A 58919-nucleotide genomic window follows, 5' to 3' on the forward strand; every position below is an offset into this window, starting at 1 on the left:
GCTATAGGTTACTAGTAAGTTCAGCATTGTCTATTGATTCTCGATTTATTTTTAATCTGTTTTGTGAAGCTGCCTATGTCTTACTATAAATATTCATATGTGCCAATCCTTTCCCCTTATGAATTTAAACCCTAGTATTTAAAATTAGCTCATCAGCCGATGTAAGTAGTTATAAAAGTAACTTTAATGTGTAATACATTAACATTGAACAAAATCCGATTTATATTTTAAAAGCACTCTTTCTTTTTCATTCCTTACTTGTTTGGCCTGGAAAACAAAGAAAGTGGTGGGAGTCTCACATTTGGTCACAGGGGAAAAAATCACACTGTACAGTTATGTTGTATTTCTTTATTCTGATAAATAGAGAAAAAACTTGTAAACTATACAGCATATGAAATAATGTACTGTAAATAACAACTGGCAACAGTTAAAAGATATTTAATATTTGAAAAAACTATGTACATATTAAGTCTCCATCAAGGAAAGGTCAAAATACATCCACTTAAAGTTATTAATGAAATATTTTGGTTGCCCCCCCCCATCCCAAAACCATATTTTTTCACTTTTAGATTAGACACTGATTTCACATCCAATGTGTTAAAGTCAACTCTAATGTCTTCTTAGGTCAGCAAGGGAAAGTTACCCCTCACACTTATTCCTAGCAGCAGGGCTTACTTCCTAGATCATTTACAATAAAACTAGAAGATCTGTGATACCTATAGAGTTTCAACAAAGATGCCTAGGGCTGCTCCTATATTACCATTACCTGTGGAGCACTCCACAATTCCCAGACGCCATGCCCAGATCTGCGTGCACGCTGCTATGGGAGAGACTGGTGGAAATGAGTGTGGATAGAAAGACAATGAAATTAGACATGGGTGAGACAGATGGTGATAAAAATGCTAAGAGCAAGATCAGGATAATCAACCAGATGTCTGAGAAGGTTCAAGTCACCAAAATCACCTGCTGGCCAATGGTAGAAGGAAGTAAAATAACAAAACACCACGTGCTTCCAACTAAACTATATTCACTTGTAGTGATTCCTTGTGGTTGCTGGGACTATCATAGTAGAAACCAATTGGATTTTCAAGGGCAAGAGACTTTGCCAGTAAACAAGATGATGTCATTCTTCTTGATGACAAATAGGAATGGGTGATCAGCTCTGAATAACGTCGACTCAGGGAGTAGCTTTTCGACCATGTTGCTTTCTGAGACAGCGGCTGCCTCTGTGCTGTCCTCGGTGACCTCTATGTAGGATTTGTGCATCAGTTTTGACAGGTATAGACGACCTCCTGAAGCTATGCCAGAGAGATCAGCCTTGGATTCATCGAAGAGATTGCTCAGCCCGAGGGCTTTTAAATGGCCTTTGAGTTCATAATTCTTCTCTATCTTGAACCGAGGAAGAAACACTTTGACATACTGGGAGCTCATTTGTCTTGGATTGGTCCATTTCATTAGGTTCCGAAAGGTCAGTTTTTTTTCAATCTGTAAGCATATTTAAAAGGCAATTTACAGTGATAGGGTTAAGAAACAGATGACCCCACAAGTACAAAGATATATGGTTTTCTATAATCACCCTCTCCTGGATACTGTATGTATGTATGTATAAGTATGTGAATGGGTGCTGGACAGCTTGGAAATGGAAAATGATTAAAACAAATAGTTCAAGTACTCTTTAATAAATCACATGTTTAATTCATTCTGCTATGACAAGGTGTGACTTAATTGTGGCCCAGGGCATTTCCGTTCTCTGCCCACATGTGAACATATATAGTCAAAGTGAGACAATGGACAGGCCAAGGAATTAGGAAATCAGAGCCATCACAGGGAGAAAGGAACTCAGTAGTCATTTAAATCAGTGTTTCCTGACCATTTCTTCATCATGAAAGACGTAGAAAATGTTCATGTTTGCATAGCTTGCAGAAGTAAGTCCATGGAACCCCAGGTGACCTGAGGCAAGGAACCCAGAGCTCTAGCCACAAGGACTTGGGTGATAAACATCTCCCAGCACAGTCACCCACACTGTCAAGGAGGCTCGGACCTAAGTTGACTCCCCTACTCAACACACGGGACAGCTAAAACTCAGGAGAATGTCAGGAGATGCGCCTGAGCCCATGTCTCTCTCTCCAATACCCTCACTGACCCCAAATGATTCACATAGTAAATTCACCAACTCCTGAGAACTGGCCATAGATTAGTCCAGACTTATAATGGGAAGATTTTTCATGCACACTCTTTACAAATCTTACACATGGGCACTTGTTATCAAATGCAGGCTCCCTGGAATCCCAAACTGATTCACACAGCTATTCAGCCTTATCTGTATTCTTACCAAGAATCTAAATGTATGTAATCAAACTTATTCTAATTTAAATTTTCTGTGTGTAAGTTATCAAGTTTGAGGTTAACCTGTAAGAACTTTTCATTCTGAGTTAGAATTGTTTTCTCCTTTAGCCTACTGCAAAGCCGACTTCCTTATCATTATTTAGTTACATAGGGTTACGTAGATATGCAGACTTACACTAGTCTGATCCACACATTAGGGCAATCTACTGATGAAGATGAAACTCAGACAATAAGTGCAGAACAAATCTACCCTTTGAGTTACCTACTACTTGTTTTATCTACTTTTTTTTTATCATTGCAGATTATGTGAAGTTAAAATAATTGATGTGTGCTAAAATCTCATTGTTATAAAGATTACCAAGCGAATTATTTGAGTACCAATATGTTATATTGTCTCACTTTAGATTTAAAAATGCCAACTTTATGACATTTCACTTGCTATTCATGTAAATGAGATACTATAAATGAAGCACACAGCACACGGCCTGGTACATCGTCGGTGCTCAATAAATATTCCTTTGGTTGGAAAAATAGAGAAGCGAGATGTGATCTAGGCTTCTTAGATTGCAGGCTGCGGACTCAGGTGGCCAGATTCACAGGGACGCTAGGCAGACGAAGGGCTGAAAGAATACTGGGATCTGAGCTATAGTGATGACGTCTGCGCATGGCCACCACCATCTGTCCCTTGCACTGTGCTGGTCTGTTGTTTTTGCTACATCTGTCACAAGGCAGTCTCTTTTCCTAGAGACACAGCCGTGCAGAGTGAGACCAGACATTTTCATTCTTAAAGAGCTAGGACTTCAAAATTCCATCATATCATTCCTACCTGAAGGTACTTAGTCTATCAAAATTTCAATAACGCATGAAAGACCGTTTTCATGGCCAAGGGCAAGGAAGACCTAAACTAATGCCCTTTTCCCTCCACAACTGAAATTTGAGAGGGCTCCCATTTCACAGCTGTTTAACTAAAATTATGCTAAACTGAGGTAAGGCAATCTCAACATCTATAACAATGGCTGGCACATAGTAGGCACTCCTTAAATGTTTGTCAAATAAATGAACAAGTGGCTAAGTTTCTAATATTCCAACAATCCAGAATCTTAAAGTTGATGGATGAACACACAGCTAACAATATCCTAAAAGTCTTCCCCAATAGTCATAGTGTTGGTGGTAACTTACTTGGGAGAGGTCACTCTTAGGCAGCATTACGTACATGTTTATGCCACCGTGATATCGGAGTTCAAGAACCTGCATATATGGGTCCTGAATGACAGCTATATTGAACGTCCGTTCTTGATGCATCATGGTGACTGCTTTCCCAGGACACTGAAAGTCAAGTCACAAAAAAAATTTTAATAAGCCCACTTTATTTCACTTATTGACCAAGCACAACAAGAATAATCTTGCAGTTGATCTTGTAGGTTTTTCCTGATATGTTACCAATAGTGGTTGCATTGGTTCACATCTTCGACTTTACCTATCTGAGTTTAAACTTCCCAGCTGTGTGACCTTGGGCAAGTTACTTCACCTCTCTGTGCCTCCATTTCCTCATCTACATAATGGGATAACAATAGTCTCTACTGCATAGGATTATTGTAAGGATTGTGGGAGCAAATATATCTAGCACTTGTAACAGTGCCTTGCACTTAATGTTTTATCTGAAAATGTCTATATAATAAGTAATTGATAATTATTAAGTAGCATTTCAATTAAAAATGAACGCTATAGTTTTTTTTTTCTCTCATCAGAAGTAAAATACAGATTAATACGATCAAAATTACAGAATTCAAGAATGAGGTCTTGTAAAAAAATTGTTTAATTCCTGCAAAATATTTGACGATATACCTCAAATTAACACAGTAGCTCTAACCTTGAGAATACCATTTGTGTATTCAGAAACACCATAGACGTGTAATAAACCATCTTTTTCCTAAAAGATACTGTGTTTCTGCAAACTTGTCATCTGCCCTGTCATATCTCCCTTTAGTACAGAAAGTTCTACATGGGGCGGATAGATAATTATTTGTGCTGGATCCAAAGGTCCTTGTCCCTCTGGAAAGGATACCCTTCTTGACTGAGAGTTCAAACCTCAGAAAGAATGTACCTTGAGCAGTGAAGGGGAAAAGGCATCTGCCTAGTGAAACAGATCAGCCAAATTGGGCCTGGTACAAATGGGGGTTGGCATGTCACAGCCACAATATCTCATTCCCATACTAGGGAAAGGGAAGAATCACACAGCTGAGTTATGCTACAGAAAGACTGAAAGGAGACTTCTTAGCAAAGATGTCATTCCACCAATTTTTAAAGTGATGAAACCCAAACTGACATCAGCGATATAGATTCTTTAGCCCTATTGGAAGTTCTATGTATGATAGCTATATTGTAAGGGGCATGATAGAGGCGGGAAGATTATTTTAAACAATTACTACATATGAATATTTATTTAAGTAAAAACTTCTTTAGGAGCATAAATAGAAACCCACAAACAGTGCAGTAACTAGGCGTGGTGTATCTTCATGGAAGGGAATGAATTAACCATTGCAATCTGCTGGGGAGACGTTGAAGGAAAGAATGAGAAACAAAACCTCACACGCTTTGTTAACAATACCTGCCCCATCACTAAAAATCTAGCACTGCCTAATATCCATCCTACTACAAGTATACAGATAATGTCACTAAAGACAGAGCTGCATTTTCATGAGAACTTATTATATTATTATCTTCTCATATACAAATTTCAAAATATTTCTGAGACATTTGCATTATAAACTTGCTCTGCAAGGCTCTAAGGCTCTCCTGCAGTCACGCACCCAGTGCAGGACTGGCTACACTCCATGCAGTTTTCAGGGGACTGTCCCTGCAGCGAGCTGAAGGGTCATCCTACTTCCTGCTCTACTCTGTACTCAACGTCGTCCCAAATACCTTCCTCCTGCCATACCTGTGGATGCAGCTTGTCTAGGCGGCTTTTTATTCCCCCTCCCCTCACTCATCCAGTGATCTGTGATTTCTATCGGCATTCTGCACTCCTGTGTCTTAAACTTCTGAGGTGGGAAAGTGCAGAAAGAACATTTCAGTAGCGTTTTCCGCTTGAAAAATAAAACTAAGTTTAAAAGTTAAATCCGAATTTCTCTACGTATCTCAACATAAAAGATGGACTGAGTGAAAGGAATACTAGAGGTGGGTTCATGGAATCACTCTTCATTTCACTGGTGAGGTCTACAGTGCTTAACTTGCCGGAAACAAGGCAGCTTCCATGAGGAAAGGCAAGGACCCAACGTGGTATTTCTGGCTCCAGGGCCTTTGATACTCTTACTATACTAAGACTGTTGAGTACAAATTGGTATAAAAAAAAAAAAAACATGTTTTATGAAGTTTGGTTAGGATGTTTTAGATCAAAAAGCAATAAATGAAGAAACACGTATAACCGATACTTAGAAATGCATGCCTTTATTAAACATAACTTTTCTTTGTAAAAGGAAACACATTTTTGCTTTCACTCAGGAAAAATCATTGCTATGAAATGACTCTGTGCACCTCACAGTTAGAATCATGAAAAAAACTTACACTTCTGTCATATGTTCTTCTTATATGCCCCCTACTAGAATATTTTAAAACAAATTCATATTTTATTACTTTAATCAATTTCAAATAGATTTTTAAGAACTATCCATTTACAGAACACCTCCAGTTGGGTTCCCTCACCTGAATTAGCAGGAAAGTAGAAAGTTTATTTTATTAGCATTTGAACCATACAGTGTTATTAATGAGGTAGAAGAAATGAGTAAAGAAATGGTAAACTTAGGGGCCAGCCCGGTGGCTCAGGCAGTTAGAGCTCTATGTTCCTAACTCCGAAGGCTGCCAGTTCGATCCCCACATGGGCCAGTGGGCTCTCAACCACAAGGTTGCCAGTTCAATTCCTCGAGTCCTGCAAGGGATGGTGGGCTCCGCCCTCTGCAACCAGCAACGGCAACTGGACCTGGAGCTGAGCTACACCCTCCACAACTAAGACTGAAAGGACAACTTGACTTGGAAAAAAGGCCTGGAAGTACACACTGTTCCCCAATAAAGTCCTGTTCCCCTTCCCCAATAAAATCTTTAAAAATAAAAAAAAGAAATGGTGAACTCAGCATTTGTCTATGTAAATACCACCATTTCTGTAACAAAATACTATTGGCAAAAAAATTTTCCTAAATTAAATGGATTTCCATACCTTGGAAGATTTGAACCGGGAACTGAAGGTTTCATTCTTGGCGAAGGCCCACTCCCAATTGCCTTTGAAGTAGATGGCATTCACCAACACCATCACCGCGGACGAGCTTATGCTTCCTTCACCGATGACATTCCTGATTTTGCCTTTTGAGAAATAAATTGAAGGAAAAAAATGTTACTTTTTTAATGTAAATATTTTAAAACTTTAAAGACAAGAGAAGCATATTTTTCTTATCACGTGACTATAATAATAATGATATCAGTAGTAATCTATGCTCAATGACTCTGTCCAATACTTTCTACACGCTTTATGTGCAATGTTTGGTTTAACCCTCACAAAAGCCCTGGGAGGTAGACACTGTGATTGCTTCCGGTTCCTGTTAAAGAAACTGGAACGAGGAGAGGTTCAGCAAGTTGTATAAAGTTGTACAATTCTGGCAAGAGGATTTCAACCCAGGCAGACAATGCCCAAATCCCCTCCCTGCTCACAGGCTCCAAACTGCGTTTATTTCATTCCCAAGGCCACAGCAGTGCAAGGATAATTTAACACATTCTCTTGAAAGAGCTAATTCATTCCTTCATTCCACGTTAATGAGACTTTTGCCAAATGCTTTGCACTCTTCTGAGTACTTGAATCACAGCTATGAAAGACACAGTCCATGCCACCACAGGGCTTAGACTCCAGGACAGGGGGCAGCCACCAAACGCAGCTGTAGCTACCTGGCTCAGTGTGCTGTGGAATCACAGATTAGGGGCACGCATCTCTGGCTGGGCCACCAGCTCAGGCTCAGGGCCAGGTAAGGGGGCAGGGAGAACATCCCTAAAGCTGGGGCAGTTTGCTCAAAGACATGGAGCCTAGAAGAACAAAGTGCATTTAGGGAAAACCTAACTCATTTCAATGCTTTAGGAAGAGTCAAGCTGAAGAGGTTGGAGGCAGGGGCCAGATAAGGAAGAACCTTGAATGTGTGGTAAGAAGTTTGGATTATCCTGAAGGCAATGGAAAATTATTGTTCAGGATTCATTGGAAGACAAGAAAGGGCACAGTGATGATGGGTCCGATTTGCCTTTTAAAGGATGGTTCTGGTACAGTGTGGAGGCTCAGGGGTGGGCGATAAGACCTCAGAAAGCTTGTTGGAATAATGGCAGCAGTTGAAGTGTTCTCCCAAATGAGTCTGAGTACATATGCTTATCAAAATGAGAATTATACATAGATTTGCACGAAAAAGAAAGGAACAGAAATAATTGCTCAAAATGGAAAAAGGTATTAGTAACCTGATACTTTCAAAAATACTAAACACTAAATAGAATCCCACTCAATTATTACAAAAGTAATTGCATAGTTTCTCTTGGTTTATGACTAGTATATTTGAAACATGTAATGCCTAATGGTCAAAGTAACCCCTCCGGGTGTAATGATGAATTAATGAACAGAAAGAAAATTGAGCCACTGTATTCTTATTCCCAGGACTAACTGTATGCTGTTGAATGTTTACATGTAAGAGTACAAATCACAGGTCTCATAATTCTAAGACAGAGCCAGACAGCAAATACATGTATATTGTTCCAAGTATAAATCAAGGCCAAGCCTTAGGTAAAGAAATGGCTGGCTTCGGAATCAGTTGATTAACAAAATGACAATGAACAGAGTTCCTCATTTGTTTTGTACTAAACCAGAACATTAGCTGTAATTCAGTGTTAAGTTGTGATGGAGACTTACCAGTAAAGATGTACTTTTTCTGGAAGGTGCTATCTGAGCCACATATATTATTTTGATAAATGAAAATAACTTTTAAATTAAAGATAAACTGTTCATCCTTTAGAAAAAGCAATGATATGAAAATATATATTTTTAGGCAGTAGGATGTCATCATTGACTTCCTTCTTCAGTCCAAGAAGGAAGATGCTAGACTGATCATTAGAATGAAATATGCCATGGTCATTGAAAATAATGTCCTATAAACTACTCTTAGTCTTGTTCGCTAACCAGGTATAAGATATTGAGGAAAACTGAGTAAATTACTTTTGCTTGTCACTGATTCATGAAATGGCCATAATAAAATCTATTTGTCTCACAAGATTATTTCCCAATCAAATAAGATTATAAAAAGACTTTTGTAAAGCATAAAACACTCAAATTATTAAGATTGTTCAAAACCACATTGCACACAAATATTATACTAAGCAATTTTAAATAACAACAATCATTACTTTGGATTAAGAGGAGTCTTATATGCACAAGAGGATCCTAACTTCAAGTGGACAGTTCTCAGTATTCACATAAAACTGATAAATCTTGGAGAAAAACCCGGTATTGCACTCACCACGTGTCTCCTTTGCAATCCATTTATTAATATTATATGCAGTGTATTCTACATCATTTGTAAAGTCAACTGGTTCCACTTTGGCTTGGTACAATTTCTCAGCACACTCAATAAAGTTCTGCAAATATAAATAATATACAGTTCTATAAATAATGTGCAGTTCTCGTGTTTACAAATCACCACCAACTTAAGCAGATAAGAAATACAGTCTTGAGGGGAGGGGGATGGGAGATGAGGGCAAGTGGGATCAAATATATGGTGATGGAAGGAGAACTGACTCTGGGTGGTGAACACACAATGGGATTTATAGATGATGTAATACAGAATTGTACACCTGAAGTCTATGTAATTTTACTAACAATTGTCATCCCAATCAATTTAAAAGAAAGAAAGGAAGGAAGGAAGGAAGGAAGGAAGGAAGGAAGGAAGGAAGGAAGGAAGGAAGGAAGGAAGGAAGGAAGGAAGGAAGGAAGGAAGGAAGAAAGAAAGAAAGAAAGAAAGAAAGAAAGAAAGAAAGAAAGAAAGAAAGAAAGAAAGAAAGAAAGAAAGAAAGAAAAAGTCTTGAATTTGTCTCTCATTTTCACTCTCTTAGTCAGACTCCCTCCTGCCTCAAAGATGAGAAAATATGCCTAGAAATATGGAAACGTGGCTGGAAGGCAAGCTGGAGAACTTGAGATTGGATGTGCAGAGCAAGCATACTGTATAACTTAAGTTGTTCTGAAATGGATTGCAGGAACTAATAGAGATGACGGCTAACGCCCAGCTCCTTGGCGTTACCATAAGTACTGCTTCCTTACCATAAGTACTGCTTCCTTACCATAAGTATTTCAGTAGCCTCCTAATTCATTTCCCTTGCTTATGTCACCTCCTTCCTACTAAAAATCCTTCAAGCTACTTCCTGCACTTAAGACAAAGTCCAAATCCCTGGACCTGGCCTATAAGGCTCTGCTCATCAGCACCCCACTTCCCGCATTTCAAGCCACTTTTTCCTTCATATTCTGCTCTCTAGTCATACCCAACTACTTGAAGCTCCTCAGAAGTGCCATGTGTCCCCTCTCTCTGGAGGTCTGTTAACAGCATTCCTTCTGCCTGGAATGTCCCATAGTTCTTACGTCATTTTCTAGTTCCAAGCATAGATGCCTCCTCTCTAGGTCAGAGAGTCTTGTCTATGTCCCTTATGACCTCTAATAGTCCCTTCTCCTACATTCTCTGACCAGCTGATACCCTCTTGCATCTTATTTACATTTGGGATTTCCTGAGCCCTCACAAGAGAGTAAATTCTGTGAAGTCAGGACCACATATGCCTTACTTATTACTGTATTCCCAGCACCTGGCCTTGCACAAAATTGCCTTGCACAAAATAGGTGCTCAAGAAATATTTATTTTTAATAAAAAGAATTCATAGCAATTGAATTTATCAACACATCAACAATACAACAAATACACACATATACATTTTGAGGGAAAGATTTTTATAATTGGAGAAAATAAGATTCATCACAAATCATATGTATTGTCAGAAGGTATCCTGATAAATTTTATAGGGGTTTTCAACCCTAATAATGAGGATGGGTTAGCTGTCCACTATCTGCCTGCAGGATGAGATTACCTCTATCAAGAAGACTTTGGGTGTAATTTCCATGAATAAGACTCTTTTCATCTCCTGATTAACCCATCCATCCATCCACTCTGACACTAGTTTCAAAGAACAGTTTTAAGAACCAGTCCCTAGCCAGAGAAGCTGAGGAGTACAGGGTGTCAGCACTTCCAGAAAATCAGAGAAGAGCTTTGGGCCACCAAGAATGTGTGTGTGTGTGTGTGTGTGTGTGTTATTTATGTAATTTTTGTTTAGTCCAGCTATATGTTTTTTGGCCATTTAAATATGTTCTTTTGTAAAATGCCAGTTCATTTTCTGCTGGGCTCTTTGTGTTTTTCTTACTATTTTGTAGGAGTTTTTTTGTTTAGGATACCAGTGTTTTAGTGCTTATATGTATTGCAAATATGTCCTGCCATTGTGGTTTGCCTTTTTACTCTCTTTATGATGCCCTTTGATGAAAATAAATTCTTCATTCTGATACCATCTATCCTGTCTGCTTTATCCTATATGATTAGTGTTTTATGTACCCTAAAACAAAGATTAAAAAATCTTTGCCTATCTAAGGTCATAATTTATATTTATTTTCTAAACATGTTATTATATCACCATTCACATTTATGTCCAGTTTCCACCTGGAATTGATTATTTTTATATAGATAGGTGTCAAAATACATTTTTCTGTATAGATAGCCAGTTGAACCAACGCCATTTATAACAAACATCATTCTTTCTTATTGCTCTGCAGAGTCACATTTACCATAAATTAAGTATCTCTATGTATGAGTCTGTCTCAGGATTTTCTACCCTGTTCCACTGGTCTATGGTCTGTCTTTGCAAAAATGCCAGCAAATCCAAATAATTGTAACTTGTAAGCCTTAATTTCTAATAATGTAAGTCCTCTGGTTTTTGTTTTTCCTTTTCTTCAAAATCGTCTTGAATTTTCTTAATTCTTTGTCCTTCCAAGTAATTTTTAAAGTCAGCTTGTCAATCTCTCCAAAAACAATTTCTTTGAATCTATAAATAAATACATAACCTTTATAATACTGAGAGTGCTATCCGTAAGCAAGATGTATCTTTTGTTTTAAATTCTTCTTTAATTTCTCTTAGCAACTCATTTTGTTTTGTGAACATTTTTCATTAGATTTATTCCTAAGTATTTGATGTTTTAGAATGCCACTTTAGATGTTTTTATTTTAATTTTATTTCTAATTATGAATAATGCATAGAAATATGAATGAATTTATGTTAACCTTGCTAAACTCACTATTAAATCTAATAACTGATTTATAAAATCTTTCAGATTTTCTACGTACATGATTGTTATCTGTGAGCAGTAATGGTTTTATTTCCTCCTTCCCAATCCAAATACACGTCACATATTTTTCTTCCTGTCTGTGACCTCCAGTTCTATTGGTTATGTCTCCAGTAAAATGTGTATAGAAATGTTACAGAAAAAAAAAATGTTACAGAAAACATCCTCATCTTGTTCCTACTGTTAGGGCAAAAATATTTGGTATTTTACTGAGACTATTTTCTATAAAAAATTCCCTTTCTGGTTTCTGAGAATTTTATTTTCTGCATTGATTGAATCAATATTAAGTTCTTTCTCCTTTAACCTCTCAATGTAGTGAATTACATTTATTGGTTTTTAAATGTTAAGCCAACATTGAATTCCTTAGTCATCTCTGCATCCCCATGATACTTTGTATGGCTCTTGCACTTGGTCAGTGCTCATGAAATTGTTGCTGACTGTTAAATGAAGATGGTCCGCTAGCGGCACTTTAGTTTTAGCTGCCACAACAATACTATGCATAATTTCCATTCTCAATGCACATTGCAGATTCAAAATTACAAATTAAACCATAAAATTTTAGAGCCACAGATAATATTTGGTACAATTCTCTCATTTTATCAACAAGGAAACTGAGGTCTAGACATATCAACTGATTGTTGAAGGACACAGATCAATAAAGTGACAGACTTAGGACTCAGGCAAACCTGGCTCAGCCTGCCACTCTTTTCATTGTACCTGAAGGCCTTTGAAAAATGTATGTGTGATGCAGTCATTTGGGAGGCCCTTGATTACATGTAGTACTGCAGGGTTTTAGGTGGGGAAAGAGTACTCCTCTGATAGTTCTTGTGTCCTTAGTAGCTGTGGTTCTCTCTTCCCATCAGAAGTCTGGGACCATCTTCTACCTTTAGTGACCTGGGTGGTACTCTTTTTCTCTGTGGTCTGCATGGATGCAGTCACCTGGCTGAGTTGTTGAATTAAAGATTTTTGATTGTGTAGTGTTACTGCAGGGAGAGGGAGCTAAATGAGATTTTCCTATCTGGTGATCGAGAAAAAAGTTTTGTGGTTTTTTTTTTAGTTTATTGGGGTGACAATTGTTAGTAAATTTACATAGATTTCAGGTGTACAATTCTGTATTACATCATCCATAAATCCCATTGTGTGTTCACCACCCAGAGTCAGTTCTCCTTCCATCACCATATATTTGATCCCTCTTACTCTCATCTACAACTCCCGCCCCCCTTACCCTCTGGTAACCACTAAATTATTGTCTGTGTCTGTGAGTTTTTGTTTCTCATTTGTTTGTCTTGTTCTTTTGTTGTTTTTGGTTTATATACCACATATCAGTGAAATCATATGGTTCTCTGCTTTTTCTGTGTGACTTATTTTGCTTAGAATTATACTCTCAAGATCCATCCATGTTGTCACAAATGTTTCTATATCATCTTTTCTTACTGCCGAATAGTATTCCATTGTTTATATATACCACAACTTCTTTATTTATTCATCTATCGAAGGACATTTTGGTTGTTTCCATGTCTTGGCCACCGTAAACAAAGCTGCAATGAACATTGGAGCACACGTGTCTTTATGGATAAATGTTTTCAGATTTTTTGGGTAGATACCTAGGAGTGGGATTGCTGGGTCATACAGTAATTCTATTTTTAATTTTTTGAGGAACCTCCACACTGCCTTCCATAGCGGCTGCACCAGTCTGCATTCCTACCAACAGGGTATAAGGGTTCCTTTTTATCCACAGCCTTCCAACACTTGTTACTATTTGTCTTGTTGATGATAGCCATTGTAACTGGAGTGAGGTGATATCTCATTGTAGTTTTCATTTGCATTTCTCTGATGATTAGTGATGTCAGGCATTTTTTCATATGTCTATTTGCCATTTGTATGTCCTCTTTAGAGAAATGTCTCTTCAGATCCTCTGCCCATTTTTCAATTGGGTTGTTTCCTTTTTTGTTGTTGAGCTTCATGAGTTCCTTGTATACTTTGAATATTAGCCCCTTGTCGGAGGCGCTGTTTGCAAAAATCTTCTCCCATTCAGTTGGTTGCCTCTGTATTTTGTCGATGGTTTCTTTTGCTGTGAAGAAACTTTTAAGTTTCATATAGTCCCATTCATTTATTTTAGCTTTTACTTGCATTGCCTTTGGAGTCAAATTCATAAAATGCTCTTTGAACCCAAGGTCCATAAGTTTAGTACCTATGTTTTCTTCTATGCAGTTTATTGTTTCAGGTTTTATGCTTAAGTCTTTGATCCGTTTTGAATTAATTTTGGTTCATGGTGACAGATAGCAGTCCAGTTTCATTCTTTTGCATGTGGCTATCCAATTCTGCCAGCACCATCTATTGAAGAAGCTGTCTTTTCTCCATTGTATGATTTTTTGCTTCTTTGTCAAAAATTATCTGTCCATATTCATGTGGTTTTATTAATGGGTTCTCAATTCTATTCCATTGGTCTATGTGTCTGTTTTTCTGCCAATACCATGCTGTTTTGATTATTGTAGCCCTGTAGTACAAGCTAAAGTCAGGAAGTGTGATACCTCCAGTGTTGTTCTTTTTTTTTTAAGATTGCTTTGGCTATTCGGGGTCTTTTGTGGTTCCAAACAAATCTAATGATTTTTTGTTCTATTTCTTTAAAAAATGCTATTGGGATTTTGATGGGGATTGCATTAAATCTGTATATTGCTTTGGGTAATATGGCCATTTTAACTACGTTGATTCTTCCAATCCATGAACACGGAATGTCTTTCTATTTCTTTGTGTCTTCTTCAATTTCTTTTAAAAATATCATAGTTTTCAGCATAAAGATCTTTCACATCCTTGGTTAAGTTTATTCCTAGGTATTTTGTTCTTTTTGCTGCAATTGCAAAAGGAATTTTATTTTTGTATTTCTTTTTCTGAGATTTCATTGTTAGTATATAGGAATGCAATGGACTTTTGTACGTTGATTTTGTAGCCGGCAACTTTACTGTATTCGTTGATTGTTTCTAACAGCTTTTTGGTGGAGTCTTTAGGGTTCTCTATATATAGCATCATGTCATCTGCAAAGAGTTACAACTTAACGTCTTCATTCCCGATTTGGATGCCTTTTATTTCTTTCTCTTGCCTGATTGCTCTGGCAAGGACTTCCAACACTATGTTGAAAAGTATAGGTGACAGGGGACAAACCTGTCGTGTTCCTGAACATAGAGCAAAGAGCTTCAGTTTTTCACCATTAATTATGAGATTAGCCAAGGGTTTGTCATATATGGCCTCTATTAGGTTAAGACATTTTCCTTCTATACCTATTTTATTAAGTATTTGAATCATAAATGGATGTTGTATCTTGTCAAATATTTTTTCTGCATCAATTGATATAATCATATGATTTTTGTCCTTTATTTTGTTTATGTGATGTATCACATTGATGGATTTGCAGATGTTGAACCATCCTAGTGCCCTGCGGGTGGACCCCACTTGGTCGTGATTAACAATCTTTTTAATGCATTGTTGTATTTCATTTGCTAGAATTTTGTTTAGGATTTTTGCATCTGTATTCGTCAGAGATATTGGTCTGTAGTTTTCTTTTTCTGTGTTGTCCCTACCAGGTTTTGGTATCAGGGTAATGTTGGCCTTATAAAATGAGTTGGGGAGTCCTGTCTCTTCTTCAATTTTTTGGAAGAGTTTGAGCAGGATTGGTATTAGATCCTCTTTGAAGGTTTGGTAGAATTCACTAGTGAAGCTATCTGGTCCCGGACTTTTGCTCTTGGGAAGGTTTTGGATGACTGATTCAATTTCCTTATTGGTGATCGGTCTGTTTAGATTTTCAAGTTCTTCATGGTTCAGCCTTGGAAGGCTATATGTTTCTAAGAACTTGTCCATTTCTTCTAGGTTATTGAATTTGGTGGCATATAGTCCTTCATAGTATTCTTGGATGATCCTTTGTATTTCTGTGGTGTCTGTGATAACTTCCCCTTTTTCATTTCTGGTTTTGTTAATTAGTGTCTTCTTTCTTTTTATCTTAGTGAGTCTAGCCAAAGGTTTGTCAATTTTGTTAATCTTTTAAAAAAAACAGCTCTTTGTCACATTAATTTTTTCCATTGTCTTTTTGTTCTCTATTTCATTTAGATCTGCTCTGATTTTTATTATTTCCTTTCTTCTGCTGACCTTGGGTTTCATTTGTTCTTCTTTTTCTAGTTCTTTAAGGTGTAACATGACGTTATTTATTTGGGATTTTTCCTGTTTCTTGAGATAGGATTGTAAGGATATAAATTTCCCTCTCAAAACTGCTTTTGCTGCATCCCAAAAATTTTGGTAGGATGTATTTTCATTTTCATTTGTTTCTATGTATCTTTTGAGCTCTCCTCTAATTTCTTCTTTGACCTGGTCATTCTACAAAAGTATGTTGTTTAATCTCCATGTATTTGTGTTTTTTCCTGATTTCTTTTCGCAGTTGATATCCAATTTCAAAGCCTTGTGATCAGAGAATATGCTTGGTATGATTTCAATCTTTAAATTTACTGAGGCTGATTTTATGTCCCAATGTATGGTCTATCCTTGAGAATGTTCCATGTACACTACAAAAAAAATGTATACTCTGATGTTTTAGGATGAAGTGCTCTATATATGTCAATTATGTCCATTTCATCTAATGTGTCATTTAGGGCTGTTATTTCGTTATTTATTTTCTGTTTGGATGATCTATCCATAGCTGTCAATGATGTATTTAAGTCCCCTAGTATAATTGTGTTTTGGTCAATTTCTTCCTTTAGTTCTGTTAGTAGTTGCTTGGCATATTTCGGTGCTCCCTGATTGGGGGCATAAATATTGATGACTATTATATCTTCTTGTTGTATAGTCCCTTTTACCATTATGAAATGTCCATCTTTGTCTCTTGTTACTTTTTTCACCCTGAAGTCTGTTTCATCTGATATCATTATGGCTACACCTGATTTTCTCTGGTACCATTTGCTTGGAGTGTCAATTTCCACCCTTTCACTTTGAGTCTATGTTTGTCCTTGTAGCTGAGATGTGTCTCTTGGAGACAGCATAAAGTTGGGTTTAGTTTTTTTGATCCAATCTGCTACTCTGTGCCTTTTTATTGATGAGTTCAGTCCATTTACATTTAGGGTGATTATTGATATGTGAGGATTTCCTGTGATTCTATCTTTAGTTTTCTGGTAAGGCTGTGTTTCCATTGTTTCTTTGCCTTTTTATTGTTGTCTATTATTTCTGTGTGGTGGTATTCTATTATGTTTCCCTCTGTTTCTTTTTTTAATTACAGTATATATTTCAGTTCTTGATTTTTTTTTTTTGAGTGGTTACCCTTAAGTTTATGTAAAAGAAAGTTTGATATTTAGAGTATTCCATTTTCTTCAGCACGCTTACTTTCTCCATTCCCATATTCCAGTTCAGGCCTTTACTCTCCCCCTTTTTATGTTTTGGTTGCCACAAATTGTCCCTGTTGATGGTGGTCGAATAGCCTCCTTTAGTATTTCTTGTAGTGCAGGTCGTGTATTAGAAAATTCCCTCAGCTTCTGTGTGTCTGGAAAGGTCTTTATTCCTCCTTCATATCTAAAGGATATCTTTGCTGGATATATTATTCTTGGCTCATAATTTCTCTCTTTCAATAGTTTGAATATTTGGTTATTTTCCCTCTCCTTTCAGTAGAGTTTCTGCTGAAAAATCTGATGATAATTTAATGGGCTTTCCTTTGTAAGTTACTGTCTTTTTTTCCTGGTTACCTTGAGGATTCTTTCTTTGTCGTTGATTTTAGTCAGCTTCAATACAATGTGCCTTGGAGAACGCCTGTTGGGATTGAGGTAAGTAGGTGTTCTATTTGCTTCTTGGATTCAAAGATCCAATTCTTTCCACAAGTTTGGGTAGTTCTCATCGACGATTTGTTTGAATATATTCTCTGTTCCCTTGTCTCTTTCTTCGCCTTCTGGTATGCCCATTATTCTTATATTGCTCTTTCTGATGGAGTCAGAAAGTTCTTGTAGAGTTCTTTCATTTCTTTTAAGTCTCTCTTCTTCCATCCGTGTCATTTCCAGCTTTCTATCTTGGATGTCACTGATTCTTTCCTCCGTCTGGTCAACTTTACTACCTAAGCTCGCTATTTCATTCTTAATTTCTTCTATTGAGTTCTTAATCTCCAGAAATTCTATTTGGTTCTTTTTCAAAATTTCAATCTCTTTCGTAAAATGTTCATGTTGTTCTTTGATTGTGTTTCTGCATTCATTAAACTGCCTTTCTGTGTTTTCTTGTATCTTATTGAGTTTTTTAAGAACTGCAATCTTGAATTCTCTGTCATTTAAGTCACATATTTCCATATCTTTAAGTTCCTTTTCTGGAGACTCTTCACTTTCTTTCTGAGCTACCTTGTTGTCTTGGTTATTCATGGCAATTACTGACTTATTATTTCTCTTTCTAGACATCTACAGGAGTGGCTTCTGCAACCGTTTGACAAAAAGAGGTCTTTCTTTTGTTTTCCAGTACTTGTTGGTAGAATGTTTTATTTTCTCTTCGACTACAGCCTTTTTTTCTCTCTCACACTGTAGTGCTATGTTTTCTCTGCACTATTTCTGCTTCTCACACAATGGGGGGATTCCCTGGGAGACGGGCTTCTCCTCTGTTAATAGTTCGCCTGGGTCACAGGGCGCAGTGTCCGTGTGGGTATGCAGAGAGCTTTTGAAGTTCCAAAGCTCTTCCTGCACCAGATTCAGAGCCCGTGTGTTTTAGCAGTTCTGTTTACTCCTGCAGGGATCTGCCCAGATAGGTGGAGACAGGGGCCGGGTGAGTTGTCAGAGGTGGCCCAGAGCAATAGTGGTGACCACCACCACAGCCAGTCCTACTTCCACAACTCCCTCCCCTTTGCCATAACTAGTTGTGCTGCAAATCTGTGTCTGTGGACCACAGTTCTCAGAACAACAAATATTCTGTTCTTTTGATCTGACACGCTACTAGTTCTGCTTCTAGCACCGGGCAGCTGGGGGCAGGGTGGGCTCTGGGAGGGTAGGGAGCGGGCAGCTAGTCTCAGTGCCTAAGGCTTCTGTTCTTTGTGGCAGTGAGGGCTTAAACCACCATTTTCAGCCTTCTTCCCTCAGTCTTGCTCGGAGGTCTCTGCTGTGAGCATTGGGTTCAGCCATGTTACATGCTGGCCCCTCAGCCCTGTGGGCCATAAACGGAGCCCTAGCATTCGGAGTTTTTCCCTCTCCCACAGCTGCGGTAGTTCTGGGATGCAGCGACCTTGGAGCACTGAGCTAAGTCTTCGTCCTGCGCCCAAGCGGCTCCGTATCCGCCCTTCTCCCTTCCCTCTCCCCGGCTCGTGCGATTTGCCCACCTTTAGGTGAATTCAGTAGTGGGCAAATTTGTCTTGCCTGTCTGCTGTGCAGGAAGTCCTTTGTGGAGTTATAGTTGTTTGATTTGTTGTAAATTCCAGGGAAGATTTCCAGAGGCTCTCCTCATGCCGCCATTTTGATAAGGTCTCCTCTCTTTTTTTTTTTTCTTTTTAATTAAAGAACAAATGACTTTCAATGATGAAATCGCCATTATGGTATCATGGTGCTTAGACTATGTTATTCATCTCTCACTTTTGCAAATATCTGATGGTGATCAAGTTATAGTAGAAAGAGTACTAGTTACATTAAAAATGTTGGTAAAGTCCCACTCTTGTGTTCCACATGTTAACCTTCAGTTTCGTATATAATTAATGAAGATCAAGTAGATAGCTTTGGTAAGAACCAAGTGCTTTACAAACTTCATGTGTCATCATCTTCATGTTGCTAAAAGATGAGCAAACTTTCAATGTCTCCATTTCCATGTTCTTGATCCGATCTCACCTCTACTGTGCTTCCAGGTTCATTGTTCTGTACACACAGAGTACCAGGAAGGGGAACATGGAAGTCTGCCATAAGCAGTAGCATGATAGACTCATCTATTTCCATTTGGACAGAATTAGCGGTCCTCAGGGCCACAGCAGTATGCATGGGACCAGAGACACAAAATGTGGGGTTGCACATGCAGGTGGCCCCTGTAATGCTTGCGTAAGATTCTTTGGGGAACATTGAAAAACAAAGTGGCCCAATGGTTCACAATTGGCAGGCTGCCAAACAATTTGGGAGTGGTGCTGGAAAGGGGCAAAGAATTTGAGTGGGTGACAGACAGAGGAAACAATAATGGTTGGGTGGAACCAGAAAGCTGGAAAGACACAAGTGGAGATTAATCCAGAGATTTACAGTTGCCCGAGAAACAGAGAATTCAAAGGAAGAACAAACATGCCCCGAGAATCATGGCCACTGCGTCTGCTTGAATAGTACTAACAGGCTTCTGGTTGTCATGGCAATGATGGTTCTAAAGTATGGGTTGAGCATAGCAGTATATAGAGTGCATTCTAGGTCTCATGGCTCTTTCGGTGAGCAGCCTACGATGATGAATGAATTGAAATACAAACACCACTTAGTAATACCAAAATTGAGTCTGCTGACCCCAAGACCCCATCCCCCACCTCTGTATCAAGTCTGAACTGCTCCTCTGCCAATGGCTGGCCTTACCTGGCTATGTCACTCACCAGGAATTCTGTTATAAATGATTTTACTGAAAAGATAAGTTGGTTAGTGCTGGAAAGACAGAATAAAGGGCATAGCTGAGAAAAAAAGAAGGTGAACTCAGTACTGGAGATACAAAACTGTCTCAGTAGACACAAAGCTCAGAGGGAAAATGGACAGACTTTTTCCTCTTGCCCGTGAATAACCCCAAATGGGCTGTCTGCCCCTCCCACCCTAATGACAGTTCCACATCACTGCTCAGAGACAAGTTCTCTTCTAGTTTGGAGCCTGAATATGTGGATCACTTGGGTAGAGTAAAGTTGTTCTTTGAAAACGTTGATGATATTTTGAAGACACCTGGGAACCTAATTAGTAGTGACAATAAAAACAAAAAATCACCTTTGTATAACTCAGTAGAAAGATGCAAGTCAATATTCAGATGCTGGATAGAACAAGACTCAGGTCCAGAGTGGAAATAACCTTCTGAGACAGGAGGCTGAACTTACCTTGTGAATGTCAAACATAGTCTCTGTGAAAAGCCCATTGGCGATGCTGAGTTCATAATCCTTGTGGAATGTGTTTATGTCAGAGAGAATTCTTGTCAGCTGAGATTGGAGTCTTTGCTGTTATTTAAAAAAAAATTATAAAAATGTATTCTTGGGCTGCAATGATAGGTATGCTCTTGTTTACATAGAAAATAAAACATGTACCAGAAAAGAACTAAAAAATATTAACACAATAAAAGCAGCAAACAATGCCACATACATCTACAATTTCTTACCCTCTCTCATAATAGTGTCTATGATCTAAGTTAATTAAAGGATTTACTACACTCAATTATTAACCTTAGAATAAAATTATTAATAGAAAATAATGAATTTGCCTAATATGTGTACTACATAATTCATTTCAGCAGTGTAAATTGGCTGTGAAGAGTAAAGATAAAATCAAAACCTTTAGTTCCATGCTATCTTGCCAAAGTCTAGCTGACACACAAGTAAAATATTGGTAAATGAATAATTAACAAGCACATTCTCAAAAATTATATTTGAAATACCCATGATACAGAAATCTTAATGAGACATGCTCCTTTGCTTTAAAAGAATAGAGAACATAATTAAATATGTCAGCGAGACAGTAATTTTGCTAAATTTAGTCCCACAGTCTCTTTTTCTAAAAGAACATGCTGTGTTTACCTGAGTATTAGAGGCATTTCCATGTCCTGAGGCAGCATTGAAATGAAGCATCTGCAAACAGAGACAAGCAAAGCAGTTAGCAGGACGCGCTGAACACAAAGGGACCAGGGAAGTCAAACATGGCATGAGACTTCCTGGGGTGTGTGTGTGTGTGTATGTGTGTGTGTGTGTGTGTGTGTGTGTGTGTGTGTGTGACAGAGGCAGAGAGGCAGGAAAGAAAGTTGCAGCCGCCCCACTGACTTGGCTAAAGCCGATGGTTTGTTCATTGGGGAAAAGAATCATAAACTGGGAGAGTTAATAAATCAATGGCTACAAACGAAATGTGTTTAATAACTTTAGTTTGTTCCTCCTGGGGGAGCAATTTAATCATTACTCACTGATTAAATCTGGACAAGGATTAAAAAAAGGTCAAGTAAAAAAATGAAAACTTTGTTTAATTCTGTGGGAGGAAAGATGAGCGCTAACTACATGCACACCAAGTCATAAAAGGGAGAAGGGTTTATTGATTCTCGAGGAAATCCTAAGTATGAAGCTAAATTAGGACTCATTTAACTTATGTTCCTCCAACCAATTGGATGAATGATCTAAATAACTGCCTGGCAACAGTGATTTGTCTCAGTTTGTGTTCCTACAATCTTATTGGTTGGATTTTCTATAGAAATATGTAGATTTTCATTAAGGGCCCATATGTGCTATAGTTGAACCACATCCCTAGTGGGGAGTGGGGGTAGGCAGAAGGAAAGAAGGACATTCTAACACTGGGTAGAAAAATTTACCTGTGGGAATTTAACTAAACAAGTCAATGTTGCTATCAGTAGCTCTGTTGTGGGCTTCAAGGCTTCAGAACCCTAATCAACAGCACTATTTATTAGTCAGGGAAAATGGAACAGCTCAGAAAGAGATATTAGAACTTTCAAAGGCCATGAGTGTCACTATTAATAGGTTACAGAGAATTGGAACCTACCTCAATGTCTACATCCTCTGAATCTGGAAATATACTATAAGATGGAGTGAGAGATAAGATAAAATCAACAAGGCCAAGTTGACATACAAATTAGTAGTCAATCGAAAATTCACCGCTGGGGTCTTTGTGGGCATCAAGGCCCCATTTTTAGCAGCCTGGGTGTCATTTTCTCCCTCCAGTACTAGGATGTTATGGAGCATGAAAAAGATCAGCCCCGTTTCTCATTTTGCCTTTACCAAACCTGAAGATTTCCAATGCCTTAAAGAATATTGTAGTTATCTCTTTCCAATTGATAGAGTTGAGGGGTAGCATATGCCAGGGTCCTTAAACAATTTTGCTTCACAGTTTTGTGGTCGATTTCATTGTGACTATGACTCCTCTGTTGGTGAACAACAGCATTGGTAACTCGTCTCTAAGAGAGGAAGTTTCAACGAGGACCTCCCATTTCCATAGAATCATTTATTTTGTTACAAGGGGAGCAAATAAAAGCATGAGTCCTTATAACTTGGACTATGTCATTATAGTTTTTTCATTCTTGCTGTTTTGTAACATTTGTGTTAGAAACTAGATGAAGTTTAACCTCTCAGAGGCCACAAAATGAAAACAGAAGGGTTGTAAAATGAAGTTGTCACCATCAGTCACCTCAATATAAGATGGAGAAGGAGAGAGGCACTGGTTGGTGGATTGTGTCCACCAACCTTGAACTTGGGTGGTCCCTTTGTATCTTTCCTTCCCAAGATGAGGGGCTAGAAGTGATTCTATGATCTTTGAAACAGTTCAGGGGAAAAGATTTAACCAAGGGAAGGCTGAGAAAATGTTGGAAGTCATATTAATTATTGTGTGATGTTATCTTAGTAAAATATAAATGGCTTTGTGGAAAAATCTTTTGAAAGATGTCTGCTTCTCAGAGTTTCAAACTTTTGACTCACTACCTTGTTAAAAGAACTATTAATTAATGTGAAGCCTTATGAGGCCAAAAAAAAAAGAAAAAGAAAGAGAGAGAGAGAGAGAGAGAGAGAGAGAGAGAGAGAGAGAGAGAGAGAGAAAGAAAGAAAGAAAGAAAGAAAGAAAGAAAGAAAGAAAGAAAGAAAGAAAGAAAGAAAGAAAGAAAAAAAGAAAGACTCCCTTTTTTGACCAAAATTCCTGTCCTACAGTTCTTTTTTCAAAAACAAAGTCCTAAAGTATTAATAAATAACCATTGGATATATTAGTATTTGAGGATGTACGGCTATACTTGTAACATAAAATAGCATGGTAAAGTTTAAACATCCTAACATCTTTTCTGAGCTAACTCTTGTGGAACCCAGACAATGTTATAAAAATTATATGAATCTCCAGAGATCATTCTTCTTAACTTTGAAAAAAGCTTTAACACATATAGATATTTAACACAATTCTTTAATTATTTCTAATTTTAATCTATTTTTTTATTAACTTGATTATCTTTTCGAACATTCCTAATTAACTTTCAGTAAACTGAACTGGTAAAATACTGAGGTAATACATATCTATTTTAATATTTTTAAAAATTCTAAGAAATTAAACATTCAACAATAAATTACCATAACCAAAGATCAATAATGATACTAGTAAATATTCAAATGTGATAAGTATTAAATAAAATTTCAAAGAACATATTTATCGTAATTTGAAATGCTAGGAGTCCTCTGATGTCCTCTGATGTCCCTATGTGAGAAAATGAGAATTTCTTTTTCTTTTCTATAACTGGTAACAAATTCAAATGATGGCAAAAAAAAAAAAAGGAAAATCATGGGCCTATACGATGTAATAAATTTCAGGATATTAGGATTAAGGGTAAAAAAAAAATAAAAAAAGGAGGCTATGAATCATCTGCTTCCCAGTGGGCTTCTATGTAGTCATGCCAAATTATAAAACTGTTATTTCTTCTCACAGAAGTGGTAGAACAAGTAATGTATTATAATTACTTTTTCAAATGTTTTTGGTAAAAACAATTACTTTTTAGAGAAAAAAATATGCACTTTAGCACATGACCTTGTAAATAAATATACTTTTCTGGTTCTTTCACTCAAATGGAAAGCACTTTCCATATTATTCCATTGAAGGTCACACATGCCAATTCTACGCTTTAATACGATTTTATGGTAAAGGAATCAGGGCTTCATAGTGAGTGGCTGACCTTTCTTTGAGCTGAAAAAATTCAAGATAGGTCTAGAACAGTTAGTTGCCCATAAGCAAAGATATTTCATAGCCATCTGGAAGGATTTTTCAAATAGGAAAAATTTAAAGGGATCTGTACTGGCCCAACAATGACCACTTGAACATTAAAAAGAAAACAGACGATTTGTCTATGGTAGTGCTTAGAAGATACATAAAAATGGATGCCATAAATTATAACTGAATTGAGTACGAGTGGATTTATCTAAAATATACATGCATGAGCCATGATGTCAAGCCATGGTATTGCAATGAGAAACTAACTGGAATAGGGTGGGCAGGGCTGAAAATTAAATTCCAATGAGGTATTTTGCAGACTAAAAATGTGTACAAGTAAATTATATGAATGTGTCTGTAGTTGCCATTTTTCCCCTCTTGAATATGTCTTATAGGTGGTTATAATAGCAAGAGTTATCAAAAGTGACTCATAGAAGGCATCGACGGGGGAGTGACTGTGAAAGAACACTCCAGCAGAATAGAAGCTCCTTGAATTCACTGAGACCCATCTCCCATGAGCTGTTGACCCCTGCTCCACCAGGCACCGGTGGAGCAAGGAGGCAAACCAAGCAATAACCAGTGACGGCCCCTGACCTGAAATCACACAATAAAAAATAGCTGTGCCTTCTGTTGTGCTAAAGGTGAGTTTTTGTCATAGGTGTAGAGTTTACACACTGTTGTCTAACTTACAGAATAGGAACAATCTTTAAACTATTTTTTAATTGGATACTATCAAATCAACCCCCATAGTCTACAAGTAAGGACACTGAGGCCCACAGAGATGAAATCGTTTTCCCAAGGTCAGAAATCGAAACTAATCTTCTAATTCCCGTGCCAGTTTTCTGTTTCTGTGACACCAAGTACCTCACTTGGTCCTAAAATGTTATGTAGTTTTATTAATGAATGGATACAGTTTTATTAGTTGCTAGATTCTTTTCCCAAAGGCTTTATATTTATTTATCAAAGTACTAACTTCAAAATAACTAAGGCTTTGCAATAATGCACTTTGGGCTTCATTTCCTCTTGGTAACTTTACGACAAATGGTTCTCAACTGGGGGGATTGTTTCTGACTCCTGGGGGACCCCTGGCAGGGGCTGGAGACACTTTTGATTGTCACAACTGAGAAGAGGTGCACTAATGATATCTCGTAGGGAGAGCCCAGGGATGCTAATAAACCTCCTACAATGCACAGAACAGCCCTTCAAAGCAAAGAATTATCTGGCCTGAAATGTCGGTAGGACTGAGGTTAAGAAACCCTGTTTTAGAAGATCATGGTGAGTTTGAATTGCAGCTCTGTCGTTTACTAGCACGGCGATAGCATGGCAACCCCTCCCCAAAATCGCTATAATATTACCTACTTCTGTGTCATTGGGAGGATTTATAAGATATCAGTAGAGCTTATCCCAAAGCCTGACTGTTGGCTGTTCTTATCATTTCATTAAAGTGAAGTGTTCCCTGCACTGTGGTTGTGAACAACTCCAGCTCTTGGGAAATGGCGTTCTTATATTCTGTGGTTGTTCTTTATCAACAAATACCCACTGAGCTGTCCAGAGAAAGAAACACATTATTCTAGCTTGAATTATCTACACAAATCTTCGGCATGTACTTAGGTATCAAAGGCGACAGCAGGGACAGGCTCCTCTTGTCTTCACTTATAAACAAACTTAATGGGAGGAACCAGTGGGCACAAAGGGATGACAACGCCCTTCACATGCAGCCTGGATCTGGTGTTTCTCCCACTTCAAAGGAGGTAGGTAACCTGTGACCATTTTCACTTCCCCATGCGGCCTGGCTCAGGGCACTGCACAAGAGTGAAGTAATATATACTTTCTAAAGGTGCTGGTGACCATATACTATTAATGTCACTTGTGCCCAGGTCACTACTCTTTAAACTAGGACTTCATTGGAATCTCCTTGGAGCTCTTCTTTCTCATCCATATCTACTCGGGCAGTGGTTCTCAAGCCTTTGTGTGCACCTGGACATTTTATTAAAACACAGATTGCTGGGCTCCATCCTCAGGGTTTGTGATTCAGTGGGTCTGGGTGGGGGCCCAAGCTTTGACATTTCTAACACGTTCCGGGACACACACTTCGAGAACCACTGGACAAAGCTGCAGTTCTGAAAATATGCCCGTTATCTCCCAGGTGAAAACCAAGTGCTCTGAGCTGTGTGCCTTCTTCACACTTGGAGAGGGGCTCATTGCAAGATCTCCATTTACATGGGACCATTGCCATAAAATATTCTCTTGGGGAAAACAATTTGCCCCAAGGATTAATTGCAGAAGCCACAACCAAAACTGACCTTATCAATCTGAGAAGCACAGTCACCTCGCGCGCCCAAACGGATCATGGCCAGGGCAGTGAAGATGCTCAGAGAGGAAAAGAACACATTGCCACTTGCTTGATTGTTATCCATCTCTCGGAACAAGTTGATGGAAAATTCTGCATTCGCTGCCGCAAGGGAGGCCATCATGAAGTGGAGTGCAGCCTAAAGAACAATGAGGACATGGATGTGATGGTTTTTCTAGTCTTTTACTATTTAAATTTGAAGCTCCATTTCTTCAGCCTTGGATGTAACCATCAAATAACTTAGAACATATAGAAAAATTTCCTTTAGTCCAGTTATCTTTGTTACCAACATGCTAAAACAATTTCTTCTGGCAAAAATATTATGACACATTCCTTTTTTTACATTGACATTCTTTAGTGATGTTTCTATGCTTCTACCATGCCCTCATATCCGGGACAGACCCCCACTTCCCCTTGATGTGGCATTTCTATCATCAGTGGCCTTTGTTCCATTTTCAAGTCCTAAGCAGACACGCTCATGGGGCCTCTTCTCAAATCACTTCAGCTTTCCAAGTGAAATAGAGCAAAGTCAGTCTATTACAGGGGCTTTCATGCTTGCTTTTTAAACTGGTAATTTTTAAAAAGGTTAACATGTGGAAATTTACCACATCATTTCCTTATCCCTTCTCTCCATTATAGCCTCCATATACATTCTTAGAGTAATCGTACATCCTAACATTTTTTAGGAACAGGTTAATTTCAAATATTCTGCATCCCTGGTCCTATACATGGATTTATTCTTTTTGAAACCATTTTATTATTATTTTTGGAGTAGAAATGTGATTCACACAGGTGTTATGTATCACAAACATGCAGAAGACTTCCCAACACAGAGGTCTCTGTCTTACTAGAGAATCGAGGGTATAATAGCAAATTTAGAATCCAGGACAAAATACAGAGCATTGCCCCCACTGTGAAATTCTTCAGGAATCTGTTTTGTATTTCTTTGCAGAGCTTCTCCACAATACTCAAACCGATCCCAACTTCACAGACAGGGTTGTCCCAAACTAAACGAACTAACGTGGATACTCCAAATTATGCTCCGTGAATGTTCTGTGATACTATTCTTGATGATGTGGCAGGATCCAAGAGTTGTGGACCCCTAAGGGACCCAGTCTTAATCCCAACCCTGTTGCTAATAGTTGTGTGACCTGCGTCAAGGCTTTAACTTCTCTGAGCTTTAAAGTTTCATCTTATTCAATGAGATAGTCAGTTTACAGGACAGAAAAACATAAGTCCTTCTGCTCTTACACCTGTAATAGAACCATACCAACACATCAGAGCATTTGGGGTGGGGGGGTTGAGATGGTTGGAAAGAACAATATTCTAAAATTGCCTTTGTGTTAACTTTGTTGAAGTCATAAAAACTTAATGGCTTTCAAAATTAAAAATAAGGTTTTTTTTAAATAAGTTTTTAATTTCTATTTTATCAAATGGGAGCTTCAGTTTAAAAAAAATGAGAAACAACTCTATATCATGTCTGACCCATTGTAGATGGTCAATGAATTAAAATTACTACATCCATTATTCTCTAGAAAATTGTAATAATCTGTTCTGTCCTGGAAGGTAACAAATTGCACATTTCCAGAGTGTTCCTGGGGAACCTACATTCTGCACTTTGGAATTCCAAGCCCTGAGAGCATCACTGAGGATGATAAGTGAGGCTGTGTTTAAAATCCAGTTCAGCTCCTTTAATTCACTGCATGTCCCACTCCTTAGCTATGCCCCCAGCGAGAAAATTATTCCCACTCTAAATATTATTTACTCATAGAAAGAACACTTATGTTCTTTTAATAGCTATCCAGAAATTTTTTAATTGATTTCATATCAAATCCAGTGAGCAATATTGGCAGTTTCAAAGGCCCCAAAACTTTTCAGGGACTCAAAATCATATTTTACATCTGAAAAAGGAGTGTTGCTTCTAAAATGTGAAAAAAGAAAAGACAGGATTGAAATTAATGAGCACACAAGTAAATTCACTAAACTGACATATAAGATGACTTTTATATTAAGTTTAGCAGTCACACAAAGCTCTGTAATTTTCCGGAGAAATTACATGCTAGATTTTCTTGGAACAGTTTCCAAGATGTCATGTTGATTGCTGAACATCATAGCAAATGAAATTAATCACTCTTAAGAAAGTAACTTTAAATGAAAAATCTTAATAATCCTTTCCAACTACTTACAGTGAAAATTATATTTAATGGAAGATTGTGGGTATATTTTAATATATTTTACATAATGTGGACTAGAATCTTTACTATAAGGCCTGAAAGATTTTTAAATGACCCTGTTTAGGAACCTGCTTAGTTGGTCCAATGGGGTCTGCAAATATCATACCCCAAAGCCCAAAATCACTTTTTGTTACTTTTTTTTTTGTTGTTTTTGTTTTTGTTTTGGTCAAGCTTCCATTTATCACATTGCTTTAAAATTTTATGTTTTCCTATTTTACCCCTTGGGGTGAAAGAAAAACCTTTCAAAATCATTATTTAAATCACTTTCTAAGCAATAATCACAAATTTTCATTTTCTAATCTTTTAATCATCCTGGTGACTTTTCACAAAACTATAATTGTATTGAAGAGAAGAGAAGCTGCACAGAAATTTGTGTATTCAGACAATCAAGTATATGTTTTTGTCACTTCATTAAGTTTTATGTCACAGAAACCATACCAGAAAAATAATCATTACAGAGAAACATGAACCGAGACATTCCTAGGCCATTATAAATTCTCAAGCAATGGCTCTTAAAATAATAAGTGGCATGAGATAATATATCTTTAAGCGTTCCTGTAAAGACATGTTCACGCACTTTGAAAATAAATACCAAAAAGTATGTTCACCTCACATGATTCTTATAATCTTTATGCAGTTACACTGTAAGTACCAGAAATGAAAGCAAGATTATTTACTTCTCATCTGATATAAAGTCTGAATCCCATTGGCAAATAGATAACTATATTCAGGGCCGACTTAATTGTTTTACACCCTAGGTTTCCATCAGGTGACAGATAAACAAATATTAACTTGGTACCAAAACTGTGATCTTTCTTTCTCCTATAATTATTTTCCAAAGCAACTCTTTTTTAAACAAATAAGCAAAACACCAACAGAAATAAACAAAATTCAAACAAGCCATCAACAAGAACCTGATGCTTTGGGTCCTAGTTAAATAACTCAAGAAACGTGAAAAGGGAAATAAATTATCTTAAGATGCAGGAAAGATGTCAGTATGATACTATTTGTTATGCCATTGTCCAGACATAGCAATGAAGGAAAATTCTTTTCGTATCTTAAGAACTTGGCTTTCGATTAATTTTTCATAGCACTAAAAATATACCATATTCCTATGTCCCTTACCATAAACATTTTAGCTTAATATAGAGATATGTAATTAATTTACCGTTTTCAAGTTAATACAACTTGTGAAGGTTTTGAAATCCCAAAAGTCAGACTTGAGGATCTAGAAGTCCACAGAAGCCTGAAATCTACTTGCTTACTTAAGGTACATTTCAATCCAAGAAATGGCTTACCTCTTTCCTCCTACAGTCAACCAACTGTATATGACAAAACAAAAGAATAAATATGCTCTCAATAGAGCATTTTTTTAAGTCTAATAAAAAGAAAGAAAAATAATTTTTAAATAAAGCATAAGAAAAACCAGGGACAAAACACATTCAGTAAAACACAAAATTATAATGATAACATTTCATTGGCCCAAGCTTATTATATTTACTTGATAAATTATGTGCCTTAAATGTTTAATCAAAATATTTTGTCTGAACAAGGAAAAATAAACATACTTCATTAATTTACATTAATTTACATTACTAAATTAAAAAAAAAAAAACTCCTGTATTTACCAAACCAATATACACATATGGGGGAAAACATGAATAACTACTATTGAACATATTTAATTTTTATTCTCACCATGTAAGTTAAATGCTATGCTATAGAGTTACTCCTCTATAGAAGTAGTTTCAAATCTTTCCATTTCTATTAATAACATCACTTCAAATTTTGATAAATCCCTAATCAGACGAGCACTTAATTATGCAATTAAAGTAGAGTTCCATTCTAATCTCAAAAATTTGTATATTTCAACCCATAATGCCTTAAATAAGAACACTGTAAATAAAGAATCTAGATTTGCACAGAATTTCCCAAATGTTTTTTATCTATTCCAGTATGGAACATGAAGTGTTAGACTGATCTCTGGTCCCCTGCCCAGAATGGTGCCTGCCACTCTCTATGACACCCCAGAAAGACAGCCATAGACAAGTCATAAGACAGAGAAGCAGAGAACAGGACCAGGCAACAATTTTGATATTGTTTGAGAAGTTTAGACTCTCAAATACAGACAAGAAGCCATGACTCATTTCTCTCTTTCTCTCTCTCTCTTTCAAAGTGCCTGGCCAGACTTTAAGTTGTGGGCTTCAGAAATATTTACCTTACTCTCTTCATAGAGGAAGTTAGCAGCTGGTTGGGTGAGTCTGAAAGAGTTCCTTGCATTACTCTGAAATATAAAGCCTCTGACTCAGACACTCCCTTCTTCCTTTTGTGATGACCCTGGGAGTTTTAAATAATGTCATTAAGATAGAATTGCATTCAGGCCCTTTATAGAGCAAATTAAAAGAAATGGGGAGAATATTAGCTACAGATTCAATTCAAAGTAGTAAAAATAGATTTTTTTTTATGAATCAATTTCCAGCCTTAAATTTTATTTAATTTGACATGAACGTCACGTAGTATTTTCATATAGCATATGTAGATTTTCATACATTGCGGTACAGCTGGTATTTTCATATATGGAAAGGTATGCTTTTCTAATTCAGTCACTGATTTTTGTTATTGTTGTTTGTTTAATTCCTCCTCTGACTCTGGTATCTAAGGAGGAATACGGCAGAGCCTCACCTTAAAGGTTTCATACTCTAGCATGTATAAATTTAACTATCACAGAGGGGCTTCATTGTAGTTCTAGAGAAGTGAAGGGAGCTAGAGAACAGGGGCGGGGGGCTTGCTGCTCTGGCTGGGAATTGGGGATCACTGTATTTGAGGAGGTAACTGAGCTGTTTCAGGAATACAGTTTCACTTTACGTAGTGTTTCTGACTGTACCTTACACCCTTCTACAAGCATCTGCTCCTCCCGCCTTCGTATTGTTTAATCCTAAAGTGGAATATCCTGACCATTTGAAGATCTCTAGGGTGAATATGCTATCAGAGGGACAGACGTGTTTGAACATTTTGAACACATCGAGAGATCTCTACCTTCAACAGAGGGGGAAGATGTTAGTGATGGGGACATTGAAAACTAAATCAACAACAAAAAATGAGAAAAAAATATAATTATTAACTCCAGAGAAAACAAAGATTGTACAGTGAAACGTATACCTTGCCACACTTTATAGTTCAGCTGTGGATAATATTTCCTTAGTTGTAATGATTTAAATATTACGTATTGAGCTAAACAAAGCTTATGTAGGGGTATTAGGAGGAGACTGGAGGAGGTGGGGCAGGGAACAGAGTATCCAAGAGACATTATCCGAAGGAAGTCTGTAGATAGTCTGTGAAAGTGAAAGGCAAAACAGAGCAGCATTGGCACGTTATTTACAAGTCTGGAGGAAGATACAAGAAGCAGCATTAAAAGCAGTTGGGTTTGGAGGCAAGGATACACTCATGAAACCATCACCACAAATCAATCATACCTCAATAAAGTGTTTTTTTATTTTGTTTTGTTTTGTTTTTTAGAAAGCATCTGAGAGTTTCTGTGCCTGTTAAGTGGGAGGCAGAGGGCGAGAGGAAGGGGAGGGGACTGCTGTGCTACATGATAAGTTTTTTGCTCTTATTTTGACTCCTCACTCCTGAGATCATATATAAACTTGAAATAGATGAAGGATAAAATACTAGATGGCAGTTAATTCCCAGCTTGGCAACTCTACCAGCTGTGTGACCTTGAGCAAGTAACTTAGTTTCTCTGGGCCCCTATTCTCTCATCCATAAAATAAGAATTCAGATCAATTAGATCTCAATTAGATTTTCATTTAACATATATGAATGTATGTATTTTATGTATGTGTATGTGTATGTAAGTATATAGTCACCAGCATGGTATTTGGTGCACAATAGACCCTCAATAATTTCAATCCCCGCCTACCTGCACACTCTGTCGATGTTATATTGTATTATATGTTGTTATCCTGAAACATGAGAAGCTGGATCACTTCAGCCATTTGTATATAGCATTTTGCCTTCTGGAATCTGGGATTTTACTGCTACTATCCCTTTAGTGTGGTAGTTCCATTCCTCTGAGGCAAATAATACAATGGCTGCCTGAAAAGGTTTTTCATTACAGGAGGAGTGACAAGAGCTTTTTGGAGTAATGGGCAGTTGGGAGTGGAAGCTCAGAGTGAAGAGTAGACAGCATGGAAGTTGGTGTGTGGAGAGAAGAACAAAGGTAATTAATGTGACCCAGTTTGCCTGGGACTTTCCTGCTTTTAGCACTGAAAGTCCCGCATCCTGGAAACCCCTTAGTCACTGTTCCCAGAGCTTTCCCTGACACTATTGCTTACCGAGGGTACCTCAAAACACTATACTCCAACACCCAGTCATTCAATTCTCACTGTCTTAAGACACAGAATGTATTCCTGACACCCAAAATATGCCCTCATCTGCTCACTGACACCCAAAATCATGAGCCATGGAGTCAATGGATCCCATGCCACAGTTATCGGTGAGGCTTAGGAACCAAATCAGTCAGGAACAAAAGAATACAGAGTCCAGTTCCCTTTACGAGAAGATCAAGCCAAGCAAAATTGTATTTTTAAGGATACTTACATAGGTGGGCAGGTTATGTTACGGAAATGATTGCCTCTACTTTCCTCTAGTGGGGAGGGAAGATTTTGTTGGTAAAAGGATGGGGAAGGAAGGCTTCCGAGGATGTGGCAATGTTCTATTTGTTAAACCACAGGCATATATTGAATGCATTTTTGTGTATCCAAGTTATATCTCCTAGTTTTAAAGGCAATCAAAACATATAAAGAACTAAGATGTCTCAGAGATAGGATCACAGTGCACTGTATGTAACTAATTGATCTATTTCTGAGAGCAGGTTTTGATGGAGGATGGGCTGGGACCGTGAGCCAAGGAAAAACAGTGAGTGGCTGTGAGGTAAAGAATGAAACACCAAATAAACCCAGGAGGACTGACAGACAACAGGGTGCACAGCAGAGACCAGGGATCCCAGCAGCCCCAAAACCTAACAAGAATTCCTGGCTGGTGGTGATACACAGAAGACCAATCCCTTCAGAGACGGGACTTGGAGAGATTTCAGGCATCTGCTCACATGATCATCTGCCATTTTTTGTTTTTCTCAACATTCGGTAGTGAGCTCACCTCTCACCTAGCTGCAGCCTATTTGAATATGCAAATCATTAATGTATCTATTGTTGCTAACTTTAAAGAAAAGGGAAATAAAATGGAAAAAAATGGAAAATGTTTAAATTAGAAGCTCACGTGTGTATTCTTTTCAAAAAGAAAACCACTGTAGAAGACAGAACAACTTTGATTGCCTGTGACTTTTTCTTGCTCTTGTATCTGCTTTTTGAACAGTCCATTTGGTAAAGCTTGAACGGAAAAAATAAAGCTGTTTCTAACAGTAATAAATTATTAACAATAATAATAATAATAATAATAATAATAATAATAATATATTCACACCAGCATCTGGTACACAGAAACAGTGATGCGCATCTATTCTCCTTTCTCAAAGTGATTATAGAAAATGTTTTCCCCATCCACTTAGGAATGTGACAAAGGAGGTGAGGTGAAGTTTGACTTACAATGACCTAATGAAGCCAAGTGAGCATATCGAAACTGGTTTTTTAATCTAAAAACCTTGGAATTAGTTTCTAAAGGCTGTCCCTAAATTGCCGTCTACACCCGGCCCAAGCACTTGCTTAATGATGTGTAAAACTAGCTTCTGGGATGGTTCCCCTATGACTCAGAGTAAGTGCTGTCCTTAATGAAGTTTATAAGCATTTCGCCTTTGCACCAGGTTTCAAAGTAGTATCTGACTAAGGTGATAGTTACTGGGTTCATTCAGTTTGTGTGTGAATCAGATGTGAAGACATAATTTGCTCCTCTCTGTTCTTTACAGTGCCAATAGGTGTAATGTAGCCAGAGAAATACTGTCAGGGTCTGCAGTATTCACCAGCCTGCCTCAGAACATACCCACTGCCAGTGAGAGGGAGCCTCACCAGACTAAAGCAAGACAGCAGTGGCTCTGATTTTACAATACTGTTTATTGCAATTTGTCACTGAGCTCTTATAGTCTCATTTCGTTCAGTCCTCTCCTGTGTAAACATGCTTGACATGGGGACCTAAAATAGAATTTATTACAATATTTTCATCATTCCTCAAACTCAGATGTCCATCTGGACCCCGAATTATTTTGGCTGATTTCTCTTTGTACAGTTTTTCATCCTTCCCCAACTCCCTCGTCGTCTCAGTTTTCTCTGACTTGGAATTTTCCAGAGACATATCTGTCAGGTTAGTAACCTCACGTAGCTTCTCTGGAGGCTTACCTGTACTAAGCAGCTTCAGAGAGGAGCTGGGGTGTTAGTTCATTCTTGTTACCCTGCCAGCCTCTTCTCCACCCTTCTGATCTGGCAATGGAAAACCACATCTGCAACACCCAGACCCTCCCTGCTATAGTACAGGCTAGAGTTCACTGTAGTGGGTTTTCCCCTTGAAAAATGGCCAGGTGTAGGCAAAGGTAGGTTAGGACCAGTTGGTTGTTGACACCTTTGCATTTAGAACATGCCATCCAGGGGCATGCATTCCTGTCCCAATGCTAGCATCACATCGTAGAGCTATACGTTGCACCCACCTGCACCTGCTGTGCACAGAAGGAACAGCAAGCCTGGTTCTTCTAGCTGAATGTTTCCCAAGGTTTAGCCAATGCTTACCCAGATGACCGGGTCGTCTATTGTGAAAAGCTATTGGAATCTGAAGGTACTGTCATCTTACAGTTGCTTGTCAATTTTGTCTAGTTTTGTCTCTTTCCCAGAAAGAAGGATCCTGCTAGTTTATCCAAAATCAAATCGAATAGTTATTGCTCACTTCCATGATGGTGAATGAGTAATGTAATAATAGAGGGAAATGAAGTTATAAATAATCCATGAGTTAGTAGGTGAAGTAAATTTTCTGATGGAGAATGTTGTTGTTCATATGGAACATGTAAGTTTGCAAATGGATTTTCTGTTCTCTGTGTTCTGATTGCAATAATCATGGATATTTTCATTCCATGTCCTTGCTATTATCTATCTATTTTACAGTTAAAGAACCTTCATGTGGTGAAATGGCTGGTAGGTAAAAGGCAAGGGACCTGAGTGACACACAAACTGGATAATCCTCCTGGAATTACCAGTCAACCATAATTAAAGCTCTTCTCACCATTGTTTTCTCCTCCACTTTAATTCAGAAAACCCTCCCACTACTGTGTTTACAATAGTTCATGTACAGCTAACCAATGCCAAAGTGACATAAGTCCGAGAAGGAAATTCAGCCATGGGAACCAGCATGTCGTAGACATTCTTCTTCCTTGCTATACAACGATAACCCAAATTTCCACAGGTCATATCAGTACATGAGCACAAATTGTAATGAACTAAATTTGGCTGTTTGCTGTCCTCACTTACTTACCCAGGACTGAAGCTTGCTGTGATATTTGAAGGTTTCCAAGTAAACAAGTTTGCTCATCCCTACAGCCATCACATGGGCCTTCCACATTTCTCTTCTGTTCTGGTACCAGTGTCCTCAGTCTCCAGGATTCTTGAGGCTCCCTCATCTTTGTCACTGCAGCTGGTGCTCAATGAGAGAGCGCCAGTGTCCCCCCACAAGAATACTATTCCCTGCTGCCCTCACAGAAACCAATCAGGGGGTCAGCACCTTCATTTGGTCCCATTAAGAAAAGGGAAGGAAGTTCCTTTCGCCCTCTTATACCTTATTGTGAGGATCTAGCAGATACTCTTTCTGCACCTACATCTTCCAGAGCTTGTCATCTACACAGTTTCTTTGGCTGATACTTATCCTTGGGACCAAGTGAATAATAGATTCTTCTGTGTCTCTTCATTCACCCACTCTACCCACAGATGCCCATGCATAAACATCTTTCTTGTAGGTTCCTTGCCTCAATTAAATGAACAATTATAAATAGGCACTTTGGGGGACTACCAAACCATCATATGACCCATTTTCTTTACTATCGAGACAGGTTAGTTAGCATGTTGCTAGGTAGACGGAGGGGTCCCTGGTGGAATAAACAAAAAGGAGCAATATCCTGAAACTCCAGGTTCTGGAATGTCTCCTTCACTCCAGGACAAAAATATGAGACCACGCCTTGAGGTTAATAAATTATCTCAAACCCCTCTTGGCCAGACAAAGGAGCAGATCTGACAGATAGGAATGGTTTACTTCATTAATCCCTTCAGGATGAGCAAACAGGACAAACCTGATAGATGAATTCCATTAGAAGGCCCCAACCCCCTTCCCCAAGCAGGCAAGGGAAGGTATAAAAGTAAGAGCTTTTGCCTCAGTCACTGGGCACCCCTATGCGGGACCCCCTCCCACTCGGGAGCTGCAACCTCTTCTCCTGCCTCTAATAAACTATCTTCTTTTACAACTCTTTGCCTCTCCCTGGTCCGTGTTTCTATTCTTCGGCTTCACAAGACACGATCCCGGCCCACACCCAGAAACTGCCGGCAGATCCTATATCATCTACATCATTTGGGGACTCACAGGAAAAAATATTCCTACTTCATTATTACCACTGAAATATCCATCATTAACAGTGATATGAAGGCTTTACCTGAAGTCTAGTCTCCTGTTATTATGAACCACTAATGAACCACGAGCCCTATCTTCTCTTTAAAAGCATGACATAAAGGGGATCAAATATATGGTGATGGAAGGAGAACTGACTCTGGGTGGTGAACACACAATGGGATTTATAGACGGTGTAATACAGAATTGTACACCTGAAATCTATGTAAATTTACTAACAATTGTGACCCCAATAAAATTAATTAAAAAAAAAAAAAGCATGACATAAAGTGAACAAAAATGTTCACCTTTCCCAGCAGGAGGCTGGGAAATAAAACGAAATGGTCTATCTAGACCCAAAGTCATTCTCTGCTCCAAAATGTGGAAGTCCTACCTTCCTGGGGATTAATTTCATAACTAATCAGCAGAAACCCCAGTATTTAGTGGAGCAAGCACTGCTTTCTCAGTCATACTCATGTTCATTCTACAAGAAAAGGGATATTTTTTCTACATAGCTTTGATGTTGTGACTGCCAATCACAGAAAGTTTTTGTTTGTGGTAGCTCTCCAGCTACCTAAACAACAAATTTTTTTCCACTTTTTGAAGGTTAAAAAATATTTAATCAAATTTAACATGTGGGTGCCCACTACTCTAAGACTGTATATATGTTGCCTATATTTTAAATACTGAAAGACTCTTTCAGGTCAGAAATCAAGACTTATTCCTTTTTCTTCCCTCATATATGTGATAGCATCTGATACTTCCTATACTCAACCTTAATACATGTTATTGAAATGACCTAGAGTAAAATAAGTGTTATGACAAAAAGGCAAGCCAATGAGAGCACCGAGAAAAAAATAATTAATCAGAAGGAGCAGTCTTAAGCAGACCTCACCCATGAGCAAGCTTTTGATCTGGATCTTGGAAAATCAAGGTGAAAAGCATTCCAGATTAAAGAACAACATAAATAAAAGCCCATGGGAATTAATGTACAAATAGCTGGTAAATACCTCCTAAGGCAACGTCGAGGTATGGAGGACTTGTGTTGTTTGGGACGATGACACTGTCATTTAAAGGGACAGAGAATTCAGCAGTAGAAGTATGCCTGACAGAGTGGGAGAAATAATAAGTTCTGCTTTGGGTGTATTGGATTTGAGGTGTCCCTGGGACACCCAATTGGAAAAAGTAGCTGGAAAGTCAGGTCTGTAGATAAAAAGAAATGGTCGGTGATAGAGATGCTAATCTGGGGACCTTGCACACATAGGTCATAATTAAAACCATGAATTAGATTCCCAGACAGAGCCCAGAGCGAGAAGAAGAAAAACTCATTGGGAAGACTCCTTGGGAAATTCTTACATTGACAGGATAGGCCTAATGAGGATGTGGAAAGGCAGAAGAAGCAAGAGGTGAGAGGGTGGTAGGAAAACTGGCATGAAAATCAGCAGGCCTCCAAAATTCTCACCACATTAAAATGTCTTCTATTCACTGACAAGATTTCTTTCACCTTTTCCGCCCTGAAGCTTCTCTTTACACAATTGCGATGGGAACAATTAATTGTTATGATACATTTATGACTTATCCATGACCTACCTCTTTGACAAGCAATGATTTCAAACCATATTTCTGCTTTTTATTCAGCAGCACTATATTTAGAGGTAATTATTAAAATTCATATATAAGAACAGCAATAAATCATTGCACAAGGGAAATTTCCTGCACATCCTAAAATACATTAGGATATTCCCTGGAAGCTGAAGTCATGTGTGTTTCATTTGTTTGGCGTTTTGTTTGTGTGTTCTGAATGGCAGTCACTGAAATTTTGGTATAAACTGTGTTTACCATATCTAATCCTTCTAACCTATCTAAGTTATCTATTTGAATAAAATCTTGTAGTAGCAAGTTCCATGGCTTAATTGCATGTTGTGTCATGGTTAAGTCATTCTAAATGCTTTGAATGTTAGGTCTATTTTTATTTCTTGATGTGTTCTTTGTTGTTTCACTATGGGCAGGGCACAAAAGAATTCAATTAGTCTACATTTCTTATTTACATGTAAATATTTAGCCTGTCTTCTCTTCTTGCTCTACCTTCTCCACTTTCTTCTTCTCCTTCTCTTTTACTTTTGAAATGAATAACCTTCCCTTTCACTTGGCAATCAACACTTGTTATAGTATTCTCCTCAGACATTCCAGTGAATGCACTCATTGGAACTTCCTAAGACCTCTTCTCATCAGAATTGGTTTCCTTATTGGTTTCCACTTATTTGTGTAATGTCGTTTCATCACGTTGTCATGATCATAACAGATCAATGAATGGTAATTCCTGCAGAACTGAGTCACCACTATTGCTTATTAATGACCTTTTTAATTTCAACTCTTTTAGTCCTATGATATTTATGAACATACTGAGACAGCAAGGTTACCCAAATATAATCTAATTCTAATTTCTTAAGAAGCAAATTAGAGTTCACTTTCCAACTCAGAATTTCTACTTATGCAATAATTGGTCCCATTTGATAACCTGAATTATTTTTTCACTTCGTCTTGAATATCATTATCTTTTATGAAAAATAAATATATTAAGTCTTTAGATTTATTTTATTAAGCTTTACCTTTAATAAGTTGCAGTGGCAAAGTTAAATATAAATGATGTATTTTGTTTTTCTATCAGCTTTTATTTTATCCTTTAAAATTATTGTTCTCAATGGGTGCTTTAAAACTATTTTCTAACTATACTCTTGTCTTTGCAGTGTAATTTTAAAATGTCCACATAAATTTTAATTAAATCCATAAATTCAGTGGCTTGGGAGCTAAACATAAATCAAATTCTTTATTAACAGATGGATATATAATGAGCTAAAGGAAACTTTAGAAAGCATTAAGTCTAAATCTCCCATTTTATAATATGAATTAATTAGGACTAAGAAAGTTTATGTTTTTTCAAATAAGAAACAGTGGGAACTGCTTCATATGATTATCTCAGCATATGATGAAAAAGCCATTGACACAATTCAATACCCATTCATGATAAAAAAATTTTTAAACACTTGTAAAAGAAAAAGATGACTACTAGTTCTGCTACCACACAGCATTGCACTAAAGTTATTAGCAAATCAATCAGAAGAATAAGAGTGGGTCAAAAAACAAGCAAAATTATCTGTATTTGCAAATGTTGTAAGAAAACCACAGATAATTAATGATAAAGGCAAACCAAACAGCTAAATAATTCTGTGAATTAACAGGTAGAAAACTAACACATAAAAATCAATGAAAAGTCCGGAGTTATACCCAAAAACTTGTGGAAAGTGGGAATATGATAAAGGCAACATCTCAAATCGATAGGATAAAGATGGATATTTAAATAAACAACTCTAGGACAACTGAATAGCCATTTAGAAAAAGATAAAATTAGATCCATGTACCACCCCCATATAAATAGAAATAAACTCAAAATGAATTAGGAATCTAATGTAAGAAATAAAACCATAGAAGTACTAGAGAAAAAAACACATATGGGTCAATTCCTCTTTAACGTCTGTGAAGGAAAACGTTTTTCTAAGTATGACTCAAAATCCAGAGAAAATAAAAGATTAACAAATTTGATTACAAAATAAAAATTAGAATTTGTGCATGTCAGAAAACACCAAAACCACGTCAAACTGGAGACAATATTCACAACAGACACAGGCTTATAGCTCTAATATGAAAAGAATTCTTAAACATGAGAGGCACAAAATGCCGAACTTGATAAAAAAAAATGTAGAAAAGACACGAACAGTCAATTCACACACACACACACACTCACACACACACACACTCACACACACACACACATACACACACACATTGTTTAGCTTTCAATAGACTTTATTTTTAGAGCAATTTTAGGTTCACAGCAAAATTGAGTGGAAGGTAAAGAGATTACCCAAATACCTCCTACCCCAACACATACAAACCCTCTCCCATTATCAATTTCCTCACCAGAGTGGGACATTTGTTACAACTGATAAACCTACACTGACCTAACATTATCATCCAGAGTCCATAATTTACATTAGGGTTCCTTCTTGGTGGTGTACATTCTACAGGTTTGGACAAATGGATTACATATGGCCACCAATATAATATCACAGAGCGGTTTCAGTGCCCTAAAAATCCTCCGTGCTCCACGCATTCCTCCCTCCTCTCCACTCCTATTTTAAATTTTTATGTAGTTAAAAATATATGATTTATTCTAGTGTTCTTATATTTAAAAACTCCTTCTCTGAGATCCAGCACCTAATTTCTCATGTCTTTTCTCTGTTAGCTTGGTTTGTTTTATTTTGTTTCTTTCCGTAATTTTTTGGTATGAAGTGACAATCTACACATTTAATAATAATCATAATAGTTAATCAATGATCCTACTGTTGTGTCTTTAAACTCTCCTTCCCTCAAATATGTGCAATTCCCCTTCATCACAGGCTAAATTTTAACTAGGTAACATTCAATTTCTGAGCTGCCCATTTATTTTTTTTTTGTTAATTAAAACTGTTTAATAAAAGTATATGCCAGTATTTGATATTGCAAGTCCCTCAAAACTGCTTCTTGTTTTCAAAACGTTCTTGACTGTTTTCACCTATTTCATTTTTCCACAGGAATTTTGCAAGAAAAACACACTACTACAGAATATAGTTACATTAATATCTGAGCTTTTAAAAACATTGAGTCACGTGTTACTTAAGGATAGCCTTGGTGCTCTGGTACAGCCCCTCCTGGAAGATTAGAATAAAGATTTCTCAGGACATTTCAATCAGCAGGTTGGGAAAAGCAGGAAACCGTACATTGGGATGTAGAAATGGATGGGGACAGCCAGAACTCAAAAAGCATAGGCTGACTTCCTTCAAGAAAGGCCCAAACCATTCAGTCATTCAATGTTTACTTGAATGTGAATCCGAGAGAAAATAAATTTGGATTAGAATCCCTACACACAAGCAATTGGGGGACGAGCTAGAAAAGAATAGAGAGGTAGCACCTTCCTAGATTAGCTAACCAAATCCCACCTGCCTTCACATGATTCTGTTCCAGATGTTGGGAACCAAGGCCGTAAGTAATTGAAAACAGTTCCTCTAAGCGTATCAGAAGAGTCAGAACTCAGAGGAGTCCAAGTCTTGGGAGAATTCTTCTCTTTTACCCTGAAGGTTGGGTAAGTTTCACTCTCCCGCCTGCCTTCAATTTAGTTCATACCATATAAATGGCATGCAGAGTTTCTGTTTTCATAACATGGGAAATACTTCACAATTGTAATTGTATTATAATGCAATTCTTTATAGTGACCCATTTAGAGACACAGGACAAACTTGTTCTTTTCTGGCTTCCTTGGCTTGGAATATGTTCCCAAGTCATGGAATTCTTACAGCATTGTCATGGTGAGATGTTAGGATTTAAGTCACCAAAAATTAGTCTTTAATTTAGTAAACAAAAAAAACAAAAAAAATAGTGAGCATACGTTCACAGGACATGATCTTTAACAAGGAAAAGTATTCTTTGCCCAGTGGCCACTAATATCTGCCTGACTAAACCCAAATCAAAGGTGTCACAGAAAGCTACAACTCACCTAGATTATGGGTTTTTAGCCCGTAACCTCCTGCTCTGACTTTCTATTATTTAAGGTACTCTTCATAAATTCTTTATATTCCCATAACACCTTAACATCAACTACTTAAATTTTGGACCACTAATCATCTTTTAGGCCAAGCATCCGATGAGTTTGAATATTACCAAATTCAGTTTCTGGCTGTGACTTCACCAGGATTGTTTTAAAATAAAGGAAGCCAAGGGGGTGGCCGGTTAGCTTAGTTGGTTAGAGCACACTGCTCTTAACAACAAGGTTGCCGGTTCAATCCCCATGTGGGTCACTATGAGCTGCGCCCTCCTAGATTCACATAATTACTTGACTTGGATCTGATGGGTCCAGGAAAAACACACTTAACAAAAAATATTTTTTTAAAAATGAAGAAAGCCTATTTTTAGACCCACTCATACATTTCAAGTAGATTATTTATCAATTTTTAAACTTTAAAAATTAGACTAGCTCAAACATAAAATCATTTTAGATTGACAATTTTAAAATATTTTAGTAATAACAACAGAAACCCTATAGAACAATTTATTCTAGTGATCAAATTACTTTCTGAAAGATGCCTTAGTTGTTTCCACTTGTTAGCATACTATTTAAGCATGTTTTTTTTTAAAAAAAAAAAAAGTAATAGCAGGAAAATTTGAAGCACAACGCTGCATGGAAGATACACAAACCTTTCAACAACTTCCTGTAACAATTCAGAAAAATTCTGTGAATGTTTTGATAATGAAAAGCAGAGGTTTGTATGATGTTAGTGAAGGTGCCTGGTATCTTTGTAGAACAGGATTTTCACCCATCCTTCTACTCTGCACAAACAATTATAAAGTGAGTCTGTGACTAACCCAGTTCACCCCAACCCCAAGGTGATGGAATATGTTTAACACAACAGCACAGTAGCTAGACACACCCCCATTGTATTTCTGATGCAATCTAAAAATCAGTATATGACCTAACCTTAAATAAATCCCATCAACCTCTTAATTCACAATTATCTGTTTATGTTATGGGCATAAGAGTAATTCAATGTTTAATTAAAAATGTCCTTTTGTTATATTTGTGTAACTCCTGTTTTGTGACAAAATACATGATCATTGAGAAATAAAAATGAATCTAGAATGTATTGCTAAATGCAGTGAAATAAGTCATCACATTGAATGACTCCTCTCTTAAATGTTTGTACATGAAAAGGTGAAGATTAAGAAAACCCTTATTTTACATGCCTATTTTTAAAAGTCATGGTGTTCACAGCATTAGATTGTAAAGAGAGCAAATGCTTAAAATCACAGAACAAGTGAGTGTCAGATACATCTACAAAACTAACTCAGGCCTCTGACTCTTTGTCTCCTGCACTCGCCACTGCTCCACAGATGTTTTCTTTGGAGGTTGATGAAAGTCAAGTGGAGCATATACCACGTCCTTTTAGTCTCCTTTGCTGGCTCCTTCTGTTCTCTTTATACTCTAAAGGTTGATCCCTCTTTTCTTCCCACTCTCACTCCAGGAAATTTCACTTTTTCCATTACTTCCAAGGCCACCCACCACTGAGGACTCCCAAATTTATATTTCCAGACCTAACTGCTCCTTGACTTTCTATATTCCAATGGATACTTGACTTCTCACAGGCATCTCAAACTTCTCACCTTATAATCTGCCCTCATGAACTTTCCCCAAACCTCGTCTTCCTCTCCAGTATTCCCCATCTCAGTAAAAGGAACTTCCATTGGCCCAGTTTTCCTAGTATGAAATTTCAGAGTTGATCGTCGATCATTGACTGCTCCATCTTTCCCATATTTATGCAGTCCATTGCCAAGTGCTACGACTCCTCCTCCAAAATAGATCTGAGGTTTGTCCACTTCTTATCTCTCAGCTCTTGCAATAGTTTCTGCCCTCCCTCCTCTCACATCTTTCACTCTGCTCTCCCCAATCTGTTTTCTCCATCATGCAGAATCAATGTCTTTAGATATAGGTGGATCATGTTACTTCACAGGCTTTTCTATGTTCTTTAGAGTGCCTACAAGGCCCTGCATGATCTGGGCATACTCTCTGCCCACCCATTCTCCACGTTCTTTCTCCCTCCTGTAGTGGGTTGAATTGTATTCCTCTAAAAAGATATTTAACTTTTAACCCCCGGTACATGTGAATATGACCTTAATTATAAATAGGGTCTGTCTTTGTAGATTTAATTAAGTGAAAGCTCTCATGATGAAATCACCCTGAATTACCCACATGGGCCCTAAGTTCAATGATGGATGACCTTATGAGACGAAGAAGAGTGAGATTTCAGACAAAGAGACATGGGAAGAAGTCACATGATAACAGAGGCAGACATTGGAATTATGCATCTACAAGGCAAGGAAGTCTGGAGCCACCAGAAGCTGGAAGAGGCAAATCAGGAATTTTCCTAGAGCTTTCAGACATAGCGTTGGCCTGTTGTTGCTTTAGTTTCAGAATCTGAACCCTCAGTACTGTAAGAGAATACATTTGTGTTGCTTTAAGCCATGAAGTGTGTGTTAATCTGTTATAATGTCCCTAGGAACCTAATACAGGACTAAACCCAACATACTGATCTTGAAATTACTCAGAAGAGTGAGCTTTTTCCTCCGCAAAGTCTTCAGGTTTCCACCACCACGAATGAAAACTTGGACCTTGGCATAAATGTCACTTTTCAAAGATTCTTCCTCAAACCCTAATCTAAATTAGGTCCTCTCTTCTTTACTCAGATACCTTCCCTTCAATATTTATGAGTTCCTGACTATGTATCCATGTATTTATTAAATGTTTGTCTCTCTTTTACATTCTCGGCCCCATGAATGCCATGTCTAGATACGTCTATTGTGTTATTACAATAACCTCTATCCCAGCAGAATAGACACTAAAAGTAATTCTTCAATAATGAAATTACAGAGATAAAAGGGGACAAAAGGATCTCTTTTAGTTGGTGAGTATTCTGAGAAGTAGCCTGTCCCATGTAAAGTTAGCTGAAGTCCATCAACTGTGTTAAAGTTAAACTAAGTGTTGATACAATAAATTATGTTCCATAAACTTGGGATTAATCCAATTAAATCAATGTAAAATCTGAAAAGAAAATGCCATAATAAAGAAAACTAATTCCTCTTTGATATTTGATCTGCTGAAGAACAGGCGGGTTTTTGCTTAAATTTATCAACTACCATGTGAGCTGGCTGAGATAGCCAGCTGACACTTCAAAACCATGCCAAGGACAATCGTGAAAATCAGATCCTTAACACATGTAGCTTTTTTATGAATGTGCTGGAAACTAGGATTCTTAACACATATGATGTCTTCCCGTTTCCTTTCATCCCAGAAGCATGTCAAGGGGGCCGACATGTCTCTTAGCATCTGATACACACACTGGTGAATGCAACCATCTGTAAATCAGACTAATAATAGAGGAATATCTTGGGCTGGTGAGATCTGAATCAGGTTATAAAGACTATATTGCCAGAGAGAAGAGAAAGCATTACCGTTGTATCAGAGGGAAATTCCATGAACATGTTGGCATTGAGCACAAAGCCAAAGAAGAATATTAACCATGATAGAACTTATTTTGATAAAAGTACCCATTCAAATCCTCCACCTTTTCCCCCTCCACTCTGTGGTTTCATTCATCCACTCATTGGTGTAACAAATTTTCATCGAGGGTTGGTGAGGTGCTGGGCCCTGTGCCACACTGTACGGGCACGAAGGAAGACACAGTCCCTGTCTCCAGTGGGCCCAAAGTCTGGGATGGGAGACAATATATGAGTAATCACATGGCAGCATAGAAAGTGCCACAGGGAGTGATGTCTGAACAACCAAGGAATAGAGTTCACTGAGTACTAGAGGGAGCCGGAAATATTTCTCAGAGAAACCCATACCTGGTGAGACAAGGTGGAATTGCTCATGGCTGGAGAGGCAGAAAGGGCTGAGCTACCCAGGCAAGTGTTCCAGGGTCATGAGGAACATGGCACCCTTCAAGTGACCAATGGAACTAGAGGGCCAAAGCAGAAACATATATATATACATATATATATATATATATATATATATATATATATATATATATATATATATATATATATATATGTATATGTGTATATATATACATATTAAATATATATATACATATTTAAGAATAGGAGGAAAAGAAAATAAGAACAAAGTTAGGTAATGAAATAAAAGGGAATCAGAATTTGAAAATAATCAGTTGTGGAAGAAAAAACAAAAAAATGAGTATGCCCAGAGAGGGTAGAGTGCTCTCAGTTATGGCCCTTTGTCATGTTTCTGTGTAATGAAAAATATATACCACTTCCCAGCCATCAGCTTTAGTAGGCAAGAGTCGGTAATGTTCATATTACCTAGAACGCTGTTTTTCAAACAGCAGGTTACAATCCACTGGAGGAAATGAAATAAATTTAATGGATGGATGCCAGAATTTTTTAATTAAATATAATAAAATGTGATAATATAGGATACATCAGAGCAGATGCATGGAATAAAAGAGATCACAGAGTACTGCTCACAGCAAGGGCAAGTATTATCTCATGTGTGCACTCGCATATAATCAATTACAATGTTATTGGGCATCCTAATCAAAATTACTTGATAGACACTGACCAAGAAGTAGGTCCACGTTCAGTGATGTTTCCACTCAAGTCTTGACGTCCCTCTGAAATCTTTCTTAAATATTTAGGGCTTAATACTAAAACCCTTGGACCCTGACCACAAGTTCTTGGGCCCTGACCACAAGGCCAAGTTCTTACCTTTGTGTTAAGTGTATTTGGACCCCTTGGGAATGCCTTTGAAAAGGCAGGCTTTCTTCCAAGTCAGGAAGTGGAAGCCTCATCATGTTGGTTCTTCCTGGAGAGAGGGAGGTCGTGGGGGGGAGTGGACCCATCACACATACACCAGGGTTTCCAAGCACGTTTTGTTTTCAGCTTTATGTTATGCATACTAGAGATCCAGATAATATCTGGATCTGGTCTATGGAGGGGATCAGGCCATAAAGAACTGTCCCTGAAGCATCTTTCCACAATCAGATGCTCTTTTTCCAGGGGCCAGACACACAAGATTTGATACTGGATGATAAGTCACTGTTATTTACAACCAGTTTCTAGACAGCGGTTAGATTTCTGAAAGTTTCAGTGAATCAGGGAGCATCTTTTAAAAAATTACTTCATGACTTTCAGCTTTACTTTATACTAACTGCTCTGTTCTAGACAGAAAAAAATAAAAATTGTTCACTATGAAATTTAACTCCCATGTGCCACTTTTCACCAGTCAGGAAGTCTACAAATATCCGAGAAAAAAGAGCTAATCCTTGTGGATGGTGTCTGGCTCTGGGCACAGTTAGTCATTTGGGATAAGTCATGGTCATGATAGTATTAAAATTTTCTAGGCGTTTATATTTGTGAACATTTTAAGGTGACACGGATCATGCTTTTGTTGTCTACTATATAGGTCAAAGTTGGTAATGGCAGTTGTAGGAAGTGTGTGTTTGTGTGCCAGAGAGAAAGAGAGAGGGAGAGAGAGAGAGAGAAAGAGAGAGAGAGACCAAGTACTATGAGAATGTGGCAATGTGACAGTGACACCATGTATGAAGAAATGATTATTAGAATATGAAGACAACACACCCTCCTGGTAAAGCTGCTTATAGTTGAGAGAGCAGGTTAGAGATGAACAAACAAAAAGGAAAGGATCCCTCAGAAACTAAAACTTATCAGGAAGGCAAACTAGACTGTGAACTTGAAGGGGAGGGTTACTGGTATTTTACTTAGTAGAAATGCAGTGTATAGGTTTCAAGAATGTTTTTCATCAGAAACTCTCAAGATGAGAAGTTGGCAAACTTCTTCTGTAAGGGAAAAATATGGGGGTTGTGGGCCATACGGCCATCTGTGACTCAGTTTTTCACTCCTAGCACGAAAGCGGACATAGCAAAAAAGTAAACAAAAGGACATGGCCGTGTTCCAATAACACTTTATTTACAAAATCAGCTATGTCTGGACCAAGAGCTAATGTTTGCCAACCCGTACCCTAAAGCATTAAATGGCACTCTGGAGGTCAAGTAGGTGGTTAAAGGCTTTGGCAAACCACACAGTTGATTTCTCAACAGACCTATATCTGACTCTATAACTGAAAACTATTGTACCAATAAAATCTAGAAAAAGATAATAGCAAGTTAGCCTCTGTCAACCCTCAAAAGCATTGATATATTATCTCTATTTGTTTTATTACTACTATTCCTAGTTTGCAGATGAAAATTGAGATTAGCTATTCAGTCTTTTTTCCAAGGGTACACATGTTGTAATGACTGGGACAAAATTTAGAAACGAAGAACAACTTTCTGTGTTTCCAACTCTTAACATTGAACAGAAACTTTCAAAATGGTGATGGTGTCTAATGTGGGAAGAGGTAGAGAATTTGAGAAATATAAGGCTTTAAATTCACAGTAATGCCAACTACAAAGAAATGAAAGTCCTTGTAAATTTTTCTATTTCTTCTCACACAACACACACACACACACACACACACACACACACACACAAAGTGCACACATACACACACACACTGTCCACCTCAGGACTCTGGAAACAACTGGCAGAATCTAAAATGCAGGACAGAAGCCTGGGTGGAAGCCACAGTGACAGGCTTAACTGCCCTCAATAATTAGTGGTTTCTAATCTCACAGAATCTCCTTTCCAGCTCCTCAGAAAATACTCAGCAGGGGACCTCTGTTTATCCTTCACCTTGACTCCAACTGGGACGGAATGGAGACCCAAGTCCTTTATGTTATATAAGAATGAATGGCTACATGGCTTTAAAAAGCTTTCACAAGAGACCGGGTTGAGCTTCTTGTTACATCTCAGGGTTGTCCCTGGATCCCTCTGTGGGTCCCACAGGTGAGTCTGAGAACAAAGCACTCACAAGCTGGTGTTCCATATCCCAAGGACAGAAATGGCAAGTCACTGTATGCTATACAAAAAAAAAAAAAAAGTGTTCCTAACCAGTTTGGTGAAAACATTACACACACACACACACACACACACACACACAACGTAATGATTTTATAGGACCTGGTATGCAGTGGCATTCATACTTGAAACTAAAACAGGTAACAACATGTGTGAGAAAATATCTCTAGTCTTTACTTTGTATCCCCTAAGGCATGTTTCCATGACATAACATCCATATGCATTGGTACTAGAAAAAAAAAACATCCTTCTACTTCTAAATTTCAAAGATTCATGTGTAACTCCCTAATATTTATCTCAATAAATGCTGTTATTATCTGTTTCCCCCTTTGGTGATGGGTAATAACATATTGGTAAGCCATTATAATGACCTTATATAGAGAATTTGATAACTTTTTATTCATGATGTTATGTAATTCTTGTCAATAGTTGAAAAGCATTTTAAAAGTTTTTCAAAATGCAGATCTATTAAGCAGATCTATAGTTTCCCTCCCTGACTCCTCTTTTAAAATGATGCTATTGTCAAGTGAATTTTGCTCAGCCTAACAAACAAACTCCAACATCGGCCATTAAAACAGGCTAATTATATACCAAGGACATCAACAGAAAGAAACTAGGATCATTCTTATTTTATCCCAAATTTTAGTCCCTATTTATGTTTCCTCTAACCGAAAAATTTCTCACAACTTCTCACAGGAAAAGTAAAAAGAAAAATCGAAAACAAGAGGGAAATGAGAAGAAAAGAAGGAGTGAAGAAAACAGTGTTTTGCATCATTTCAGGAGAAATAAGGGGGGGAAAATGGAAAGCTTCTACCTATGACCTGAAATGCCATCTCAATTCAACACCTCAGTTTAGGCCCTGTGGAGCCCAGAGAAACTATGAAGACATTGGAAGGACAGAAGTCAGGGAGGTCGACTGGGCTGGGGGGAGGGTCTCGGAGAGGAAATCCACATCCACCGCCATTGTCCCTGCTCCAGCCTCTCTCTGAAAGGCCCTCATGAGCAGCATTAGCCCTGACTGGGGTCTTGGCTCCTCCGAAAATCATTCTCAGATAGCAGGCCTGTGCCTACAAAATGTCACTTGTGGCGTTTGTATCTCTTTACTGGTTTTCTAGTCAGCATTACCTGTGGCGATACAACCAAGTTCAGACAGGAACACAAAAGCTGATTCGTTCTCAGAGAATAAAGGAGGGAATCCATATTTGCTGTGTAACAAACCCAAACCCGGTCTTCACTCATTAAACATGACTAAAACAGCACACTTCCTGGGCGAGGGACTTAGTGTTTCATTCCACCCTATAAATATCTCTAAAGCACTTTTCAGACAAATGGGAGACTTGACACCTCTTTATAAGAAAAACTTCCAGAATAGTTTTACTTAATCCTTGTGGAGGAATCAAAGTGATTTTATTTATCAATATAAATATAAATTCCTTTACATATATATTAGCATTGAAAACCCTGCCACAGACTTCTGGTCAAAATCTTCCAAATACAACTGTGATTAAATGCATGCTTTCCTGTTGTTACCATTTGTGTTCTAACCACCCCAGATGTTAGGGCCTCATAAATATAAATAGTCTTTTTCCTTTCTCTCCTCGTGTCCCATGAGAAGCCCACTCTCTACTTCATTGTTATTGAGCACAAAACACAAGCAGGGGTATCCAGGTTATAAATTATTGTAGAAGGCAATTAAGCACAGAGATACTCTAAAGCTCAGCTGTACCCAGCTTTGCACTTTTTGGAGAACCTTTGATTCTGAATAAACTTATCAGGTACTCAAAAGTGCCTGTTATTACTAAAAACAGCAATAACAAACTCAAGCCTCTCACCATTGCTGTTAAAGTGGCTAAGTATCATTGATAATAATGAAAATATCACCAACACAGAGTGTCTCACAGCTAGCAGACTTTTTTTGAGAAGTATTATCATTATTACATTGTGGTCTCTAGCTTTTGTTTTTGACCTGAGAGTTGACATATAATTTGAACCCAGCGTTTTAGATCATCTGCTATTTAAAAAAAGGGGGGGACTAGCTTGTAAATATCCATTCATTTCATTCATTCACACATAGTTATTCAGCAGCATCATGACTCCCAGGGATAGAAAACACAGACACAAGCATTAAATACACTCATTGTATAAGTTATCTTTTATAGGCATGAGGATTTGCTCAGCAGTTGGTAGACACTTTCACACCAGGTAAAGAACCAAGTTGGTTTTCCTATATCCAATATGTTGGCCAGTGTGATAGGTCATTCTGATGTCAAAGATTCCTCTACAGCAACACTGCACAAAACAGAGATCGCATAGGGAAGCTTACAGTGCCTTCGAGGAAGTGCAGGAGGCTATGGTTTTACCCAGCAAGGGGGTGTCTGACTGTCAGGGGCCCAGATGCTAGAGGCAAAGCTGCTACTTCAAAGGAAGATGACTGTTCCCACAGATAGCTCCAGGGGCTGCTTTTAGGGAGTCTGAGAATCCCTAGAAGCTGAGAATAACCCAGCATGCATAAGAATGCCACTTACCTCCTCCCACTGCAGTTCGGAGGCCTTCACTGCTGGGCTCCAGTTCCTCTTGCCTCCTCCCTCCTAAGACTTCTCACTCCTCCCATCTCACTTCTGCCAAGGTTCAGGGAAAATACCTCAGACTTCCCATTGGCTCAACCCCAAGGGAGAGGTTGGCAATAACAGCAGCAGAAGCAGTGACAGCATTGCATGAAAAGTCCCTCCCTCTTCCAGACTGCACTAAGAGGAAAGGGACATCAAATGGGCTTCCCTGTCCATTTCCCAGCTCAGGGAGGCAGGAAGGCTGAGCTCCCCGCTCAGCTAGAAGCACAGAGCAGTGCCATCCATGGTGTCTATTATTCCTCTTACTACTTAATCATGAGGACGGAAACCCAACAGTCCCCAGAAGCAAAACATTCTAAAGACTCTCCTTTAGATGCTCATTTAAACTGTGTGACCCTGGACGGAGGGCAGGTTGTAGGCTGCATCAGGAATAGAGCCAGCAGAATAGAATACAGGGAGGACATGAACATGATCATGAGCCAGAGGCAAGAGGGCCCAAGCAGCATAGAGAACTGAAGACAACCTTGCCCTCCCTCCGGGACAGAGGCCCGACGCATGGGCTTTATCCACTCCCAGGGCCGTCAGCAGCTAAGGTTCAAGTGGTGTGCCTGAAAGATGAAGTGACTCAAGTCCCAGATCTCATGATAAGCTTGCGACATAACAATGGTTTGTCAATAACACATGGCCATGTGCAACTCTAGAGAAACACTGGCAACCCACCTACGAGGCAGAGACCACATACTCTGAACTGAACATCAGGGTATGTCTTCTGGGAAGCACACTTTTGCTGGCAGAACACAGGAGGTGTGGTATAATGGGAAGGCCTCAGCTTCTCACCTTGGACCCAGGTGATCTTCGGCAAGCCATTCAGCCTCTCTATGTGTTGCTTTGCTCGTTTGGAAAATGAGGAGCATTTTCCAAACTTATGGTCGAGAGGATTATAGGTAACACACGTAAAATATTTAGTACTGTATACAGCTGACCCTTGAACACCACAGGGGTTAGGGGCATTGACCATATGTATTCAAAAATCCACATATAACTGTTGACTCCCCCCAAAACTTAACTACTAATAGCCTACTGTTGACTGGAAGCCTTACAGATAATATAAACTGTTGGTTAACACATATTTTGTATGTTACATGCATTCTATACTATATTCTTATAATAAAGTAATCTAAAGAAAAAATGTTATTAATAAAATCATAGGAAATAGAAAATACACTTACAATACCAGACATATTTATTGGGGGCAAAATCCACATATAAGTGGACCTACCATAACAGGCGTTTAATAAATATAGTTTTTATTATTATTATAATAGATTGAAATAGTCCTGGAAAATCCATGATTAATGAGGACTCTACCTATAATATTTTTTTATCTACATTTTACCTATTACTCAAGATCCACCTCAAATCTCACCATTTCCATTATCTTACATATTATCGTGACTCCATATTCATTTTTTTCTTGATAATATTCTTTCCTCATTCATTTCATGGAATTTTCCACTTATTATATATAATTTTATATTGTCACTGCTACAAGATCTTTTCCTCAGCACTGAAAGCAAGCCTTTTACATTCAACATCATAAGAAACCTGGTAAGCATTTAAAATATATATATATTTAATTAATTGTTGCCCAAATAGTATTTTTGGTTGGCCATGACTATAAACATTCTTCATGCACACCAGGACATTTCCCAAATTATCTTTTGAAAACATACTTTCATTTTTGCATTGCACCATGATCTGTATAGACAGTGAGAATCCCATCTATCTCACAAAATTAGTGTCACTTTAGCTTTGTTGTTAAATCCAGTCATTGCCCTGTGACAATGGAGCATGGAGATGTACAGTCTGTGTTCTGGAATGAGGAGGTATGCCTGCTCATGTTAAAGCCAGCGTCACTGATGAATGAACCATTGTTATTCTTTATTTCCATCTGCCTTTGTTGGCAGATAGTCAGTTCTCATCTTATTGATGCTCTGGCCATGGGTTAAGTGCCAGGTTAGAAAGGGTAAGAATTACTGGCCGCGTGGCTTAATATAATAAGCTACTTGAAGGTAGTTGTATCCCTCATTGCACACACACACACACACACACACACACACACACACACACACACCTATGGATGCAGGGAAAATCAGACTCACTACCAAGGCTAGACTTGGGAAACAAGTGAACATGCACCCCTCTTTCTCACCCCTTCCTATTCAAATGCCTGATGCCCTCCAAATTCTCCCTGTGTTTTGACCCCTTTATCACTAACAAAAGCCATTCTTACCACAAAAGCAGTGATATTTGTAATTATTTCTTAACGTGAATCAGTGTATCAGCATCACTTTCCAAGAGAAACTTGTACTTGGATGTCCCTCTAATTTTGTAAGAGAGGGTTTGTCCACCTTAAGGAATTTCAACATCAGAAGAAGGTGGAAGAATTTTTGAAGCTATAGCTCACTCTATTCTAATGTACTGACTAGAAAAGCAGTTTTAAAGCTGTGGAAATACAGGAGGCTTGAAAACACCAGTTTAATTTTCACCCCCTCATCCCATCTCCAACATAATGTTCATAGAAATTACATTAAAATGTTAATGAGGAAAACTACATCACCACCAATGCTAGCGAAGAGTTAGATGGGTACCCGAAATGTCAAGGAAAGACAGCCAGAGTTCACTTGCAAATCATTATCACAAGGAGCAGTGACCTTGACCCTGCCTACCCTGCTTAGACATGAAAATAGAGGCTAGAAGTGGAGGGAAAATGCTGAGGTAGCAAGGCCATCTGAGAGTGGCTTTCTATGGAAGCTCCTTTGTTGCTGCAGACTGGTGGCAGTGTGACAATGGAACCTAGAAATTAATTTGGGTATAAGGGTAGAAAGCCCCTTAAGGGAGATTTCATGACATGACAACACATGTCTTTAAGAGTGAGTAGTTGCCTGGCCAAAGTGGCCTTGAAAACCAGTGGTACTAGAAGTTATACCAAGATACACATCATCAGCAAAGTTTTAGAAGAGTGAATTCCGAGAGTGGCTTTGTTATGGATTGGTGAATAAAAGAGGGTCATTATAGTCAAGAATTGATTGGATGCCTGACCACAGAAAATCCTGAAACTACCTCAAGGCTTTGGAAAATAACCACCACCACAAGAGAAAAGCACAACAAATAAATCAAAACAGAACCATGACTACACAGAAATGTGTTCTCCCCACCAGGCTCGTCCATGACTCTGAATCTCATATTCTGCCCTGACATTTGCACTGCTGAATTAGAAAATATAAATACTGATGATATTTATAAGATCCAAAAATCAAAGCAAGTGCAAGACCTCCTTACAGAAAATTGCAGAACATAATTGAGAAAAAGAAAAGAAAACTTAAAAGGGGGGGAATAGATCATATTTATGGATTGGAAAACTAACATTGTAAATAGGCCAATTCTCAAAATTTTTTTCCATAGAGCTTTTTGTCATTCCAAACAAAATCCAGCAAGTTTTTTTATGTGTATTTGTAAACTGACGGGCTAATTCTAAAATGTTTATAAAAATAAAGAGGGCCAAGAAAACAATCCTGAAGTATAAAAACAAACTTGCAACATTATATTAGCAGATGCCAAATTCTAAAGCTGCAGTAATTAAGGGAGTGACATTAATACAAGAATAGGCAGATAGACCAATAGAACAGAAGAGAGAAGCCAGACACAAGTTAACCAATTTGTTCTCAATTTAAATCATTGGCACCATTGAGTGGAGGAAGAGGAGGGAGGCTTTTCAATAAATGGTTCTGGACCAACTGGATAACCATATTTTTCTTTAAAAAGTGAAGTTTTACCTGTATTTTACAGCATTCACAAAAATAAGTTCCAGATAAACTATAGGTCTTAAAGAAAATAATTAAACACTAAAACTTCTAGAAGATAACAAATGAGAATACCTTTGTTAACTTTGTTAATTTTGGTTTAGACAAAAATTTTTTGAACAAAAATGGTATTTAAAAAATGATTGATAAATTGACTTCATTAAAATTAAGAACTGATCATCTTGAAGAAACATCTTCAAGAGAGCAAAAAGACAAACTACAGACTAGCGGAAAATATTTTCAATAAATATGCATGACAAAGATCTGTTATTCTGAATATATGAAGTAGTTCTACAAATCGGTAATACAAGGAAAAACAACACAATAGAAAATCATGCAAGACATTTCAACAGGAACTTCTCGTCTGTTGCTGGTGGAAGTATATATTGAAAAACCCCCTTTGGAATATTCTTTGGCATATCTACTAAAGCTGATCTTAAGTCTGTGCTTAAGCTGTTTCCATCCTCTATACATACTTAACAGAAATGTGTCCATGTGTGTACCAAATTCACCACACATTCTGCTTCTCTCATGGTTTCTACCCTGCATATTTAGTGCCACATTTTAGAAACTCAAAGAACCTAATCTCTTTCAAATTCAGTTATATGCAAGTAAAAGTTTGATTTTCAAGGCTATTGTCTGGAAAATCCATTGACATGGCTCAGCAATATCTTTGTACCACATGTATAATCTTTGCTCATGAAGACAGTATATAGAAAGCCTAGAAAGTAGATATGAGGAGTTAACGCTGAAAGTAACCCTCAAATATTATCCCAAATCATCATCTGATACATTAAAATTTTTTTAAGAAAACCAAGTGAAAAATACACAGTGAGGAATTATTTATGTAAATCCTGCTGCATTCTGTAAATGAATACTGTGCTGCTCTTAAGAATTATTTTTATAGAAAATGCTTATGGAAAACAAAAAGAAAATGCTTATGGATACAGAAATATATCCAAAATATATTGAATACAAAAATTAAGTTTAACATGATATATGCAATGTGATCCTTTTTAAAATAGGAATTTAAATATATGTGTATATATATATATATTTATATGTGTATATGTATATATATATATATATACACACACACACACACACACACACACACACACACACACACAGGAAAATTCTGGAAGGATATTGGCATAATTTTAATAAGGGTAGAGTTAAAAGAAGAATTATTAATGAGTTTTTTCTTTATGATTACCTATACTTTGTAATGATTATTCCACTGGGTAAATTTTTGTAAATACTCTTTGTATTTTTAATGGATGTAAGAGAGATCTTATTCCTTTAATTATTGTTGATATTTCTTCCAACATTGTTTTAGAGTATACCTTCTCACTTTAAAAATTGCTGAACTGAGGTCCAGAGACATCCAGTTGAGGTGTATAATTAGACGTCAGTAAAAAACCTTTATCTGAAACCAGTCAACAGGTAGTAGATGTACAATATATGCATTGATCCTATGCCCACTCCAGTGGAAGCACTGTGGGTCATATCAGAATGAAAAGGCTAGTAGCATAGCAGTTTGGCCAAATGGACAATGGAGAGTAATGATAAAGCAGAAACAGACACAAAATTTTGTGGACAAAAGTTTGAGGAGATAGAAGATTTGCATCATCTCAAAAAAAACCTCCGTAGAGGTATTTATCAACTACAAATAAATAAAAAAGTAACTTGACAGTGGAGAACCTAACAATCATCAAATTATCCAAGTGATCAAGGTAAATGTCACCAGCAATCAAGATATATCAATGCCATGAACACCCTGATGTGGTGCCCTGAGAAGGACACAACATTCTTCCAGTTTTCTTACCCAAAATTCATGATCTTCAACTCAGAGAATACCTCAGACAGATTCAAATTAATGGACATTCTATACGATAAGGGATCAGTACTCTTCAACAAAGAGAGAGCAAATATAAAAAAGGACACAGAAACCATACAAAAGAACCAGTCAGAAGTGAAGAATACAATAACTGAAATGAAGAATGAAGGAATTCTCCAGCAGACTGGAAACACCAGCAGACTACATGAAGCAGTGACTTAAGACAAGGTAGCAGAAAAC

At 37.7% G+C, this 58919-nt stretch overlaps 1 protein-coding gene across 1 annotated transcript; it reads right to left on the reverse strand.

Moving 5' to 3' along the window:
* Window positions 1-353: 353 nt before the first annotated feature.
* SERPINB7 (serpin family B member 7) lies at window positions 354-52993 on the reverse strand. The gene is made up of 8 exons (XM_081078546.1): window positions 52935-52993; window positions 26958-27143; window positions 21498-21548; window positions 20808-20924; window positions 8877-8994; window positions 6557-6699; window positions 3526-3672; window positions 354-1485 (listed from the first exon to the last, which is right to left on the reverse strand). Exons 2-8 carry the CDS (start codon window positions 27126-27128, stop codon window positions 1087-1089), a joined length of 1146 nt encoding a protein of 381 aa, XP_080934672.1. The 5' UTR covers window positions 27129-27143; window positions 52935-52993; the 3' UTR covers window positions 354-1086.
* Window positions 52994-58919: the final 5926 nt, after the last annotated feature.

This window comes from Rhinolophus hipposideros (assembly GCF_964194185.1).
Source record: "Rhinolophus hipposideros genome assembly, chromosome: 17".
NCBI classification, from domain to species: Eukaryota; Metazoa; Chordata; class Mammalia; order Chiroptera; family Rhinolophidae; genus Rhinolophus; species Rhinolophus hipposideros.

What these genes read in the sequence shown, in the direction of transcription:
- SERPINB7 (XM_081078546.1), bottom strand. Translation starts at nt 27,128, where the DNA reads ATGATGGCCTCCCTTGCGGCAGCGAATGCAGAATTTTCCATCAACTTG. An exon ending in GAAATGCCTCTAATACTCAG is followed by an intron (nt 20,925 to 21,497) that starts GTAAACACAGCA and finishes TTTAAATAACAG; the next exon opens with CAAAGACTCCAATCTCAGCT. An exon ending in CTATGTTTGACATTCACAAG is followed by an intron (nt 8,995 to 20,807) that starts GTAAGTTCAGCC and finishes TTATATTTGCAG; the next exon opens with AACTTTATTGAGTGTGCTGA.